The sequence below is a fragment of the Vigna unguiculata genome, chromosome 1, assembly GCF_037176805.1.
Source record: "Vigna unguiculata cultivar grain cowpea cultivar isolate G323 ecotype 2 chromosome 1, ASM3717680v1, whole genome shotgun sequence".
NCBI lineage: Eukaryota > Viridiplantae > Streptophyta > Magnoliopsida > Fabales > Fabaceae > Vigna > Vigna unguiculata.
The window spans coordinates 21,091,017-21,163,105 of NC_140792.1; the positions used below are offsets into that span (position 1 = coordinate 21,091,017).

General features: G+C 37.6%; 2 protein-coding genes, 1 long non-coding RNA gene and 1 pseudogene across 4 annotated transcripts; 1 reads left to right on the forward strand and 3 right to left on the reverse strand.

Moving 5' to 3' along the window:
- Positions 1-176: 176 nt before the first annotated feature.
- Positions 177-7,347, reverse strand: LOC146888754 (uncharacterized; annotated as a pseudogene).
- A 6,457-nt stretch (positions 7,348-13,804) lies between these two features.
- On the reverse strand, positions 13,805-15,240 carry LOC146888755 (uncharacterized). The gene is made up of 2 exons (XR_014993563.1): positions 14,811-15,240; positions 13,805-14,101 (listed from the first exon to the last, which is right to left on the reverse strand). It is a non-coding gene; the product is annotated as an uncharacterized LOC146888755 (long non-coding RNA).
- A 2,663-nt stretch (positions 15,241-17,903) lies between these two features.
- Positions 17,904-31,917, reverse strand: LOC114185362 (peptidyl serine alpha-galactosyltransferase-like). Of its 2 annotated transcripts, none has more exons than XM_028073043.2 (8): positions 31,450-31,917; positions 30,612-30,782; positions 29,981-30,224; positions 29,666-29,866; positions 28,957-29,432; positions 19,656-19,820; positions 19,250-19,493; positions 17,904-18,961 (listed from the first exon to the last, which is right to left on the reverse strand). In XM_028073043.2, exons 1-8 carry the CDS (start codon positions 31,752-31,754, stop codon positions 18,407-18,409), a joined length of 2,361 nt encoding a protein of 786 aa, XP_027928844.1. In that variant the 5' UTR covers positions 31,755-31,917; the 3' UTR covers positions 17,904-18,406. The 2 variants fall into 2 exon arrangements, with proteins under 2 accessions (XP_027928844.1, XP_027928853.1); XM_028073052.2 differs by having other exon boundaries at positions 30,612-30,687; positions 31,450-31,736.
- Positions 31,918-36,145: 4,228 nt separating this feature from the next.
- Positions 36,146-36,679, forward strand: LOC146888756 (uncharacterized). Its single transcript, XM_085666147.1, has one exon. The coding sequence runs from the start codon at positions 36,146-36,148 to the stop codon at positions 36,677-36,679; it is 534 nt and encodes a 177-aa protein (XP_085522273.1).
- The last annotated feature ends 35,410 nt before the right edge of the window (positions 36,680-72,089 follow it).

Here is a 72,089-nt window from a genome sequence, read left to right on the forward strand (position 1 = left end):
ATGGGTAGGGTCAATGAAAGAAGCTTGGACAACATGTTCTTTATAAATATTTACTTGCCTAATAAAAAGGATTATGTTCTCTTTTCTCCATAAAAAAAATGATCAATATTTTTCGTTAACTCTTCCATTAACTACACCAAATAACACTACAAAATCCCATATACTTTTAGCCAGTAAGCAAGGAAATAGTATGTTGCAATGCAAATTACAAATTATAAAGTGCAAAATGAAGGATTGAAAAAATCCTAACATATGTAAGAGATGTTGGAATATCATAACATATACTTCAAACTCCATCAAAATTACTATCAAGTGATGATCCTCCGCGCGATGTTGGCAGTTCTTGGCCACTCTCTTCATCTTGTGAAACTAAAATTTAAAATCATATCATGCTAGGATATTTAAAAAGAATACACAAGATATTAAATTATACACACAAACTATAAAGCACTTACAATTACATTAGTCTCATCATCAAACATGACACCTAACTCATGAGGAATATGCCATTCCTTCATTTGGATGTATGCAAGCATGACACTTTTTAATGTCTTTAAATTTTCTTCAAAAGTTGCTAACTTTTCCCTCAGACTAATAACTTTCTCTTTCAATTGAGAACTTTCAGTTGAACCAGAATTTGAGAAATTGTGCCCTGCATTACTAAATCTAGTCGTGGATTGAAATGCAACACTATGAAGACCTGCTAGTCCTAAGCAATGTACACATCTAGAATGATCCTTTCCCAACACTTTGCTAACACAATCATCAGCTGAGATTTCATTAGAATTAACACTTTGACTCATTTCTTGTGTCATTTTCTCCCGTAAATATAAAAGTACACATGAATATTGATTTCTTCTGCATTTCATTCATAAACTATAATAAAAGACAACTACCATTATAATCCAACATACTCAAAGACAGGGAATGCATGAATATTACAATAGTAATTTTAGTTAGATCTTGAAATAATTGTTTAAAATGAATACTTTTCGTGCAGTAAGTTCTTCCAACATCAATCATTTTAGAACTTGTTTAAAGATTCAATAAATAATTGTGCAAACCAACTTGTGATCTAACCATTGAATATTTTATCAAAAGAACAAGTTTGTTGCATTCAAATTTATCTAATTACCAATCATAGAATATAGTTGAAAATCAGAATATTGTAGTAGTATATAAAAATAAGAGTGAAAACATATTGCAAAATTATATGAATTGATAAATACTTTAACTAAACTTAGCGCAATAGACTTTGCCTCTTCATTGACATAAGATCCATTTCTTTTCTTATGAGTCTCAATATACAACTCTCCTCTACCCACAACATGTCCAAGGTTTACTTCCTAATAAATATGAGCATATAAGAACAATAAAACACTACATGAATTTTAATTAAACTCAACAATGAACAAATAATTACCATCTTATGTTGTTTTGTAGACAAAAGCTTTGCACCACCAGTATGAGGAATTTTTTGCACTTTTCTAACTTCAATATTTCTCTTGCTTAATTTCTAAGACAAGAAAGTTATTAATTAAAAGAAAAGATAAAAAAATAGTTATTCATAACAATCATTTGTGAAACCTACCTTATACTCTTCACTCAAATGATAATCAACAAATGAAGACCATTGATCTTTTTGAATACCATCAGGGACATTAGCAATTAATTGTTCTCTTGATAATTAACTATCATAAACACGGTTCCTCAAATTCATCTTTTCATTTCAATACTTATTTGACATGCAAAGGGAACAATAACGTTCAACAAACCTTTCTGATGCCTGGAAATGAAATAAATTCTAAAAAAGAAAAAAAAAGTTAGTATATAAAATTGTAGAAAAAAAGAAGAAATGATGAATCTATAGACATGATAAGCAATAACAACCAGAATGAAAAAAGAACAAATGTCAATCTACATTCTAATACGTGCAAATTGTTTCAAGGAAAATTATAATTGGTAAAAAGCATAGAAGAACTAAAATCAATCATAGAAATACATTAGAGCTAAAAACAAATTCAAGAATAGCAAAGTTAACCATATTATACTCAACATGTACCTTTAAAATGTTAAAACAATCAACGTTGTATGACTTTGGAACCTTTGGCCAACTATCAAAGTTAATGGGAACATTGTTTGAATCTGTAGCAATACGATCACATGCTGAAGAAAGAAGTGAAGTTGCTTCTCCATAGGCTCGTAAATTTTTATCAAATGGCACAAGTATACGTTCACCACGAGGCATCTCAAATACACCTCGCTTCGTCAATTGATTTTTTTTTTTGTATTTCCTTGTTCATCTATCAAATGGTAACATAATGAGCAAGAAATTTTAAAAAAATAATAAATTCTTATTTATAAGTAGAATTGATGTGATCCCATTAAGGCTCATCGCCTAGGCCATTGGCTAGGCCCATTCTTTTTAATTTCTTTTATTTTCTTTATTTCTTTTATTAAATAAATGTTTGTCTAAATTGGGTATTTTTATCAAATGCACCCCATGTCTACAACTTGTCCCATGAGTGCGCCAATCAAATAATGAGCCTAAAGCCCAATTTCTACGTGAGCTTATGGGAGATGCGCTGCTACAACGTATTAAGCTTCCAACTCAATTTCTTCCAGCGTTTGCAACCCACATTATGGATCTGTCTGTGGCCAAGAGTGATTCAAGGCATCATGTGTTGTTCTCTTTCATTGGGCATGCACTGAAATTGCTTCTACCACCACAATCCTCTTGCAGCCAACATCACTCATTTATTAGGCCTGAACCGCGCCACTCTTCTCTCCCCACATTTCATTATGCAGCCACGCAAGGTCCAGTATGACACAAAGAGTGATAGGGTTCTCACACACAGATAAGTATTCGCGCCTTATCTCTACTGTTTTCTTCTTCAATGTTTGCTTCCATTCTATTTCTCATTGATTGCGTTTTTGCTCTCTGATGATTTCGTGCTACTGTTGTGCTTTTTTGTTGAAATTGATTCAAATTTCTTGCTGAAATTTTCTTGAATCAATACGCATTCTTGAAAATGTCATAGATCTCTAATTCTACCGTTGAATGCATGTTCGTTAGGGTTTAATTTCAGTTTTGCTTACTTAGCTTTAAAATTTTATAATCTCATGTTTTGTCTTCGGTAATGTTTAGTTCCTTTATATGTCACTGATTCCATAGCAGTTGTGCCTAAAATGTGTTTTGTTCAATGTTTACGCATCTAATTTTGTCCATGTTCTGTTTTCCATCGCATAATTAGGTTCCTGTGTCTGTTTGTATGTTCGAGAGTTGCTTTTAGAATTTTAGCAACTATATGTAGTGCACATTTACACTAATTCTTGTTTATTCATGCTGTTGATGCCTTCTTGTTGCTTTCTAGTGTTGTGCATGTTTCATAACTCATGCTCGTGGATTTTGTGTTGTTTCTGCAATGCAATTTCTGGCCAAGGATTGCTGTGACCAAAGCATTTAATGCGCCTTCCATCACAGTGTAATCTGATTCATATCTGAATCTGTGTGGAAACGCAAGCTTGGTCCGTGATAGCATAGGCATTTTCTGTACCGTGTTTAGTGCAGTTCATAACTTCATTCCTACTTTGAATTTTCAGTTTCAATTTGAGATGCATGTGCATTGTTTTTGGATTCAACATACTTTGAGTCTTGTTTGATTTTCGTTTTGTTCATCTTGTTCTAGACACCTTCTTTAGGTTCCTTTTGTGTGCCTTCTTTATTGGTTAGCTTATTTTTCTTGCTTGTCTTTATTGGCTATCCTTTGAGTTTGTCTATTAAATCTTTCACTTGATGTTGTCCAATTCTTTCATTTGAGTTTTTATTGTGTTTCTGATTTTTACTCTTATGCAGCTTGCTTTCCTTGGTTCTGTTTTAAATTCTATGCCTCTCATTGTTTTGGCAACCCTTGTAGGTGAAGCCTCTTCTTGTGGGGTGAGTGAATTCGTTGGGAAGTAAAACTACCGAGAGGAATTGTGGGTGTAAGTTGGGACTTGACAGCATCAAAGTGGGAGAAACACTTGAGGGAGACATATTTGGAGGTTGGATCGAGAGTGGAGCATAACATAGCTTTTTTTTTGTGTTTTGCTGTTTTCATATCACGACCTTTGTGTATTATTTCTTTTTTTCGGTTGTTGTTTTTGTTCATTTGGCTTAGGTGGTAAAATGCTTTAGAACAATCCCATCCTTAGCATTTAATTGTAATAGTTTAAGTGTGTTTAGTGTGAGGTTCAAGGGGTTCCAAAGGCAACTTGTATCTTCACTTAGGCTTTCATTTTTCGTCTAGTTTATGTTTTTCAGTTTTTAAGTTTTCAGTCTTTATGTTTTCAGCTTTTATGCTCTGTTTTTTCAATGTTCAGGTTCTGTTTTGTGTGAATTGTATGTTTAGCTTTTTGTTTTAGGTCACCGTGATATCTAGGTGCAATTTATTTTACCACCTAGTTGACCTTTCTTTGGTCATAAGTTCATACACACTTTTTTTCACACAATCTATTTTCATTTGAATTTCTATTGAGAATTTTTGTGAAAGAAATTTAGAGATCTATGGCTAGGAAAGGCTTGGTTTCTAAGCTTGTCCATGAGACTCACCTCCCTTTCTTGGGAGTATCTCTAGATATCTTTTCCATTATTTTCTCTTTAGGAATTCTTTAAATCTTTGTGAAAATTGTTTTGCTAAAAGTGTTTCAAAATGAGTTTTTCTTCTTCTAGCTGTGTGCATTTAGGTAGGCATAGTAGTATGCATTTAGGTAGGCATAGTAATCATGAGTTGCATCATACCATTCATAGTGACATTCCATTCTTTGGGAAGGATATAGGACCAATATCATTTCGAGATTGGATGTGGGATACCGAGAAATTGGTACAACCTTTGTTTAGTAAATATAGTCATATAGACATCCTTAAGCATGTTACATCTAGGTTTGTAGGACGTGCATTTGATTGGTGGAAAGAGAGGCAATATAATGTGAAAAAGGGGAGAACATCATGCATTAATACATTATATCAATTAAAAAAATGCATATGGAAACATTTCATTCCCCCTTCATTTAGGATCACTAAAGCACAACAAGCTAGGATAGAAGACTTCATTGACATTGGGGATGCATTTATCCAAAACATTTCTAAGTTTTCTAGACTAGAAATAGATTTTAAGCACAATTTAGACTTGCTCTTGAGTGAACAAAGAAAGAGAGAAAAATACAAGAGAGAGCAAGCTAAACATCAAAAGCTTCGAGAGTTTGAAAAGGAGAAAAAGAAGAGCTTGATATGCTTTGTGCTCAAAGAGAACAAAAGAAAAAAAGAGAGGAAGAAGAAAAGGCTAAAGAGGAGAGTCTAAGAAAAGCCAAAGAAGAGACTGAGATAAAAGAGTCCGAGGAAAGAGAGAAAATAAAACAAGAGAGTAATCTTGAAATACAATCACAAGTGGTAGAGTTAAATATCATTTCAAACGAGAAAAGGGAACTTAGTGCCACGGATTTGGTGATCAATCCTTCACCAATTCCTTACATGAAGATTCCATTTCCAAAATTTTTAAACTCTTCTCACTTTTTCATTAAATCTTTTGTTTTGTTTCCTTCTCAAATATTTTGTTCTCCATCTCATTCACTTATTTCATACTCCTTAACATTTTGTGCCAAAACACACTTTGACTCTAAAATACTTTTCAAAAATCATCTTAGTCAAAGTGTAAGACACTCTTGTGAAGTGGGCCTCATACCAACTTTTTCCAATTTTATGAGGCCATTTTCACACATTCCCCAATCACTTTTACTGCATGGTCATTATGATTTTAATTCAATTTTATTTGATGACTACTGCAAATTTGTCTTTGATCCTGGTGAAACTCTAACTTTGGTTGTTGTGGGCCTTTAATAACCTTCTAGATCTGAGGACATTGGCTAGGTCCATTCTTTTTAATTTCTTTTATTTTCTTTATTTCTTTTATTAAATAAATGTTTGTCTAAATTGGGTATTTTTATCAAATGCAGCCCATGTCTACAACTTGTGCCATGAGTGGGCCAATCAAATAATGAGCCTAAAGCCAAATTTCTACATGAGCTTGTGGGAAATGCGCTGCTACAACGTATTGGGCTTCCAGCTCAATTTCTTCCAATGTTTGCAACCCACATTATGGATATGTCTGTGGCTAAGAGTGATTTAAGGCATCATGCGCTGTTCTCTTTCATTGGGCCTGCACTGAAATTGCTTCTACCACCACAATCCTCTTGCAGCCAACATCACTCATTTATTGGGCTTGAACCGCGCCGCTCTTCTCTCCCCACATTTCATTATGCAGCCACGCAAGGTCCAATGTAACACAAAGACTGATAGGGTTCTCACGCACAGCAGCCCATTTCCACCTTTCTTCGTCTTTCACGTGTGCCAAACCTCAGCGTGTTGTTAGGGTTATCATCACCAAAACGGTAATGTCTTCCTGCGCAACCTCCTTTCATTTCCGCATCACGCTCCTTTCGCAGTTGTGCTTGGGTTTCTCATCTCACGCGTCGCGCAGCTGGCTTTCTCGCCTCAAGCCATCATGCGTTTCTTTTTTTGTAAACCTCTGTAGGTTTCCTTGCCTCACGCACTCCACTGTATTGGTTAGGGTTATGTTCATGCCTTCCATATGTAGTCTAGGGTTTCCCTTTCCTAACTCTCTGTCGTTAGGTTCGTGTAGATGACATCCACCCTTTTCCACTTGCTATTCTGTTTGCTTCGGCTGCCCTTCAATCTATAAAAGGTGCATGCCAATCTCTTGTAAGCTAGCTGAGATGAATGATAAAATCTGGTTGAGAACACTCCCCTTTCGTCTCTGCTCAAACCCTAAACCCTATATTAGGTTTCACCTCGTCGGGTTTACCAATCCAGTGAGAAGCCTGAGAGATTCGAGCATTCACTTCAATAATCGATCTTCCGCTGCGTTTTTCCAGTCATTTCCACCGAACAAACGACTGCCGGAGGCCGTCTCTGTCGAACGGAGTATATTTTCGCCGATCAACGACGTCGATGGCCTCATCAAGAATAAAAAACTTAAAATTACCTATAACATGTACAGTCCATATTTTACTCGACTCATGTCCTACATGTGGTTGTTGAGTAGTATCCACTGGAAGTGGGACATGTAGATGTGGCGTAGGAGCCATAGGAGGAGGAATATGTGGATGTGGAGTAGGAGCCATAAGAAGAGGAACATGTGGATGGGTTGACATAGAAGGAATATGTAGTTGCTGAGTAGGAGGTATAAGTGGAGGAATACATGGTTGTGGAGGTATAGGACACACAAGAGGAGGAACAGGTGGTTCTTGAGTAGATGCAGTTTTTTTAAGACGTTTGGCTTTAAGAGCCATGATTATTTAAACTAGAGTACAATTCTAAAGTACTGACAAATGAAGATGAACAAGAGAAATTATAATAAAGTAATTTGATATGCCACAAAAATTAGATAAGAGGATGGATCAAAACAATAGAGTTAATTCTCAAACAACAAATTCTGGGTTTGTTTCAATTAAGACAAGATATTTTAAGATAAACTTCTGCAAAAGCACTTGCATAAAAAAATGCGTATTTAAAATCAACTTATAGAGAAGCTAGTGTGATAGAATATTTGCAATGCATGTACCCACTTTAGTTTTTAACTTCAAATTTTCATCTCTTATAAGTGTTTCTGGAGTAGTTTAAGCAAAAATAAAGACAAGTTCCAAATTCAGAATAGTGTAATGGTGTTCATGAAAGAACAAATTCTAATTATTCACCAAATAGAAACAAATGCAAAAATTTAATATCTTGTGCAATCAATAGTTGTTCCAAGTTTCCACAACACAAGTAAACTAGTAAAATAATAAAGAAAAAAGACCACTAACAATCTCACACACAGAAAAAGAAGAAAAAAAAATCCCCAGAGGTTCAGGCAAATGGAAAAAAGAACACAAATGAAATTAAATGCTCAAATTGGAACTCAACGGGATGATAAACAAAAGTTGAACTTAATCAAAACAAACACTTAAGAACTTTTAATCATGAAAATAAATGACAGATGAAGCTATTCCAACTTTTAACCATCTTTAAGACCTAAATCAGTTATCAGAAGTAAAATCTCTTAAACCTTAACCCTGTCGCATTCTTCCCCATCATAACAATCTTTTTATCCAAAAATAGATAGAGGTGATTTGTAGTTGAAACATCCAACATCTAACGTGAGAATCAATGTTAACACGTTTCTCCAAATTGGCAATCCAAATAAAATAGGTTGAACTTACACAATAGATGGGCCTATAAACGTAATAGGAGTATGTGCCTTCCATCTCAGAATCTAAGAATCATACATCACCAACTAAATCCAAATGTTCATAAACTTAAAACAATTTTACAATTTAATGGAAACTCAAACTTTTGGACTACGTAAAATTAAAAACCAAGCTAGTTAAGGATTCAAAGATAAAATGTTTCCTAGGTATGAGACAACTGTAAACAATAGAAAGGCACATCTTTGACATTAATCTTGGCACTAATTAGCCCACCCCTTCAAAATTTATTGAAAGGTAAAAGATAAAAATTGCAAAGAATGGTAATTCAAGTGTCAAAAGAAAAGACTAAATAATTTTTGAATGGATATTTTATGCCTCTTTTTGAACAAAGAAAATACAAAAGTTACTAACCTATTCTGCATCACTTTATATGCCTCAGCCATGCACTTTTTTTCTCCTTTAAAGCACTATATGCCATTTTTTGTACTTCTTATTTTTCAAGATTAATTAACCATCTCCATTCAACGCATTCCTATAACTGAGCTTTGCTATTGAATTTAATCTTACCATGATACTTTTACTAATTATTCAAACATACTTGTATCTCCTTGAAGGAAGGTTTCAGCATGATTTGTAATAACAAATTCATTATCTATATCATCCCTTGCCAATGTTATTGCCTCAATTTCACTTGTAAATAAATTGTTCAAATCTTGCTCATGGTATGACTCACTTTCAAATAGAATATCTTCACCAACTTCTCTCATATCATACAAATCCCTTGGCATCATGTGGACTACAACACTCCATCCCTTATTTACCTCATCATCAACATAATACACCATTTGTGCTTGTGAAGCTTCAATATATGGGTCATGCTCTTCAAGTTCACCCATATGAATAGATTGAGAAAATTTTACCAAAGTGAATTTCCAAGCATCCTCTAAATCCTCTAGAACGTGTAGTATCAACCCACTTGCATCTAAAGAGGACAACTCTAAGAAAACCATAATAATTAAGCTCAATTATGACTTCTAACTTCCCATATTATGGCAAATTCGCCAGCCTCAAATTTTCATCATTATTGCTTGTAACACATGATGTGTTTGAAGTTAGAAAAACTCTACTATTTTGTGTTTGTAAACCTTCATCCCGTCCTACTGTTCTAAACTTGTACCCATTGATATTATATGCAGAATATCTTTTCGCAATTGGCATTGGGCCTCTAGCTAGATACTTTAATTCATCTAGAATTACATCTGTATTGTTTGGATTTGTAACCTATATCAGAAATCATATTAGTCATAAAACTAAATCATAAATTACACTAGTATATGTTTAAACTTACCCTTTGATGAAACCAATTTACAAATTCTTTACTAACTATCTTTTTTAACTCTGCATTTGAAAGTCTTTGATTTCTTGTCTTTCTCTTGGTGAATATTTTGAATTCACTGCCATAAGAGAATATCATGTTAAATTGAATTCATGGAAACTAATCGCCACATACAAGATATCTAAATACTTACTCAACATAGGGTTGGACTTTTGAATAATTTAGTAACAAATATCGATGTGTTTGTATTTTCTCTAATGGTGTAAGAGTGAAAGTCGATGAACTTCGCACTGATATCTACCTATTTGAGGATAAATAATTTGAAGATGTTCACTTTCATTAGGACGATCATTAACACGTCGACTTCTATTCAACCTTGATTCAACTTCTTCATACAATGAGTAAAAAGTGAGAGTCTCTTCAGCTAAATAACTTTCACTTATAGATGCTTCAGGTTGTGCTCTTTTTCGTACAAAGTACTTCAAATGTCCTAACATTCTACAAAAAGAAACAATAATTTAACCAATATTTTAATCAAAATAAATAGGTTAAACATAACTTCATGTATTTACCTTTCAATTGAATACATCCAACGTTAATAGACTGGTCCTCTTAATTTCACTTCTTCTACAAGATGACAAGTTAAATGGACCATCACAATGAAGAATGATGGAGGTAAAAGAATTTCCAAATGACAAAGAGTAAGCACAATTCGATGTTGTAACTTGTCAAGATCTGAGATATTCAATCCTTTACAACATAACTCCTTGAAAAATGAGGAAAACTCCACCAACATTGTAGTCACATGGTTAGGCAAAACATTTCGAATAACTATTGGAAGTAAATGTTGCATGAGGATGTGAGAATTGTGACTCTTAAGGCCAAATATCATATCGCTTTCATCATCAACACAACAAGATATATTACTTGAATAACCATCTGACATCTTCACATTCTTTAATGTATTGAGGAATATCTTTCTTTATTCTCTTGTCATTGTAAATAACAAAAGAATGTATTTTCCATTTTTCATTCGGCCAAAGGTCTTCTTTTATCCCCATATCTTTTAGATCTTGACGAGTTTGAAGATGATCTTTTAATTTTTCATCTTTGAGCATTGTATACAACACATTATCACATACATTCTTCTCAATATGCATAACATCAAGGTTACGATGTAAAAGATTTTCCTTCCAATAAGGAAGATTAAAGAATATGCTTTTTCTTCTCCATTGGTTTCCTCTACTACTTGACTCAAGATTTCTATCAAATGTTATGGCATGAAGTTGTTTCAAAATTTCTAACCCAGATAATAATTTTGTAGCACCTCTTTCTTCAATTGTGCCATCAAGTTGTTTTTTCATCAATCTAAATTTATGGCTTCTCTCTAAAAAGCGTCGATGACCCATGAAACACCACTTGTTACTACGTCTTAATCGACAAGGAAAAACATCAAAATTACTAGTTGGACAAGCATAACATGTATAAGTATTCCACCCAGATAGAGTACAAAGTCCAGGAAAATCACTAAATGTCCACATGAGAGACGTTCGCATTACAAACACTTTGTTTGAAAAAGAATCATATGTTTCAACTCCTTCTATCCATAGCTCATTCAACTCTTTCACTAAAGGTTGTAAGTACACATCTATCTTGTTTCCCGACATTTTTTTCCTGGAATTATCATAGAAAGAATAAAAGATGATTGTTTCATGCACTCCCAAGGAGGTCTATTGTATGGAATTAAAATAACTGGCCATATACTATGACTATTATTCATGGTTCGATAAGGATTGAAGCCATTTGTTGCAAGGCCAAGGCAAACATTTCTAGGTTCTAGAGCAAACTCAGGGTGAATTTGATCAAAAATCTTCCATGCTTTACCATCTCTTGGATGTCTCAACAATCCATCTGGGTTATTGTTTAAAATGTGCCATCTCATGGACTTTGCTGTTTTTGGAGACATGAATAATCTTTGTAACCTTGGTTTCATGGGAAAGTAACGTAATACCTTTACTGGTAGTTTCTTTTTTCCACTAGTACTTTTTTCCTTCCATCTAGATTTATTACAATATTTGCAATTCTCCAATTTTTCATCTTCTCCCTAGTATAACATGCAATTTTTTGGGCGAACATCTATCTTGGTATAATTAAGACCAAGCTTTTGTATCACCTTCTTTGCCTCATAAAATGAAGTAGGAAATTTTCCATATTCAAATGTGTCTGCTAATAACTCAAATCATTGTCATAGCCTTGTTAGTCATACCACACAAACATTTTATATGATACAACCTTAATAGAAAAGACAACTTCGAATACTTTTGACATCCTTCATACAACTCTTGGTTACAATCTCTAAGCAATTCAACATATTCTTCACTTGGCATGGTTTCTACAAATTCGGAAGGTCCTTCATATGCATCATAATCCACATCATCGTTTTTATTCATCCCAAATACATCATTTATCATATCTATCACTGGATTTTCATTTTGTGATGGCACATTTACTACATTTGTGTCTCTTGATTGCATTGTGTCATATGTTTCTCCATGCCAAATCCAAACTTTGTAATTTTTTGGAAACTGCTTGCAAATTAAGTGGTCAAACACAACCTTTTTGGTTTCCCATTTGTTATAGTGACATCTAGGACAAGGACACCTTATTGTACCATTGACAGAACGATATTCAAATGCCAAATCTAGAAACTTATTTAACCCATCTAGATTCAATTGTATTTAGTGGCATATCAATCCATGACTTATCCATTACTAAACCTGTCTAGCTGAGTTCAAGGAGAAAAAACTAGTTGTAAATAATTGGATATAAATGAGGGACTCAATGAGATTAGAAGTTGCAAACACTAGAATAGAAAACAAAGAATTATGAAAAAGAAAGGCAAAAGAAGTAATCATCTAAGAAAAAAACTATTCAAAATCCATAGTTGACAAACAAATATTTCTTAATTTTCTGACAACTAATTAACGTCTTGAAATCTATCTTAGTTTTTATAATACCTTCTTCTACATATCCTCATTTTCATATCACTCACCTTTAAGGATTTTTCCTACATATAACCTTATTTAACCATTGGAGGAAGATTTTCAAAATCCAATATCGTCATCGTAATAAGACTTATAGTTTTCTTCCTAGTGAATGAGCACAATTAGAGAGAAGAAATCAAGAATCTGTTCCCAAATTGACAAGAAAATTGTCAGCATTCTCCAACTTAATCCCTTTAACCTACCTTAAGGTAATGTTCTTTATTATTTACGACATACTAATCATAATGTTTAATTATGTTTTTGTTTTCTAAAATTTAGAACAATTTTGGTCGTAATATTGAAGCTTAAAATTTTCTTCCTATTTGATTTTGTTGATAGGTAGACACAAAATCTATCTCTGATGCATTGAATTCAGCTATTGCAGTAATAGAAAATATGAAACCATTAATCACAAAATCCTTGCTTTTTTTATCAATGTTTAATCTTTTGAATTAAAGAAAATAAATAATGATTTGATTGATTTCAAATTCTATAAGAGAATGAGAAAAACATTGGAGTGCATCTTTATTCAAACAGTGATGGAGTCAAATACCACAAACTATCACCATGGCATTGCTTAATGAGGTCTCACTACACATATTTAAGGACCAATATTTTCTTTTCTTGTACTTTTATTTTTATTTTTCATTTTATGTATTTACTTTTTAATTACAAAACTTAATATATACTGTAATTTTTTTTTATGAAAACCATGCTATATACTTAGAAGTCATGTTGATAAACTGTGCAACTTTCTTAAATAATTGACAGTGTATTTTATTTGTCATATAGCAAAGTACATATAGCATATATGGTGATTTTCCTTTTCAAATTGATTCCTCAAATCCAGAATGGATCTGAAGCTATAAATATGTCCCATTGAAAGATATGCACCGCCAAAGTTCTCTTTTTTTTCAAGTCAAGTACATTCACTTTAAATCTAAAATATTCTCTCTATTAAACACATACATAGAAACAATAGAAGAAATAATTAAGTGTGTACTTTGTGACACTATATGCTCTCAATCAAATGACAACGAAAATGAATTTAATGATTGTAATTTGTGGGAAAAAGACACACAAGATATGCATTAGTATTGAAGCATGAAAAAGAAAAACAGTTTTTGAGTGATGGAAAGGCATGGTACGTGAGTATGTGCAGTGAAGGTTGAAGCACACGAGAACAAATGGGATTGCATTCATTAATTAACTTAAACGACTGTTCTAAAGAGTAGCCAACCAAACATATAAGAAATATAAAAATCCAGAGAGAGTGTGTAATATATATCTATATACATATAACAAAATTCTCTAGAACAAATACATTGTATCTATAATTATGAGGAGCATCAGAGAGTAGAAATAAGAATAATAGTGAAAATTTAGTATGAGAAGCATTGAGATTCTTACTCTTTTAACCTTTGGGAGAGAAATCTACATTGATGCACTTGTGTTTGTCCAAAACTAGTGGGTGATTCTGAGTTGGAGAGAAGAGAAGAAAGTTCAAAGAGGATATACAAAAAAGATTCTACAGATATATACAAAAAAAAAGGCTTGTAATTGCAAAATATCATCTAACTTTCACAGGATTTTTAAATATTGAGTTTCTTAATGAGGTCAAGGACATGTGGCAATATAGAAATTTGATAAAAAAGAAGCACGCATAGATAAAACTTGAAAGAAGTCAACACTCTAAATCATCACTTGCTTCCTTAGGTTTAGGATAAAACAAAGAACCCAACAAAGAGCATAAAATCATAATTCAGTTATTGCAGATTAAGGTAAGAACACTAACTGATAAAATAAATATTATAAAAAATTTGCAAACCAATAAGAAATTTCATATCATATAACCATTATTGTGTCCAATCAGAGGAAAACATTTTTTTTGACATATGCCTCAACAATTAAGAGAAACTATAGCAGTGTGGAATGAACCATTATCAAAAACACAATATTTGGACCCTTCCTTCCGAAACTAACCCTACAATAAAGAAATCTTTTACAATATTCAAAAATACTAGAAGAATTGAATTGCCATAGAAGAATTACAACATTAATAACCTAAGAAGAATGCGAGAAAAAATCAATAACTTCTTCTATTCGATTGCACAATATTTAGAATTCTAACTTCAGAAATCATTAATACATGATCCAAAATAGTAATGAAGAACATAAATAAATACCTCAATAATGTTCCAACGAGTAACTGCTTCTTGAGCTCAACCTTGTACGATTTCAATTCCAGATCGATTCTCCACAAATTTTCCTTCCACCGCGACAAAAATTTCCATTAAATCAAGAGACCTTATGCTAATTAAAATGAATAGAGCAAACTAATAGTAGAATCAATAGGTTTAGGGTTCCAAAAATAGAGATAGAGGAATGGAAAGAAGAAACTAGAACGGAAAGAAGAAACTCTACCTTCAAAATGTGAATCTACAGTAGAAAACGTAAAGCTCGAATGATGTCGTTGGTTTTCATCTTCGAAGGTAACATCCTCCGCAACATTTCTCAATGAAAACTGGTTTGGACACTTTAAAGTGAAACAGACATGGGCTTTTGCTTTATATAAATTTAACATCTCAATTTAAAAAAATTAAAATTTAATTATATAAAATTAAAATAACATTAAAAATTGTGACAATCAAATAAAACTAACAGAAACGTAAATATTAGTAGCATTTTATTTTCTGTCAGAAAACAACTGCTAATAAAAAAACTTTTTTTGTAGTGTGGATTGATTCAAAACAAATAAGAGTGAACAACACATAAAAAGAGTAAAACCCAAATCACACACAAAAAGGAAGAAGAAAGCATAAAATGGAAAGGAAAGGAATGATAAAAATGTGAGAAGCCATGGCAACCTTGAAGATGAGTGGATGTGTGTCGCCACTTAAATCAAGATTCAAGATAAGGCTTAAAAGAACTCCACTCCCTAAGGATAAAGACTCTCACAATGGTTGATACACAAAGGTGTTTAATTTCTCCAAAATGTTCAACCCTTGTACAAGTGTTAGAGGTCCCCTTAAATAGACAAGTCTAGGGGCCCCTTAGCAAAATAACAAAGTAGAAGGTTACAAAAGAAACCTAGCATGTTCTAGAAAGTAGGTCAACATAGGGTGCACATGGGTGAAATTTCGTCCAAGCCATCTAGGTGGAAAGTCTTCATGGCCAAGGCTCCGAAAGGAGGGTTCTAGAACATTCTAAAAGACTTGGTGTCCAAGGCATGTGGGCCTCCCCTTCTAGAAAGTCTTGTTCCTTCTTTCTCTTCCTTAGGACGCCAAGTGTCTCCTATGTGGTCCTCCTCCTTTCTTATTCCTACAAAAGCAAATTAAGGAATTTATTAGCATGTTGGTTTAAGGTTAAGCTAATCTTGAGTCAACAAGTCCACCCTTAAGTCAAGGTCAACAAGTCAACTCAAAATAGTCAACCACAACCAACTTCAAGAAATTGAAACTAAAGAAATGCAAAATAAAGATAGAGAGGATAATGTCTTCCCTTTTGTCATGCTCCTAGTGATCCTCCTAGGATTGGCCTCCTTGGAACTTGATGAGGTGGTCACATCTTCATCACATGCCATACTAGGGTTCCATCTTCACGGCACCTCCTCCGTTAGTGTTCAATGCCTTTTCCATCATCCTTAGCAATGTTAGGGTTTCTGCTTAAGCTTCCCCAGCCATTCGAACTGTTAGTTTGTTGTTAGTTTATGGTAAAGAATTTATTAAAAACACCTAATTATACTACCTCTATAAAACTAGACTAAAATCCTAATTTGACTAATTCTAAGCTAATGACTCATAATTAACCACCTATACCTACCCAAAACAATGTTATTGGGTAAGAAAAACTCATTAGATTAGGGACTTATCAATAAGCAACAAGTTAATGTGGATCTCGAGAAAATAAAGTTCATTCAAGAATGGCCTATCACAAAAAATGTGGGAGAAATTAGGAATTTCCATGGTTTGACAAGCTTTTGTAGAAGGTTTGTTCCTAATTTCTTTAATCTAGCTTCACCCCTCAATGCGTAAGACCCAAATATATATATATATATATATATATATATATATATATATATATATATCAAGAATGGTGGGTTTGACATGAGTGGCATTATTTAAATTAATAAAGCAGTAAAAGGTTGCACAGTTGGTTAGAGTCTTGTTATGGGTTGGAGGTCATGTATTTGATTCCTAGTATGTGCAGTTGGTATGATTTATATTTTATATACTTATAATTTTTCTTGAATGCGTCAATTGTGTAGTGTAGATATTATTTGTAATGGTGAGTTCAAATCTTGGCTAGCACAAAAGTAAATTAGCTTTCTTGAAAATAGATTCGTTGAACAAATTTTTTTGTTTTGTTTTTTAGAGTGAGAGAAATAGAGGAGAAGACTTTTTCAGTATGGGGATATTTTGCGGAAGCTAGAGCAAGGACAAGGGAAGATTTGTTACAAGAATTCTGGGTAAAGGAAGTTATCTTTCTCTTTTTATGTTATTGGAGAAAAAATTAATATTCTTTTTCTGAATGTAAAACTCATTAATTTGGTGGTGTTTTAAGATGATAACATATTTGATGGATGAATCCATAGCAAAAATTGTGAAGTGCTCTTTTGGATTAAGTTTTTGGTAGAGGGGAAACTAATCTTTGTCTTGTTATTATGTGATGTTATGGTTAGAAAAATGGTTATAATTGGACATTTGAGAAAGTAATTAGCATTCCGGATGAATATAACTTGATAACCTTTTTTTATGGATGTATCTATGGTGATTTTTGTGAAGTGCAAGACTTTAGATATTTTTATTGGATTGAATTTATCATTTAAAGAAAAAGAGATGAAAAGTTTATATGAAAATTTCTCTAATTGACATGTGACATGTATGAACATGATGCTAAACATCAACTTATCGAAAATGACCAAATTGAACTTTTTAAAAAAATTAGAGAACTAAATTGAACCAAAAAATTATAAGAGAACTAAAATGAACAAAAATAACAAATTAGAAAACTAAATCAATAATTAAACCTTCATTATATTAGTGAATTGAATTTTTATTAGATCATATCAATCAAATCGATTATAAACTTTACACTCCTTTTCATTCTCTTTTTTCTAAATTCAAATCCATTCTCCCTTCCCATTCTCTCGGTAATCCCAACCAACAAAACATTAAAGAGTAGGTGAGACATTGTGTAAACAAAATTACTTCTTAATCCAAATGTTAATTTTTTTGGTGGCACACAATGTGAATTTGTAACTTTTGTTAGCACTGATGTAAGAATACCTAGAATAATCGGTGGCCGATGCAGACATATAACACTATTTTACAAATCCCTTACAAGTATTGTTGTGAGGGATACAAGGTTACAACAATGATTCAAAAGACTCACAATTCACAACTCATCAAATGCCTTTGCATTGAGTGAATCATACAATACTTTAATCAGCTACTCCGCAGTCCAACACCAACCTGTTTCAACAACGAAGGTGCAGGATTTGATTCTCTCATTCCATGTTGCTAATCTTTTCATGAATTTTGGGTACAAATAGTATAAGCACTCTCAAGCCTGTCCAAATGAGAGGTCCTTAAACGTTCATATTATCATCCTCTATGGGAATGAAGCCAAAATCTCCCCAGTAATATAACTTATACCCTTCAATCACGTCACTGCAGGATAGTCTTAAATTCTTTACCTGCATGCTTTACGCAATAAGAATAAGAGAAGCAAAACGATTAAAGAGGCAAGGCGGTTCAAGTTATGTGCCCATCTATTTCGGTTACAAGTTTCTTCTCCTGGTTCTATGGTGTTTCATTTTCATTCTTTTTCTTTTGTGACTAGAATGCACCAAAAAAACTACGACCAAGAAGCCAAATACAGAAAATGCACATAAAAATAACACCCAAACCCTGAAGGAACTAGGTATCCCTGTCCCATCTTTTTGAACACTAATCATTTCCTCAGAATAATTTGCTGACTTACGATTTTCCTCTATGGCTTTTAATTCGGATATGGAACCATCTTTGTGGCAATTCATTTTTTCATGATGCAAGCGCAATGCTTCATTTAGTGTCTTCACACATTCTATACTGAGAAAATCTCGCTGTAAATTTTCCTCATCATTGTGATCAAGTGTTGATGGGTCTGGTGGCTCTGGAAACTTGGCCCAGCATCGGGTAACCATGTCCACTTCTCGCCAGTCTGCCTTGTCAAAACTCCAATTCCCAATTTTGAATTCTAATCCATAGTGAAAAATTCTATATTTGATTCCTGGCTCAGGAACATATCCTGGGTATATCATAATCTCTTTGTTTATAGTATGCCTCAATTTCAACTGCATCAACAGCATTACAGGTTATATACAGTGAAACCTGTTCATAATCTAATGAGGGTATTATGGGGGAAGAAATTCGAAGATCATTTCAATCTACTGTAAGGTATGCAGCATAATCATGTGAACACTCATAAAGCATCAAAAGTTCAGAACGAAACCATGTGCAAATTATATCATATAAAATTTCAATACAGCATTTTGATTTTTTTTTGTTGGCTCCCGTGCTTGTGCTTCTATGAACGAACAGCTATGCTGAGTACGAATTGTGAAAATATAAAAACAGTATACCTCTGCTGCACCGAATGAATAACCGTACATCTCGCTGATCCAACCAGATTCATGGATGTCTCCTGTTATATTTCTGGCATAGCGAGCTCTGTCAGCCCGAACCTCCTCAGTTTTATGCAGCCAAAGTAAAGCAAATTTTCGCAAATCATCTATATGCATGATGATTACACCACCAACCTTGTCACAAGCCTCGGGATGGCTTGTATGCAATTTTGCAAGCTCATTGTCACAGCCAATAAGATAGCTAGCATGTAAAGAATAAAATATAAACAACAAATGAATCATCATACTTCAAGTGAAAGGCCAAGACAAAAACCCAGAAAAACAACGGCATCCACAACAATACATTGATGCCAACAATTCCAATGATAGGTTTTACAATGATAAATTGAATTCACAAGCTTACTCGTAGGGAGTTGAAACAGGTTTGCCGCGTGCAGCTTTGAATTCCCATGGGGTAATGGGGCCTCTCACTATCATATCAGCGTCTAGAATCACTATGAATTCAGCTTCGATATTTGCATGATTGAGCCAGTGGAGAACTGCAGCTGGTTTGTTAATGGCTGGATACCTGATATAAAACAGATAAATTCATTTCTTTTCCTAAAGTTTAAATACTTTGTCTAAATAGATATCCAAAAGTGATAGGATCTCCATAATTGTGCATTTGTGTACTGGAGCAAGATATACTATTTCAGCTGGCAACATCAAACGAAAGACCGATGAGTAATAGATTGTGACTCAAATGAGAGACAAATAAGCAATTATAATTCCAAATAGTTAATCTCTGCTCTTATCAATATCAATGTTATACAATTTAGAGATAAAGACACTCAATACAGAGACGTACACAGTAGAGCTGCGTTCTACGCACAAGTATAAGATACCTGGCCTCTGAATAACAGGTTAGTTACAAAAGCTGAAGTTGAATAGAACTTATAAAACATTTAGAAAACTTTTCGTAATAAGTTAATTAGAGGCCCAATGGGGCTCATCAATTGGTATAGTTCACAATATTTTCATAAGATGTTTGTTAAGACAACCAAGAGCTAGTCACGAGCAATAGACACATAATATAGCTCTTTTGGTTCTTATACCAGTTCACCTCAACCTAAGCTACGTCCTAATCACCTTTACAAATGTAAAAGAGTTTACTAATCAAACTTGATTACAATATTATACATCTCCACTTCTAGTTCACATGAGTACACAAAGCCACTCCTTGTTATCCTTGAGTATACAAAGTCACTCTTGGTTATCCCTTTGTCATGTAAATAAGGATGAGGAAGAACTTGTTGAAGATAGAGAAGATAAGCATAAAGGAATAAAGACAAGAAGCATGACAAAAAAAAATAAAGAAGAAGAAATAAAAAGACATGTAAATTGATAGATTTCCTAGATTATAGAATATTCTATGATTTTCTTAGAATATTGTATAATCCAAGCAAATTCTAGGAAGCTTAGCCGAATTTGAAAGATTGGGGTGTCTTTTGGAGAGCTTTTGACCAACACAATGTCACTTTCAAGTGCACATGATTGGTTATAACTTTTTTACTTGACCCTTCACAATTTCAAGAGCCAACTTGAGCCTTTTGAAGAGCAAATTGGTGCCTTTTGTGTGACTCTTGAAGGATTCATCATGAGTCATTCCTAATTTCAAGAAACTACCGTGTTAAACTAGATTAGGAGTTAACTAAATAGATTAAGTGGGTTAACTCTAGAATATGTGTTCTTAAGTGTCTTTGATAGGACCATGAATGTATATGTTAGGAGGAAGGTTATTAGAAAATAGGTTGTTATAGGTGGTTATCAGGTGGTTGGAGGGGGAAAGAGACTTTCGCTGAAAGTCTATATATAGGGAGAGGTAGCCTGGGTTAGGGGGGTGAGTTTTGTTTTGTTGAGAGGAGTGAACAGGATTGTGCTGTCTAAGACACGTAATCCCTAGAAATCGTGTATAGGATACTTTGTGGGCTACAATCTAAAATCAAAGTATTTCCTTTGGTTTGGAGTGTGTCTTTACACTTTTTATGTGTGTGAGTGCTGATAAATTGGTTTCTTTAATCGAGAAGCGTAACATTTGGTCCGACCAGCCGGATACCAAGAAGAGGAAGGATAATGGAAGGCAGAATGAATGCGATGGAAAGGTGGGCTAGCAATCAAGACAAGGCGATTGCAGAATTGAAAGAAAGTATGCAAGAAGTTAAAGAAATGTTGCGAAAATCCAAGAATCACGAAAGGAACTCAGAAGGAAGTGAGAATTCGATGAATGGAGGAAGAAAGGGAAGGAGAGAAGAAAAAGTTGAAGAGTCTGGGGGAAGAGCAGGAAAGTCATAAGTATTGGATGAAAAGGGTGGAATTACCCACCTTTGAAGGGGTTGATCCGATGGGGTGGATAGCAAGAGCAGAGAAGTTCTTCAAAATTCAAAACATTTCATCAAAGGAAAAACTTTGCCTGGCAATTATCAGTATGGAAGGAGGTGCCAACCATTGGTTTAGATTCTGGAAAAGAAAGGTCAAGAATCCTTCGTGTGAGGATTTGATAGAGGCACTGATCAGGAGATTTTGGGGAAAAGAAAGGAGTTTTTTCTTCGAAAAATTGGCAACTTTAAGGCAGAGTGGGGGAGTGGAAGAATATGTTCAAGAATTTGAGGTGTTAGTGTCACAAACTTCAGAAGTGTCGGAAGAACAACTCTTGGGATATTTTTTTGCTAGTCTGCGAAGTGAAATTAGAAGTCAAATCAGGCCCCATAATAGGACCTATTAAGAGCAATGGAAAAAACCAGAGATGTGGAAGATGTGCCGAAAGAATCAAGAACGGTAGGAGGAGGTGCATCCCGAAATAACAATTCTTCATTTTGGTATCAAGAAGGAAGGGGGAGCCATATCAAGAACATAAACTTTCAAAGGAACGGGAAACTCTCAAGGGACTTCCAACAACGTTAGCACAACCAAAAAAGAGGAAGGTGGGAACTCGGTTGGCTTAAGGATTTGAGGAAATTCAGTAGGGGGAGTGAGGAGCAAAGGAGTGTGTAATCTCTCATACCCAGAGTACATTAGGAGGAGGGAAGAAGGGAGATGCTTCCATTGTGGGGGAGCTTACACCTCGAGACACCGATGCCCAGAGAAGAATGTGTGGGTCCTAATCATGGCTGAAGATGAGGAGGCAGGCGAAGCGGGAGAAGAGGGGGAGATGGAGCAAAAGCACATGGAACTATCTTTGTTTCAGCTGGGGGCTGACTCAAACGAACACAATGAAATTACAACTATGGTTGAACAAGAAGAAGGTTTTGATCTTAATTGATAGTGGAGCAAGCCACAATTTCATTTCAGCAGATTTGGTGGTTGAACTTGGTCTGCTAGTGGAAGCAATGCCACCCTACAATGTGTTTTTGGGAGATGGCCATCGAAAGCTCACGAGAGGATGTTGTCGCATCATGTGGTGGAGGAAATGTTTTATTTCTTCCAACTAGGAGGTGTAGATTTAATTCTTGGGGTCACTTGGCTAGCGTCATTAGGAGAGGTTCAAGTTAATTGGAAAACCTTAGCTATGAGCTTTAGTGAGAAAGGGGACAAAGTGCAGATTAAGGGAGACCCAACCTTGAAAAAAAGGGTTATTTCTCCAGAAGCATTATTGAAAGAAATTAAGATAGAAGCTATCACATTAACATGGGAGTTGGGAAGAACAGAACTAGAAAAAAAGGAAGGTCTGGAAGAGAAATTAACCCAGAACAACAGGTAGAATTGGATATCATTTTGAGAGAGTGTGTTGAGGTCTTTCAGGAGCCGCAGGAGTTACCACCTAACAAGCACATGGACCATAAAATCCCATTTAAGGCGGGGGGATAGATCTGATTAATGTTAGACCTTACCGATTCCCACATATGTTGAAGACAAAAATTGAAAAGCAAGTTTCAAAGATATTGAGAACAGGGGATCATCAGACCCAGTAATAGCCCCTATTCAAGCCCTATCATCCTAGTGAAGAAAAGAGATGGTAGTTGGAGATTTTGCATTGATTACAGGGCATTAAACAAGGCCACCATCCCTGACAAATTCCCAATACCAGTGATAGAAGAACTATTAGATGAATTACATGGGGCTAGGTCCTTTTCTAAAGTGGACCTTAAAGCTGGATATCATCAGATTCGAATGGAGACATAAGACATTATTAAAACAACGTTCCACACTCACTAGGGGCATTTCGAATTTCTGGTATGCCCTTTGGGCTCATCAACACCCCTGCCACTTTCCAGTGTGTTATGAACACCATTTTACAGTAGTATCTGAGGAAGTGTGTATTAGTATTCTTTGATGATATACTAGTATATAGCAAGACATGGGCAGAACATGTGATTCAGCTAAAGCAAGTTCTCCACACACTACTGCAGCAACATTTTTTTTGCAAACAAGAAGAAATTCGAATTTGAGAAGACCCAAATTCAATATCTGGGACATGTCATCAGGGAAAGGAGTGGAAATGGATAACGAGAAAATGGTTGTAGTATACCAATGGCCTATCCCTTCAACAGTCAAAGCACTGAGGGGATTCTTGGGTCTCACGGGATATTATCAATGTTTCATCCGAGATTATGGCAAGACAGCAAGGCCACTGACGGATCTCCTCAAAAAGGGGAATTTTGAATGGACTCCCACAAGTACGTAATCCTTACAAGCCCTCAAAGAAGCTATTACAACTGCACCAATTTTAACACTGTCTGAAATGGGATTGGAGTTGTGTTGTCTGACAACAAGTGTCCCATTGCTTATTTCAGCAAAGCTTTATCAAATTCCTCATTGGCAAAATCGATATGCAAAAAGGAGTTGATGGCTCTAATTTTAGCCATTCAACATTGGAGGCCCTACCTGCTTGGGCAAAGATTTATTGTTCATACTGATCAAAGAAGCCTAAAGTACCTCTTAGAATAGAGAATTACAACCCAGAACCAGCAGAATTGGTTGGCTAAGTTATTGGGCTGAGTTTGATATCATATATAGGACAGGTACGTTTAATAAGGTGGTAGATGCTTTATCTCGAAAGTTTGAAGACGTAACAGAAAAGGAAAAGCAACTGGGGGTAGTTTTGAAGTGGAAGGGGATCCAACTTTACAAAGGATTAGAGAAGAGTTGGAGGCTAATGCAGATTCACACCCCCTTTTACCTTGGAGCATGGATGACTACATTACTAAGGAAGGCTAGTCCTATCAGCTACTTCCTCTTGGATTCCAAAGTTGATAGTTGAATGCCACATGACTCCAACAGGAGGACATTCGGGAGTGTTCCGCACATACAGAAAACTAGTCCAATCCTTGTATTGGGTAGGTATGAAGAAGGTCGTCACCGAGTTCGTGGCAGCATGTATGATATGCCAGCAACACAAATATCTAGCTTCGTCCCCACAAGGGCTGCTGCAGCCCTTACCCATCCCACAGGCTATATGGGAAGATATTAGCCTTGATTTCATTGTAAGTCTCCCTAAATCTAACGGCTATAATGTTATCTTGGTGGTCGTGAACAGGCTCAGCAAATATGGGCACTTTATCCCTATCAAACATCCCTATTCCGCTAAAGCCATCGCATAAATTTTTGTGAAGGAGATAGTCAAGCTCCATGGCATTCCTTCATCCGTAGTTAGTGACAGGGACCTAACTTTCCTCAGCCTCTTTTGGAAAGAACTATTCAGGTTGCAAGGCACAAAACTCAATATGAGTACCGCTTATCACCCGAAATCGGATGGCCAGACAGAGGTGTTAAACAGAACCTTGGAGACCTACCTTCGGTGTTTTAGTTCAGAAGAACCCAAGACTTGGCATAGCTTCATACCATGGACATAATATTGGTATAACTCCAGTTTTAAGGAGCAACTAAATGCACCCCCTTTGAGATTGTGTATGGCAGAGCACCTCCATCCCTAGCTCGTTTTGTCCCAAGTGAAACAGCAATGGAAACAGAGGCTCAAGAGTTGATGAACCATGATGAGGCTCTCAAACAACTCAGATACCATTTGTCCAGAACACAAGAACAAATGGCAAAATTTGCTAATAAAAAACGAAAACCCTCTCAGATTAAGGTTGGAGATTGAGTGTACTTGAAGATTCGCCCTCATAGACAGACTTCGATGCCAACTAGACTGCATCTGAAATTGTCAGCTAGATATTATGTCCCTTTAAAGTACTTCGACAGGTGGGACCAGTGGCATTTAGGTTACAACTACCCGACACAACTCGCATTCACCTAGTTTTTCACGTGTCCCAATTAAAATTAGTTGTACGGGGGACTCAGCATGTGGAGCAAGAACTACCAGAAGACTTACAGCACAGATCTTCAACTTGTTTGCCCACCAAGGTGCTAGATCGAAAGACAATTTTGTAGCATGGAGAACCAGTACCGCAATTTCTCATTGAATGGCAAGAAGGGCGATCAGAGGCAGCAACGTGGGAGGATGTGGCAACCATGCAAGATTAGTTCCCAGACTTCAACCTTGAGGACAAGGTTGTCCAGCCAGCGGAGAGTAATGATAGGACCATGAATGTATATGTTAAGAGGAAGGTTATTAGAAAATAGGTTGTTATAGGTGGTTATCAGGTGGTTGGAGGGGGAAAGAGACTTTCGCTGAAAGTCTATATATAGGGAGAGGTAGCCTGGGTTAGGGGATGAGTTTTGTTTTGTTGAGAGGAGTGAACAGGATTGTGCTGTCTTGTGTAGAGAGGGCATGTTGTCCCTGGAAACCGTGTATAGGATACTTTGTGTGCTACAATCTAGCAATCAAAGTATTTCCTTTGGTTTAGAATGTGTCTTTACGTTTTGTGTGTCTGTGTGCTGATAAACTAGTTTCTTTAACCGAGAAACGTAACAACCTCAAGTTGTGTCTTCTTCTCCCCTAGGTTGATCCTTATCTCTATAAAAGGAAGGCCTCTCCTTGTAAAATCACTTTTGAAAATTGAATGGAATTCGGTATGAGTTCACTTTGAAAGTCAAAAATTTTACTTTTTTTTCCTTGGTTCTTATCTTGAGAAAATTTGTGAAGCTTTCTCAAGTGACAAATATTCTTGCACGTATCCTTTGGGATTCATCACAAAAAGTAGTGTTCTATTAATTTTCTAATCTTCAATCCATTTTCTATTTCAATTGGTTACAAGTTATGTTCTCTAAGAGTTTTCTTCAACAGTGATGTGACCCCACCAAGCCTAATTGCACCTTCAAGTCCAAGCCCAAGCACATTAAAAGGTCCAATTACAAGATCAATGATGAAAAAGATTCAAAAGGGCCTCCCATTAGATGATCACAAATTCAATGGGCTTCACACATTATTCAAATGGGCCAAAGAGATCACAAAGACTTGAAGAAGTGCATGTAAATCTAGTAGTGTAGATTTAAATTGGATCATTGTTTGGGCTTTGCTTTCCAATAATACATAAGACATGAAAGGAACATAGGATGGGGTTCAAATTTGGCTCGGCCCAATTCTCTTCATACATGGCCGAGATTATCAAGACAAGGAGGCTCCTTTGCTTCATGGTTTGACTAAGGTTGGTCATCACATCTAAAGGCTAAGAATCCTTCTTGTTCTTCAAGCCAAGATCAAGGCCCACTCCATCCAGTGGCTCTCCTTTCTCATGTGTAAATGACTTCATATAAAAGCCAAAATTTCACTCATTTGTAGACACTCTTGAAATTTTATGCAATAGATGCTACTTGAGTTGAGAGCAATCCTCCCTCTATTGCCTTTGAGAGTCACCCCTTTCTAGAGATTTCCTCTCTCTACCTCTAGCCACCTTCCTTAGGCTAGCATAGATTAGGAAATCCTATCACCTCTCTCACTTTCCATTGCTTGCAAGTGCCTTCCAACTTGCCTCCATTCCTTCATCCAATTTCCGCTGCCATAGAGTTCTTCACGCACCTTTGGAGCTCCACCAAACAGGCTTCAAGCCATTACTCATGAGCCTCATGATTCTACCATTGTTCTTCCACTTTCCTTGGTTTGAGTTCTCCACACCTTGAATTGTTCAAGATCCTTCAAAAATCCTAAGGTTCACATCACTTTATCTTTCCTTGAGATAAAACCCAATGTCACACAAGTTGTTTGAAAATGATTACAAAGAAACTCTCACTAGATAGAATATAATCTATAAAGGCTCCTTGTATTAGAAAATAGCTTCACACAAAGTTCATTTTCTCTAAGTTGTCTAGTACACGATCTTTTTATTTAGCACATAGTGTAAACTATTGTATTAACAACAATAAATTCGTCTAGAAGCTCTTAAAATCCCTTATCAGTTTTACATAGAAAAACTTCTATTTATAGTCATCTTGAATACAACCATTGGAGCTTGTGTGCTGATCTATGTGAATGAATTCAGTGCTTTATCTACTATGAATAGGACAACTTTATCTTCTACAAATCCCTTTATAGCATTGAAATTACCAAAGTGAGCATACAAACTTAGAACTTAGTCCAGTGGTTGGAATCATCTTTGGGATGTGTGAGCCAACATTGATAGTGAGAAGATGATCAAACACTTTAAAAGTGTGATTTGTGATATCCACACATACATCACATCCACTTCTTGTGTTGTCTTCTAGACCTCTTATCTTCGTGTAGCATCTAGTAGTCATTAGTCTTACACTGCATCTAGACTTCATTTAAACTTGTAGTGTGTCTGGCAATCTTTGTGCAGGATCTTGGGTAGACTATGTTTAACACTTCTAGAATTTGTGTAGTATCTACCGCTTTGTGCTTTTGTGTAGACTTTAATCTTTATTGTGTTCATATTGTTTTTTCCGGATACACACTAAGTAACTTTGATTAGATCAACCAAAACTTACCATCATTTGTTACCATCATGAAAACCATGAGTTGTCATGATCAAGATTGAATTGACTGATAAAAGATACACAAATTATGCAAATAAGTTGTCTATACATGTATCAGGTCATCTATGCATTAACAGTCTTCCCTCTATCTCTCAAACAGTCAATAACCTACAATTAGTCTCCCTGACAGCCTTATAACTACTATATTCACTTAGGGACCTCCTAAAAAGTTACTGCAGTAATTGTTATTTCCTTTCTACAGATTAAAACTCCAATTCCCTACACTCTTATTGTTCCACACAGATACAGACACACAGAGGCCTGCGACAGTGAGCAGTGTTGAATATTAAATAAATAAATAAATGAAGTTTGATGGTAGTCCCACCCGACACAGATGGACTAAACCAAGAACAGTATGTTTGGAAGATCAAAAGTTAGCCCAATACATAACTAATAATAGTTGCATCCAGCTTGGGTCTAGAAGGTTTCACTTGTTTTAATAATTAAATAAAGTTGTGAAGATATATCTGTTACTCATTATCTAGTCCCCATGTTAGCAAGCGTACAGTTTTCTCTAGAAACAAAAATTAGGGAAAAATAGAAATTGAAAAACAAAAAATTAATCAAGGCAGATAACAAGTTTGACCATAGCAAATATAGTTTCAGATAAAATCTTAATTTTATCATCAGGAGAAGTTCATCAAGATGGAACGCTTTTAGCTACATTGGTTTTAAAATCTTCTGAAAAAACAAAAAGAAGTTGTAATATGTATCCTTTGCACATTTCATGTTATAACCCCTTTTGTTGATTGAATCCTATTTCCCAACTACATGTGTAGAAACAGAAAGTAACTAAGAAGACAAACATAAGACAATTGAAATACACATAGAATTACCAATCGCCTGTTAATGGATGCTGACTCATAGAAGGGACATAATGGGTGGGAGCCAAGTTATGGCCTTTATATAGCTTTAAGTCTGCATCAGAGCAGCTGAGAAGTCTAGATATATTTCCTGGCTGTCCACTTAAACGGAAGCTGTGCATAAGCCCTACAGTCTGCCAGTCAAAATATGGTGTGCATTCAGTGGAAAAAACAGTATGGATTTTAGGATATGGTCGGGTATCATCATGATCAATATGTTTTTGTACTGTGTCCTCCTTCAATTGTAGAGTAGCAGGAGTTACAATTTTTGGTTTAGTTAGTTCAGCAAAGGCTCTGCTTTTTAAAAAGTTCACATATTTAGACCATGCTGGTTTAGGGCAGCCGTTAGCAGCATGATGTAACAGAAGAGCTTCATTTAGAATGTTTATGCACTCTATACTTAAAAATAGTCCTCTCCGTAGATTAGGATCTATTTCCAACTGCATTACCTGCAATAAGAAATTTTCAAGCTTCATTAAAACATTAAAAATAAAAACTGATGTACGGATGCATTCAGTATAATGACTTAAACATTAGGCTTAAAATACTGAGTCTTATATATATACATCAAAGGGAATATCTATGCTTCTCTACAAGACTATGAGACAAGTATGTCACTTGAATATGAATCTGTTTTCTAAACGACAAAAGTATCCTCCTATTAATATGTTGGTATACATACCTCCCTGGGATAAGGAGGTTGAGGAAAGAGCTGGTCACAGCTATAAACAATCTCATCCTTATCATGGTCAGCCTTACTAAATGACCAATTTCCTACCCTAAATGGCCGCCCATAATGGAGAAGAATTGGCTCAACTCCCTCCCGGGGTGCATAACCTGGGTAGATCATCAAGTTATCATTGATCTTGTGATGGAGCCCAACCTGTGAGCAGCATAAGAAAAGCCAAATGGAAAGAGTGAGAGAAGGATAAAAGCAAAACAATTAGTGAAATTTAAATATTTTAAATACAAAAAACATTTTAAAGGGTCAACTAACTTCTGCTGCACCAAAAGAGTATCCATACATCTCACTAATCCATCCTTTCTCATATATGTCACCCGTTATGTTTACTCCCCAGTGAGCCCTATCTTGCCGTACTTCCTCTGTTTTTGAAAGCCAGATAGGTGCCAAAGATCGCAGGTCATCTATATGCATTGCCAAAAGTCCACCTACTTTGTCGCAAAGTTCTGGGTGTTTTGTGTGCAGTTGAGCCAATATATTGCAACAACCACTTAAATACCTAGAGAAGGAATTTTATTTTGTTTATGGCATGTTTTCATTGGTGATCCAGAGATTTAAACACTGAATAAAAAATACAAGATATCTGTACTGTTTTCAAGAAATTCAGACAAGTTTCATAACTTAGTTCAAATAAGTCTTTCTTGCTTGGGTTTAGAGAAGTTTATATTTTCAACTATACCATTAGACACTTTAAATCCCTCTCTCCTCAAAAAAAAAAATGTCAAATGAAAACATCCAGATCTTCAAAGCTTTAATATTCTTATAATCTTTGCATAAATGAAGCTAAACTAGCCTAATTACATCCTTCCATTGTTTGAATATCTAGCTATTAACACTATATCACTAAAAAGATTACTAACTAAACATTTAAGATATTAGTGAATACCCATAATATGCTGCAACAGGTCTTCCTTTCTCTGCAGCAAGTTTCCACGGTACAATTCGGCCACGGATTATCATGTCTGCATCAAGGATAATAACCCAGTCAATATTCTCTGCATCTTTACTATATTTGAGCCAATGTAAAACCCCAGCAGGTTTGTTTATTGCAGGGTACCTGCATAGTAAACAAAAATTTATATCTCATGCACCCTATTATAGGAAAGGGATGTCACTAATTTACTTCTGCAATATGGTATTTATGTGTCTTATTTGGCAAAAAATTGAAATTCACATCCCTGTAACAATACAAAAGTACTCACACTCAATGTGAAAAAAAAATGAGGCAGAAGCAGCGTAAAGTTTAACTAACCCCCAGCATTAGTTTCAGAGGAGCAGAAATCAAATAGAAAAAAGGTCTTCACTCACAATTCAAATAGTATATCCTTGGACTACATGCTTCAATAAAAGACATCTTGTCTACTTGAAAACAGATCAGTTAAGTAAAAAGACACTCATACAAACCAAAGCACATAAGTTTCGATTACCAATTGATGCAAACACAAATCAAGACATATACATTCACGGGAATAAATTAGCTAGAACAGAAACGAACAAAATTTTGCAATGATTAACGTCAACATCACACAGCAACACATCAGGCATTTTGCAAGACTGTACCACCAGAGTGGCAGTAGCTAACATAGTAAAATCAGAACCAGTGCCAATGATAGCAGATCAGTTCTCAATAAAACTATATCACATAAAACCAATCTACTCTTTTTCATCCCAAACTAGACTCCTGAAGTTGATTCAACTTCTTGCAAACACTGATTTGACTTTACCAGTCACCAGTTGTGGGGTGTTTGCTCATCGAGGGAACCTCAAAAGTAGGAGCTAAATGCATCCCTCTGTAAGTTTTCTTCTGCTCCTCAGTGCAACTGAGAAGACGCGTGATGTGACCCGGTTGCTTCGCCTTTCTAAAACTGTGCATGAGTCCAACCGTTTGCCAGTCAAAGTAGTTATTACACTCCACAGAGAAGAGAGTCTGAATCCTCCAAGGAGCTTTCTGAGCTGCTTCCACTCTCTCCACACTACAAATGACCAGACCCAGCATCACCAATGACAACAAAATTGAAAATTTCTCCATTGTGGATCAGCTAAAAAGTGAGATGCGAGGTGGGTTTTGTCTAATTTTGGGAACAAGATCTGAATTCCATTACTTTAATCGTTGCCACACCCAAGAGAGCCGGTGAGAACCCAAAGTCAAAGTTGGAGTTTTGTGGTAGATGCTTTTAGTTGACGAGGATGTCACATTAAATGAGTAAACAATATCAATTGCCCTCAAATAGTATGATCCTAAACTAGAATTTTGAAAATGAATATTTTACGCCTGAACGTGTTGATAATATTCTATAAATGAATAACATACATATAGATTTAAAAGTATAATGATAAAATGTAGAAAAACAACAAAATAAAAATGTATGAAATAACTATAATAGAGCGGTGAATTATAATTGATCCTAAAGTGTAAGTAGAAAACATTTATAAACAAAAATGAAAATAATTATTTAAATTTAGCCTAAAATTTTGGTCCCTATTTACATTAATTCAATCCTTTTTTTTTCTTTAATTCGTTCCCACTTTTTGTCAATTTTGTTCAAATTGATTTTTTTACTAACGTCGTTTAAATAATTAACGATATTAAATTGTGGTTGTCATGTGTCACTTCCATTTTTTTTTTATATAAAAGTTGTACATTTTTTTTCATGCAAGTCCCATTGTTTCCTATCTTTATTATTTTAAATTATGTTATGAATATTGTATCGGCTGCATTATTGTGTATATTTATTATATACGAACATGATTTTTGTAACATTTTTATTGTTTAGTATCATGAGTAATCGAAAATAAAATCTTGATGGTTTCATTTTTAAAGATAAAGAATCAACTTATCTAATCACACTAGCCCTTTAATGTTGTGTTCTTTTAGGTGTATTTATTTTTTAAGAGAATTGGAAAGCAAGGATTAACACTACAAGAATTCTGAATTTTAACAGAGGTTTATTAGGAGAGGTTAGAATAACCTCAATTAGTTCATGCACCTAGACGGAGTTCTTGGAGATCTCTTTTTAAACCGCAAGAAAAGTTCATTTCCTTTCTTACTTTTTCGTAATATCTCTATTCTCACCTTTTGAATACTGGTTTGTGTTGCTCGTGTGACCTATTCTCTTCTCGCCTAATCTAGCAGTCCACAATACTTCTCTTTATCTAATCTCACTTCAAAAAAACTTTCGTTTGCCCTCTTTCAACTTCAATGAAAGATCTCTCATTTGCCCTCTCTCAATCGAACCTTCCAATTAGTTCATGCACCTAGACGAGGTTTCCTAAACCCCTTGGAGATCTTTTTTTAAACCGCAGGAAATGTTCATTTCCTTTCTTACTTTTTCGTAATATCTTTATTCTCACCTTTTGAGTACTGATTCGTGTTGCTCGTGTGACCTATTCTCTTCTCGCCTAATCTAGCAGTCCACAATACTTCTCTTTATCTAATCTCACTTCAAAAAACTTTCGTTTGCCCTCTTTCAACTTCAATGAGAGATCTCTCGTTTGCCCTCTCTCAATCGAACCTTCCAATTTTTGTGGATTTCTTTTTTCGAATCTTCATCGGTGAATCGCAACTTCGAATTGGTAATGACTTTCGATTTTTTATTTTCAGTTTCATGTTAATTTCTAACTTTTCCTCTTTCATTCAAATTTGTTCTGCATTGTGCGATTGTAGGTTTAGTGGTTCGTGTTGCTTCACAGCTGCTTCACGTGTTCATAGTTGCTCCGAAGGTTTGCTACTTAACCTAACCTAAAGCTATTACAACAAGTGAACAGTTGTTGTGTGTGTACATGGTCTATTTGTGATTTCTTTAGGTGCGTTAGTTTTATGGTTTGTTGATTTCTAACTATTTATTTAAATATTTTTGGGTCGATTGTATGCTAGTCCTCTTCATATGTCCTCGAGTGTATTAATGGAAGATGAAAAAGTAACTCCTTTGGGATTGTCTGATCAACTTCCCTCTGCTCAAGCAACTTCTACCCAACACCGTTTTCTCTTAGCCAAGTTTGGAATCAAAATTTTGTTTCCCTTCTTTGATGGACTGTTTATAGATTAATATCAGGTTATTTCTAAGCATCGCCAGTTGTTGCTTCTTGTGGTTACAGAGGCAACCACAAATACCTAATATTGGAATACATTTTATTATTAATCTAAAGCTCAGTGGTTTTAGTTTGCAAATGCATTTTTAGAGGTATGGTGATATTGCTATTTTCTTCTTGTTTGAATTTATGCACGACTTGGATACTATTTTTTATTAAAAAGTGGTATCCATTGCAATGGATAGAGCTATCAAAGACATAGGGACTAGTATTGTGCAGTGTAGTAGTGTTTCCATAGCAATACAAACTACAAAGGAGCTTGTTTTAAAGGTTTACATATTTGTGATGCGTAGCTTCTAACTGCTTGATTTTTGAAATCGCATTTTTTGTAATTCAGAATTTAATTCCATTTGGATATATATATATATATATATATATATATATATATATATATATATATGTATATATATATATACATATATATATATTGCAACACCCCTCTTTCCAAACACAGAAGCCAAACCCCCTCCCCTCTCATTTTCCTCTGCAAACTCAGTTCTTCTCTCTGTCTCACCTTCCTTACTTTTGATCAGATTTTGGAGAGGAAGTCACTCTTGAGCCTCCTGCTGCCTCCACTCATAGCCTCTCATCTCCTAGGTAAGTTTCCCTTGCAGCTTCAAGTCTGATTTAGAAATTTAACTCAAAATTCTGCTTCCATTCCAAGTCTAACCTAGTGCTCATCCTTTCTGTGTGATTGGATGATGAATTCTCTTAGGTTGGGTTGAGGAATTCTGCTCCCCTCTCCTAAATTGTCTTCCTCCAAGCTTTAAATCGAAAATAGGTAAGGGAAGCTGACTTTTCAACTAAATTTCATGCAAATTGTGTTTATGAATGATTCAATTATGTGATTGTGTGTTTAATTTGTGTTTTGGAAACTGTTTGTATGCGAATTTGGATGGTGGATGGTTCTGGGCGAGAATGCATGTGTAGAACAGATGAGTAATTCTGGTATTTTTGCCTAGGCGAGCAGCTCTTGCCTGAGCGAAACTACCAAGATGAACGCCTCTGTCACTGCGCGAAATCTCGCCTAGGCGAGCTGGACTCGCCTGAGCGAGATGACTTCTCGTCTAGGCGAGCCAGTTTAGCCTGAGCGAGAGTTCGCCCAGGACTTTTAATTCACCAATGTACGAGGTCTCGCCCAGGCGAGAGCAACTCGCCTAAGCGAGATAAATTCTCTAGCTTAGGCGAGACCCTCTAGCCTAAGCGAGATTCCCTGCAGAAGATTAGTTTTCTCACTGTTTTGATTACTTGATTGCTAGATTGATTGCTTTAAAAGGATGATGGTTGATATTGTATGTGATCCTTATGCATGATTACACTGTGTGATGGAATTGAGTATGAATTTTATGTGAATGGGAATATGTTGGAGTTAGGATTTCAAGGGAAATCCTAAGGAATGTGGTTTAGTTGGGGTTAATTGGATGATTTTTGATAGACTGTGTAATGAATCTTGTTTTATGCCTTAGCATAAAATAAAGCATGGTTTACTCTTCATTCAAGTTAGGTTACCCTTCTAGTTTCTATGGCGTGTTCTGTGTGTCTTCTACTTTTGCGATGATCATCCCAATTGGATGACGTGAGCAGATAAACTTGCAGGTAAGGATACACCCTCCGGGACGTGAGATGATTTCATTAGACGTACCAGTAGCATATGTGGCCTTTTCTTTCTTTTGCTTAGCTGATCGGGTATTTTGTAATCCCTTTAGTCGTGTATGGGCTGTATAGGTTGATCAGTGTATGTATGGTTATTTTGAGGATGACTGTATTATATATTATACTGGCCTACATCATCATCTGCTTCTGAATTATTAAAATTTAAATGTTTTATTTAATAGTTTAAAAACTATTGAAACGGGATGTTACAATTTTGGTATCAGAGTAGTGATTCCTTTAGGATCTGTAGGTGTGAGCTTGCTTAGCTTCTGTTGTGTGTTCTTCGTAGCGTGTTTGGCATAAGTTGTTGTACCTGTCGACTAATCTGATGGTTCCTTCTTTGTGTGATCAGAGTTATGGCACCTAGACCTCCTCCACCTCCTGTTCCAAATCCAGATAATCCTCATTTGGTGGGAGCAATTGAGGCGATGATTGCAGCCATGCAGCAGCAGAATGCTAACATGGTGAATCAACAGAATCTAGCCTTGCAACAGAAGCGACTCAGCAGAGGCACTTGGAAGCCCTGCATCAGATAGGGAAAATTGTTCAGCCTCTGGTTCTTCCCAAGCTTGACTGCCACGAGTGCAAGAGTGGAGTTTGGAGGATTTCCTACAACACCATCCATCCCGTTTTGATGGAAAGGTTAGCCCGGATGGAGCTGATCAGTGGATGCGGGACATGGAACGAATCTTTGATGCTAAGAGATGTCCTGCAGAGAACAGGCTTGCATACACTGAGTACCTTCTTGCTGGAAAGGCCGTGCATTGGTGGTCCAACATGAAGATGATGTTGGAGGACAACCATGAGACCATCACCTGGGAACTGTTTAAGAAGAAGTTCTATGTTGAGTTCTTCCTAGATAGTGTGAGATATGCGAAGGAGGTTGAGTTCTTGCAGTTGATGCAAGGAGACATGTCAGTGTCGGAGTACGCTGAAAAGTTCAAACACTTGGGTAGATTTAACACCCTGAAGATGGCAGAGGACTGGCAGTGTAGAAAGTTTGAGAATGGGTTGAGGGGTGACCTCAAGCTCATTGTGGCTCCGCTCTCTATCAAGGAATTCCCTGCCTTGGTAGAGAAGGCAAGAGTGATAGAGAAGCTTAAGGCTGAAGTTGAAGCTCAGCAGAAGTCTCAGCTGAAGGTGGGAGGGCCATCTGGGTCCACGAGCAGACACGACGATCGGAAGAAGCCATATTATAGGCCTCAGCCCTAGGGGCCCAGGAGGTTCTCACATCAGCCCTAGCAGTTCCAGCCTTCTAGGCCACAGTGCTTCCACTGTAGGGGGCCCCATCTGAGGAGTGCCTGCCCCCAACTTTCTGACAGGAGGACATGCCATAGATGTGGCCAGGTGGGCCACTTCATCAGGGATTGCCCAATTGACAGGAGCACAGTACCGAGGCCTTCACCACAGCCTCAGTCATAGCCGTCGAGGGGAGGTGCGAGGCCACAGGCGGCAGGTCGGGTGTACGCTGTCACTGGTGCCGAGGCAGCTGGATCAGGTAACCTCATCATCGGGTCTTGTGTGATAGCTGGTAGGAGCTTGCATGTTTTGTTTGATTTGGGAGCGACACATTCTTTTGTGTCGGAATCTAGAGTGGTGGAGTTGGGTCTTCCAGTGAAGGAGCTCCAGTATGACCTGGTAGTGTCCACACCTGCTTCTGGGTTGGTCAGAACCTTAACCGTGTGTGCTAGGTGCAAGATCGAGGTTGAGGGGCATGAGTACAGGGTAAATCTCATCTGTTTACCCTTGGTGGGACTAGATGTCATCTTGGGGATGGATTGGCTATCTGCCAATCACATTCTCATTGACTGCAATGAAAGGAAAGTATTGTTTCCTAGCTTAGAAGATGAAGACCTGTTGGTGTCCTCACAACAGGTGGACAAGGCAATAAAGGAAGGGTCTCAATGCTTCTTGATTCTGACTCAGTTATCCGTGGAGACTAAGGTTGGACCCTTGGAGGCGCCTGTAGTGGGGGATTTCTCAGATGTGTTTCCTGAGGATGTGTCTGGCCTACCCCTTACTAGGGAGATAGAGTTCTCCATTGACCTGGTGCCAGGAGCAGGGCCAGTGTCCATAGCACCCTACAGAATGGCTCCTGCTGAGCTAGTGGAGTTGAAGAAACAGATTGAAGAGCTGCTAGAAAAACAGTTTATCAGGCCGAGTGTATCACCTTGGGGAGCGCCGGTGTTACTAGTTAAAAAGAAGGACGGTAGTTCCAGACTCTATGTGGATTACAGGCAGCTGAATAAGCTAACCATCAAGAACAAGTACCCTTTGCCAAGGATTGACGACTTGATGGATTAGTTGCACGGTGCTGTAGTGTTCTCCAAGATTGATCTGAGATCAGGATACCATCAGATTCGAGTCAAGTCTGATGATGTGCAGAAGATCGCTTTTAGGTCCAGGTACGGACACTACGAGTATGTGGTGATGCCGTTTGGTGTGACTAACGCCCCCGCTTTGTTCATGGACTACATGAACCGAATCTTCAGGCCATTCTTGGATAAGTTCGTGGTGGTTTTCATAGATGACATCTTGATTTACTCACGGACTCCAGAGGAACATGCGGAGCATCTGAAGATAGTTCTGAGCATACTGAGGGAGAAGTAGTTGTATGCAAAGCGGTCAAAATGTGAGTTTTGGATGACTTCGGTTTAGTTCTTGGGGCACATGATCTCGGCTCAGGGCATAGCAGTGGATCCGTCTAAGGTAGAAGCTGTGCTAAATTAGGAACGACCTAAGTCAATGACTGAAATAAGGAGCTTTGTGGGACTAGCAGGTTACTATAGGAGATTCATTGAAGGATTCTCCAGGATAGCAGCACCCTTGACCTAGTTAACCCGCAAAGATCAACCTTTTGCTTGGACCGATCGGTGTGAAGAGAGCTTCCTAAAGCTAAAGCAAAAGTTGACTAGCGCTCCAGTGTTGGTGATTCCTGATACCAGTAAACATTTTGAGGTTTACTGTGGGATTGGGATGTGTTCTGATGCAAGAACGGAGAGTGGTGGCCTACGCCTCACGACAATTGAAGAATCATGAGAAGAACTACCCTACGCATGACTTGGAGTTAGTAGCAATGGTGTTTGCACTAAAGATCTGGAGACACTATCTGTATGGTGCACAATTCCAGGTTTTCAGTGACCATAAGAGTTTGAAGTATCTGTTTGACCAGAAAGAGTTAAACATGAGGCAGATGAGATGGATGGAGTTCCTAAAAGACTTTGATTTTGACTTGTTGTACCACCCGGGGAAGGCGAATGTGGTGGCTGACACCTTAAGCAGAAAGGCGGTCCACGCATCTCACATGATGGTCAGGGAGTTGGATTTGGTGGAACAGTTTAGAGATATGCAGTTGCAGGTGGTGTTAGATGAGGGAGTCATTAGATGTAACCATCTCACTGTGTCTAATGATTTCCTTAATCTGATAAAGGAGAAGCAGCCATCGGACCCCAAGCTACAGAGGACAGTAGAGTTACTTGGCACTGAGAAGGCCAAGGATTTCTTGATGGGAGGTGATGGGGTGCAGAGATTCAGGGGCAAGGTTTGCATACCTGAAGACTTAGAGCTGAAAGGTATGATTCTTGAGGAAGGGCACAAGAGTCATTTTAGCATGCACCCAGGCATGACTAAAATGTATCATGATCTGAGGGAATCGTTCTGGTGGTCGGGCATGAAGCAAGATGTCGCTCGATATGTATCGTCATGTTTAACCTGTCAGAAAGCTAAGACAGAGCACCAGAGACCAGGGGGGATGCTTCAGCAGCTTGAGATACCCGAGTGGAAATGGGATAGCATTGCTATGGACTTTGTCACCCATTTACCTCGGACCGTGAGGAACCACGATGCTATATGGGTGATAGTAGACCGTCTCACCAAGAGTGCCCACTTCCTAGCAGTAAACTTGAGGATGTCTGTGGCGAAGCTAGCATAGTTGTATATCAGTGAGATCGTGAGGTTACATGGTGTGCCATCGAGTATAGTCTCTGATAGAGACCCACGATTCACCTCCCGCTTCTGGCAGACGCTGCAGGATGCCATGGGTAGCAGGTTGGCTATGAGCTCCGCTTATCACCCTCAGACCGATGGGCAGTCCGAGAGAACCATCCAGTCCCTTGAGGACCTCTTGCGGACGTGCGTGCTGGACCATCTGGGTGTGTGGGACGAGGTCCTACCGTTGGTGGAGTTTACATACAACAATAGCTTTCACACCAGTATTGGCATGGCACCTTATGAGGCCCTTGATGAGTGCGTATTTTTGCCCTCATTTAATGTTTAATTCTGGGTATTTAATTAAATTTGTGTGCCTAAAGAGTGATTTAATTGATAATTCTGATAATTAGGTTGTTTGAGCTTGTGTGATAAAAATGTCTTAAAAAGTGATTTTTAGCTGCATAAATTATTTTTGGATATTTTAACGTTTGTTGATGCAGCTGAAGTTAAGTTTTAAGCTCATTTAGAGGTGTGGAAATAAATTGATTAAAGCTTCATGACACCTTAAAGATAAATCAAAGAATAAGAAATTATCAAAAACACAAAAATTTAGGCCAAGCATTACATGAAGACGGCAAGAAAAGCTTGAAAAAGTGAAGAAGGTTGGCTAAACCAAGAAGAGAGGAAAGAAAAATTGGACCTTGCGGTTTTCTTTATCTTTATGATAGAAGATAATTTGGGAAAATATATCTTTAGATATTTTATTTGATATTTTTAAATAATTATCTTATTTAATTATATCATAAAATATTAAAAGATAATAACTACCAAATCTTTTTAAATATGACAAGATCTTCTTGAATCTTTTTAGTTCCACAACAAACAAATATATCTTGAAGATATTGGATTATTTAGAAGATAATTTAAGGAGATTGCAAAGGGTTGATTTGGAAAATTAATACAAATATTAATTGGTGATAATTTATCATATATCTTTAAGTAATTAATTAATTTAATTATATTAGATATTGATATTATCAACCAATTATATTTGTCAAATAGTCTATATCTCTCCAAGTATTTTTAAATATTTATATTTATCTTTATTTCAAAAGATATTTGAGAGATTTTAGCAACAGAAAAGCCCAGTCCAATTCCTATATAAAGAGACCAAGGGAGAAGTAGAAAATAAGCTCGGGACTTCGGAGTTTTGGAACCCTTAGGGGTGCCTAATTTCGTTTCCTTTCTCTCTCTTTTCTTCTCTCTATTCTTCTTTTTATTTTGTATTCCATGAATTGCTAAACTTCTTGGGGTGATTCCATTGTAATTTCATTATGGATTCTGAGGTTAGAATGAATTAATTTCTTTGTTCTTTTTATTATTGTTGAGGTTTTAATTTATCTATGTTTTTTATCTTTGAATCACATAAAAAGTAATGATTTTAGATCTATATGCATATTGATCATATGAGTCAAGGGTTTTTAAATTTAATTGAGACTTTACTTTGATTTTATTTAGAAACTTTCATATGATTAAATGAGTTTTTACCAATAATTGAGACTTTACTTTGATTAAAGGTATTTACTCTAACGAAAATTAATTGAGACTTTACTTTGATTAATTAAGCTTTTTATTTGGTGAGGAGATAAAAGAATAGACATGATTAGGCATAGTAAAATTTGATTGAGACTGTACTTTGATTGAATTTACTATGGATAATCTAAAAGTTCTCACTTTTAATTGAGACTGTACTTTGGTTAAAAGTGAGAACGCCAACAAATTAATTGAGATTTTACATTGATTAATTTGTAAATCTATAACAATAATTAATTGAGCAATAGTCTTTAGATAACCGATGATGAATCTATTTTGACAAAGCAATGGAATCAATCTATTTTCTTTACTATTGTTTTTATTTCTTTTTATCTTTTAAATTTTATTTCTATCTGCGTTTATCTTAATCCCCATATTTTTATTATTTTATTTGACTAACTCTTTTGTATAGAATTTATAAGAACTAATTTGTTAAAAATCAATTCCGTGTTCGTTGGGAGACGACTTTGGGTTACTTTACCCTTACTATTTTGTTGACTATTTTCTTAACAATACTGAAGTTGTTATAGATAAGTAGTATTAATTTGATCGCGTCAACGACAGCGTTATCAGCCCTCTATGGCAGGAGATGTAGAACGCCTTTGTGCTAGTATCAGGACGGGGAATCAGTGGTGGTGGGACCAGAGCTTCTGAGGCAGACCACTGAGAAGGTCAAGCTCATACAAGAAAGAATGACAACATCTCAAAGCAGATAGAAATCATATGCTGATCAGAGGAGAAGACCTTTAGAGTTTGAACTAGGAGATCATGTTTTCTTGAGAATTACCCCGACTACTGGTGTGGGAAGAGCCATCTGCCAGAAGAAGCTGTCTCCTAGGTTCGTCGGTCCATACCAGATTCTGAGAAGAGTTAGACCAGTGGCATATGAGATCACTCTACCTCCTCCCTTGGCCAACCTCCACCCAGTGTTTCATGTATCACAGCTTAGGAAATATGTGCCTGACCCTTCCCACGTGCTTGAGATGGAAGATCTGCAGATTAGAGGAGATCTTACGATAGAGGTTCAGCCCGTTGGTTTAGGAGATATCCAGATGAGACAACTTAGAGGGAAGTCCATCAAACTAGTCCAGGTCATCTGGGACAAGAGGACAGGCGATTCCACTTGGGAATTGGAAGGAGATGTGAGAGAGTCATATCCACACTTGTTCTCTGGTAAGTCTCAATTTTCGAGTCGAAAATTTTTGTTGTTGGGGAGAATGCAACACCCCTCTTTCCAAACACAGAAGCCAAACCCCCTCCCCTCTCATTTTCCTCTGCAAACTCAGTTCTTCTCTCTGTCTCACCTTCCTTACTTTTAATCAGATTTTGGAGAGGAAGTCACTCTTGAGCCTCCTATTGCCTCCACTCATAGCCTCTCATCTCCTAGGTAAGTTTCCCTTCCAGCTTCAAGTCTGATTTAGAAATTTAACTCGAAATTCTGCTTCCATTCCGAGTCTAACCTAATGCTCATCCTTTCTATGTGATTGGATGATGAATTCTCTTAGGTTGGGTTGAGGAATTCTGCTCCCCTCTCCTAAATTGTCTTCCTCCAAGCTTTAAATCGAAAATAGGTAAGGGAAGTTGACTTTTCAACTAAATTTCATGCAAATTGTGTTTATGAATGATTCAATTATGTGATTGTGTGTTTAATTTGTGTTTTGGAAACTGTTTGTATGCGAATTTGGATGGTGGATGGTTCTGAACGAGAATGCATGTGTAGAATAGATGAGTAATTCTGGTATTTTCGCCTAGGCGAGCAGCTCTCGCCTGAGCGAAACTACCAAGATGAACACCTTTGTCACTGCGCGAAATCTCGCCTAGGCGAGCTGGACTCACCTGAGCGAGATGACTTCTCGTCTAGGCGAGCCAGTTTAGCTTAAGCGAGAGTTCGCCCAGGACTTTTAATTCACCACTGTACGAGGTCTCGCCCAGGCGAGAGCAACTCGCCTAAACGAGATAAATTCTCTAGCTTAGGCGAGACCCTCTAGCCTAAGCGAGATTCCCTGCAGAAGATTAGTTTTCTCACTGTTTTGATTACTTGATTGCTAGATTGATTGCTTTAAGATGATGATGGTTGATATTGTATGTGACCCTTATGCATGATTACACTGTGTGATGGAATTGAGTATGAATTTGATGTGAATGGGAATATGTTGGAGTTAGGATTTCAAGGGAAATCCTAAGGAATGTGGTTTAGTAAATGTAAGGGCATGAGGACTCAGATTGGTGATATCCTGACGCTCCCAGTAACCATTAAGACTCAAGTAGAGTATGATGGATTACGTCGGGGGGAGTAGCAGGAGGTCCTAGTCTATGAATCCGATCCATCATAGAGGTGATGGGATTTACCTTGGGAGTGGTTGGTTGAATAACCCTTATGCCTAAAACTCTGCAGAGTTTAGGAACCATCTTAAGCGCAAGTCACCAAGAGCTCCAATGCCACTTACATAATCTGAATATCGAGTCTAGAATGGTGTGTGGTGTTATAGTTGGGGTTAATTGGATGATTTTTGATAGACTGTGTAATGAATCTTGTTTTCTGCCTTAGCATAAAATAAAGCATGGTTTACTCTTCATTCAAGTTAGCTTACCCTTCTAGTTTCTATGGCGTGTTCTGTGTGTCTTCTACTTTTGCGATGATCGTCCCAATTGGATGACGTGAGCAGATAAACGTGCAGGTGAGGATACACCCTCCGGGACGTGAGATGATTTCATTAGACGTACCAGTAGCATATGTGGCCTTTTCTTTCTTTTGCTTAGCTGATTGGGTATTTTGTAATCCCTTTAGTCGTGTGTGGGCTGTATAGGTTGATCAGTGTATGTATGGTTATTTTGAGGATGACTGTATTATATATTATACTGGCCTACGTCATCATCTGCTTCTGAATTATTAAAATTTAAATATTTTGTTTAATAGTTTAAAAACTATGAAAACGGGATGTTACATATATATATATATATATATATATATATATATATATATATATATATATATATATATATATAAAAGATGTTATGATTTAAAACGTCACCTTTTTTAATTGTGTTAATATCTTTTTAACTGTTGATTAAATATCTATATAAATTTTGTAGATTTTTTGCTTGAATTTAATTTGTGTGAATCAGTTGCAGGATTATGCCATGAAATCTGATCAGACACGCTTATTAAATGCAACACACTTAATGGTTTTGGCTCATGTTGCTTGCAAGGTAATGCCCTTAAATATGATATCTATTATGTTGCTTATATGTTAACTAATTCTTTTAGGTTATATGCGTTTAGACTACTTCTGTTTTATTTTCTTCAGCCTAATGCATCTCAATTTGTTGGAGGCATTACGAGCATCAATCTCCGGTCAACTAGGGACTTCACTTCAGAACCTAAATATTGTGGAGGACTTTACTTCAGATAGTATATAAAACTATGTTGGTAAACAACTTTAACACTTGAACTTTGAGTTGGGCTTATTGGTATGGAGTAGATTGCAGCATGCCATCTGTCATTTCCTCTATAACTGAGTGGCCTAATTGGCTTTGTCCTGCTCGGATTGATATTGCCGACGATATTCATGCCAACGGAAAAATGATTAATCTCAATGTTGTGGTGGCGAAGAAAAGGCCTCTTATATATGTTTATGATTTGCCCCAGGAGTTCAACAACTTGCTTCTTGAGGTCAGAATAATCTGAATGTCACTTTTTGATTACATCTAAGATCAAAACTAAGTCTTTTTATTGCTATTTTCTTATCTTATTCATTTTTGGTTTCTGCAGGGACGCCATTTTAAGCTAGAGTGTGTAAATAGAATTTATGATGACAAAAATGTAACAATATGGACAAATCAATTGTATGGTGCCCATGTATTTCATGACTTCATATAGGAGCATTTCATTTGGTAAAATATAACACTTATAAGAGTATATTTATCCAGTGCGGCTACATGTCTACAGATGGCAGTTTATGAAAGTTTGCTAACTAGTCCTCATCGAACATTAAATGGTGAAGAGGCATACTTTTTCTTTGTTCCTGTTCTTGATTCATGTATAATAACTCATTACATTTATGAAGCATTGGTTGTAGATTCCATGTTTTTACTGCCATTTTTCTCCTTTTGCTACATTTTATTTTATGACATTCAGGAGCATATGGGATTGAGGAGCTCTCTCACTTTGGAATATTATAAGAAGGCATATACTCACATTGTTGAGCAATATCCTTATTGGAATCACTCATCAGGAAGGGACCAGATCTGGGTAAGGAGAATTGTTTATCCCATGTATCCTCCATGAATGCAAAAGTAAAATAAAAATAAAAGAAGAAATTATAGCAAGAGAGAGAAAACGAAATTAGGTCCCTCTAAAGGTTCCTAAACTTCGAAATGTCGAACTTGTCTTTTCTGCTTCTCCTTGGTCTCTTTATATAGGATTTGATTGGGCTTTTTTGTTCCTAAAATCTCTCAAATATCTTTAAAATAATCATAAATATCATATTATTTTGAATATCTAAAAATATTTGGAGAGATATAAACTATTTGACAAATATAGTTGGTTGATAATTTCTTGTATAATTAAATTAATTAATTACTTAAAGATATGTGATAAATTATCACCAACTAATATTTGCATTAATTTTTCAAATCAACCATTTGCAATCTTCTCAAATTATCTTTTAAATAATCCAATATCGTAAGATATATTTGTTTGTTGTGGAGATCTAAAAAGATTTAAGAAGATTTTGCCATATTTAAAAAGATTTGGTATTTATTATCTTTTGATATTTTATGATATAATTAAATAAGATAATTATTCCAAAATATCAAATAAAATATCTAAAGATATATTTTCCCAAATTATCTTTTATCATAAATATTTATGAATTATCAAAGTCCCCTTTTTATGGAAAAAGATAGAGAAAATCACATGGTCCAATTTTTGTTGCTCATTTCTTTTTTTGGCTTAGCGAAACTTCTTCACTTTTTCAAACTTTTCTTGCCTTCTTCATGCAATGGTTGGCTTTGATTTTTTGTGATTTTGATAATTTCTATTCTTGGATTTATCTTTAAGGTGTCATGAATCTTTAATCAATTTATTTCCACAGAGTTGAACTTAGCTGCAGCTGCACTAACACACCTCAAAATATCCAAAAAACATTTATGCAACTAAAAAGTTATTTTTAACATGTTTTTCTATCTCATGCTCAAGAAACTCAATTATAGGAAATCCCAATTAAATCAATCTTTTAAGAACCAAAATCAATTAAAAATCCAAAATTAAACATTAAATGAGGGCATAAATATGAAGACCTTGTCCATCAATATGTGATAGGTCGTTCTTGCGTTTTTAATGTCAAAAGGCATGACCTTGTAAAATAGTTTGTGTCTTCTGTGATAAACGCAGTTTTAATCATGTCAGCGGGTGCCATGGGTATCTGGTTATAGCCGGAGTAGGCGTCTAAGAAACTAAGTACGCTATTTCCTGCTACTTCGTTGACTAAGCGGTCGATACTTGGCAAAGGGTATGCGTCCTTGGGATAAGCCTTATTCAGGTTAGTTTAATCAACACACATGCACCATTTGCCGCTAGACTTTTTTACCAAGACTATGTTGGCGAGCCAAGTCGTATACTGGGCTTCTCCAATGAATCTGGCTTCTAGAAGTTTCGTTGTTTCTACCTTGGCCACCAACCTTCTCTCTTCTCCTAACTTTATTTTCCTCTAGGAGACGTATCAGGCTTCTTTGAAAACTAATAGTCGATGGATGGCTACATGAGGATCCATTCATAATAAATCTGCTGCTAACTAGGCACAAAGGTCTACGTTGTCCCTTAATGTTGTTCCAATCACGACTTCCTCTTCTAGTTTCAAGCATGAGTTAACCTTCAGGCTTTTATCTAGCGTTACTATTAAGACCTTCGTTTCTCCCACATGATCTATCCTTCTGTCACTTCCTACCCTGGGTCTCAATCTTCTCCAACCAAAGTTTCTCTTGCCTTTGGTGCTCTCTCGATGTTGTTAGCGGCTAGGACATGTTCTTTATGCCATAGACTTGTATGTATCATTCGCGTGCAAGTTTTTGGTCTCCATGGATGGTGATGATGTCGTCGGGTGCTGATGGGAACTTCATTGCAAGATTAGGGTTGATACAACCGCTCTCAGCGTGTTTAGGGATGGTCTCCCTAATAAAATGTTGTACGATGTGTGTGCTTCAACTACTAGGAACCGCATGGGTATGGTCTTTGTCTAGTTCCCTTCGCGGAACACTGTGTGCAGGTCAATATATCCCCGAGTGCACACTCTTTCTTCGGAAAAGTTACATATAGGCTCATCGTGAGGTGTCATCGCTTCTTCTAGCAGCTATAACTTCTGCTACATCTTCTAATAGAGGATATCCACTGAACTTCCTTGATCAACTAACACTTTTTTTACTGCAAAGTTTTCAACCTCCACAATGATGACCATTAGGGCATCTTGGTACGCCTTGAAAGTCAGCGTTTGTGAAAGTTATGGGTGGCATTCTTCGGTGTCTATGTGCGCGAGTTATGGCGTTGACGAATTGAATACTTCTAAGGTGCTACTTTCATGTCGATAGGGTGGCCCTACCTCATGCTAAACCTCTAGAGATGGTGTTTATGGTCTCTTTTCGATGGTTGCAAATCAGTGCGGAACTTGGTCCTTGGCATTCTCATGTCCTCGACTCGTATGTAGTCAACTGTAACATCTCAGTCGGGTATTACTAATTTTAATGAAATAATATAGAATAATTAACAAGATCACATTAATTTAAAGTGCCTTTCCCAAAACACAGAAAATTTAAACATTTACTAAACTCGTATATTTAAAATCCATAGTTTCCATTAATCATTACAAGTTCATAAACCAATTGAAATATTGTTTACAAAAACATAAAAGAAAATCCTCAAGTACAACTCCATAAAATTTTTCCCAAATATAGTCCCTCTCCGGCTCTATGCCTCACCAGCACCACCTAGAACATCATCTGCTCCCTGTAACGAATTACACGATCATCGTCGAACACATGCAAATAGGGTGAGCTAACATATAAACACACACACACATATATATATATATGTGTGTGTGTGTGTGTGTATATATATATACACACACACACACACACACACACATATATATATATATATATATATAATCATAAATCAATGTGCACACACAATCATCAGAGAACCTTATCCTTTGATTCCATAAACCATGGCCACCACCATGTTTATCCATGTTCTACGTCTTTGAAATGATAACCTTAAGATATCCTTTGCTGCCACCACCTACAACCAATAACTTGTAGTACATGTGAGGGAAATCATGCTATGGACCATACTCTGCAACGCTAGGTGGAGTTCCCAATATGAACTACAGTTCATACTCTCAACACAATATTAGCACATCACTGGCCATAACCTATGATTGCTCAATCGAGTGGAGACGAGCCACAACTTGCATTGATAATACATACCATTCTGAGCCACAACTCAATAAATGTCATTTCGAGCCACAACTCAAGGAATGCCATGTGTTTACCCTTCATCCCGAGCCACAACTCAAGGGATGCCATTCCAAGCCACAACTCAAGGAATGTTCCAACAAAGTTCATCCTTAAGGTATCACCTAAAGCCTTGTAGACCACACACATTGTAAGACCTGGGAAAATTAAATAAATAAATAAATATTTAGTTAATAAATGCGAGGGCGGGAATCCCAAAGTTAATTAATATGGAGAGAGAAGATAAGGAATAATATTAGCTCAAGTGGTTGAAAGTACTTAGTTACTATGAAAGGACTTGGGTTTGAGTCTTGTGTATGACATTAGGGTGTTAATTTAATTATTTTATTATTATAATAATATGTTGGACCATGGGACGTGACAATATAATCCTAGATGCATAGAAATTATCATGAAACGTTGATTGGTTGTGCATTGGCTTGACAATTGTATTGTTGTGTGTTCAAACCTTGACGACTTATGTGAAATAAGTTCATTTTTTGCCAACTCCGTTTTGTTCATGAATGAGAAGGGTCAAAAACCCTAGCCACCTTGAGGAGCAAAGATGGAGGGGCTAGGAAACCATCATGGAATACCAATTGAATGACCTTTAATCTCATTTTAATGTAATTTTGTTTTATCCATTAAGGCAATTTGAATGCAATTTCGTTTTATCCATTAATGGAATTAAAATTGGAGTTGGAAAGTGAGAATAAGAGTGGAATTAGGGAGACGTAAAGTCCTTTTGGTATACACCAACATGCACTGGAAAATTGAGTTAATAGTAAATTGGGAGGCCATTTAGAGTGTGAAATATTTGAGCCAAAGAGGTGGGATGCGGTTGCGATCATGAAAGGACTTGGAATTTCAATGTGAGCAAGGAATCCTGGTTAGGGGAGTTGCCATTTTCTATTTTAATGATATTATATGCAATTGTGTTATATATTGATGCATGAAAGCCTTCTCCTAAACCAAATTCTTTTATCCTTTAACCTCTTGATGTTTGTTGTATGAGGTTTTAGAAAGAGCATGTGTGCTTGTGGTTTCTATTGTATTGAGTTCTCTTTGTGATCTCATCACTACCATAATTATTATGATTCTTCTTTTTGGGTTGGCATGATGTTTAAAGTTTTTCTTCTAAATACGGCACAATTATTATTATTATTATTATTTTATTTTACTATTATTATTATTATTATTACTAATCTTATTATTCTTATTATTCTTCTTATTATTATTATTGAACAATTATTCGGGGACGAGATACCCAATACGTGGAACGTATCTCATCTCAAGTTTTATTTCAGTTAAACACATGTATTGTACCGAATACTTGTAAGCTTGGGTGTACTCTTTTCCCTCACCTGGTCTTTTTTCCCTAAGGAGGGTTTTGGCCAGGGAGGTTTTAACGAGGCACCCCAAATTACATGAATAAAACAAAGGGTTTTTCACCTCACGACTCCTCCTCACCTTACTTTTAACACGCTTTTAGTTCCCCACCCTTACCACAAGTAAGCGGCCTGGGTCGAACACCCTTAACTTGATGCTAATTCGTTTAAGTTCTCCACCCTTACCACAAGTAAGCGGCCTGGGTCGAACACCCTTAACTTAATGTTAATTCGTTTAGGTTCCCCACCCTTACCACAAGTAAGCGGCCTGGGTGGAACATCCTTAACTTGATGCTAATTCGTTTAAGTTCCCCACCCTTACCATAAGTAAGCGACCTGGGTCGAACACCCTTAACTTAATGTTAATTTGTTTAAGTTCCCCACCCTTACTACAAGTAGGCAGCCTGGGTTGAACACCCTTAACTTAATGTTAATTCGTTTAAGTTCCCCACCCTTACCACAAGTAGGCGGCCTAGGTCGAACACCCTTAACTTAATGTTAATGCCTTTAAGTTCCCCACCCTTACCACAAGTAAACGGCCTGGGTCGAACACCCCTTAACTTAATTTGAAAACGTTTTAGTTCATCACCCTCACCACACGTAAGCGGCCTGGGTCGAGTACTCTCATTAACATACAAGCGTCAATGATACTCCTCCAGGTAAATACACATTTAACATAACATATCACATACATAACAACATTATCCAACAAACGCGTTCCTATCACATATGATATTGTCAACAACCACAGAACAAATATATCCACAATATTGATCACATTAAAAGCAAGTTAAAATATTGTACGAGTTATTACAGACTTAGGATTCATTGCGAATAGAATATCATAAAAACTACACCATAAGCTGCTTTGTTGTTATCACCTTCCACGGCCTCTCCCGTGTTCATGTCCTCATCCCCTGTTGTCTTTTCCACCTCTTCCTCGGGGCTACTCCTCATCCCCTTGTTCACGTCAAATCTTGGATCAGCCGCATCAATATCCTGGCAGAAGAAAGTTGCCTGCCTCACCCCTTTCTGAAACCCGTTAATATGCTCTTGAATAATGCAGCTCTTCAAATCTTCAAGTTCCACCTCCACACCTTCATATTTTTCCTTCAACTCGTCATAGTCCACCTCAAGGTTCGCTATCCTCCCATTGAGCTTAGTCTCCGAATCCAGACAACGAACCTTCCAGGTCCCCAACCTCTTCTTTTCTTCTTCCCACCCTTTTCTATCCTTTTTCCACACAGCTCTTTCCTCTGCAAACTTGTCAACCTTCTCTTGGAGATCTTCCAGCTTTTCCCGGTTCCCTTCATTCACCTCCCTACGATACAGTGACCCAACCCGGTGACTCAATATCGGTGCCTTACTCCCAAACTCCACCATTGTCCTTACCAAGTGGTCCGGCTCCATACTGTCGATGGAGTTAATCAATATCTCTGGCATGTTAATCTCAATATCCTTTAGGACATACGTCTCTGGCAACTCAATCAGGCCAGCCTCTGGCCCCTTAGCATCGCTAGACGACCCTTGCCCCCAACAACGCGACCCTTACCTTCTTCACGTCCTTGCCCTTACCAGGCCTAGTTGGCAACTCGACTTTCCTTTTGGTGCCGCCATGAACATGCATCTCCACCAATGATTCTTGCAAATTTGGGACCTCAATATTCCCAGTTGCCTTCGCCTTCACTGCCTTCTCCTTCCTCAGTGCTTGAAAAAGGGTGAAATTCTTCTTTCCAGCTTGAGCCATATGTCCTGCACGAATACACCAAAGTTCGGTTAGTTTAACTTAGAAACATCGAGACAATTTAAGTCATAAACAGATACCTTCAATATCAATAATCTGATGAATCGGATTATAAACCTTAACTAAGCCCTTAGTGGGCAGTTTATCAGTAAACTTCATCAACACCTCCACCACCTCCCTATCCACCACCGACAACTCATCGGTACTTATATCCTTATACCGAGAAGGGTTATCCGTCCAACTAAAAGGGAATTTTGTACTCCCATATGCATTAAGGAAATGCGACTTTCCTCCCTCCTTCACCACAACTTTGAAATACCCATCCTTGAAGTGCTTGAACGACTGTGAAAAAACGTCCAATCTGCTAATACTCGGCCGGCTCACCAAGGATAGCCATGTAGTCGATTGTCGAGGTCTCGTATCATAGAAGTATAAAAACGCATGAGGAGACGGCTGTAGATACAACGATTGGCACAGAACACGAAAGGCCTGCAAATACGCCCAACTATTCGGATGTCGCTGAGTAGGCGCCACATTTAGCTGGCGGAGCACCCCCATGGTGAAATCATCTACTGGCAACCTAACATGTAACTGTGAAAAGTGACACATATATATGTAAAGAAAAAATTTGGCAGCTCCTTCTTGGCCATGGCGGACGCGGTAAGACCCATGGAATTTAATTAATTAAATAAATAAATAATTAATAAATGCGGGTGGAAAAATCATTTATGACATTAAATTATGACGAGTATGATGTGGAAAAGTACTAGCTCAAGTGGCTGAGTGTACTTTGATTGTGTGAGAGAACTTGGGTTTAAGTCCTATGTATGTCAATTTTGAGTTATTTTCGTTGTATTTTAATATAGCTTAATCATGCTGTGAAATAATATGATAATTGGATTATGATTGTTAGCATGAAACATGAATTGGCATGATGGTTTGGCATTGATTTGGCATTGGATAGTTGTGGGTTCAACTCTGGGAGAACCCCAAATTAAACATTCTTTTTGCTATTTTTGGCTTTGGCATGAAGGTGAAGGGTTAACGTAAACCCTAGAGAAAATAGCAGCCAAGGGGGGGGGGCTCAGAAACAGATCATAAAGGGTCCATGAATGATAATAAACATCACCATTAAGCCTTAGATTCGTTTTTGTGTTATTACCTAGCTTTAAGACACCTTTAAAAGGCCAATGTGAGGTAAGGAGAAGGGTTTTGGCAAGTTGTATGTGTACTTAGAAAGCAAAGCACGAAAATTGGAGAGTGGTGAGGTTTGAGTGCAGAATTGTGGCTGATTGGAGGAAGAACTAAGAGGACTTTGGGTGAGCAAAGAGGAACATTAGTGGAATTCTCAAACTTTTAACAAGTAAACCAGGTTAGGGGAGTTGGACTCCGTTTTTCTTTGTCATTTTATTAAATTACATGAATGATATGATAATGTGAATGCATGATTCTCGTTTTGGTTGCAAAATTCTGATTTTTGGAAATTTTCCAGAAACCACCTGGCGAGCTATACATAGCCGCCAAGCGACGCATGCCAATTGTATGTATTTGTGGTGTTTCAAGGGGCAGCGCTTGGCGGTGAAGCCCTGTACCGCCAGGCGACGCAAGCGGATAACTAAATTTTGGGTTTCTTTAATGAACTGCTTGGCAGTGATGAATTTCCGCCAGGCGACGCGAGTCTGTTGACTCGATTTCATGATTTTGTGCTTCTTGGGAGAATTCTAATCGGGGGGAATTCGAGGATTTATGGTTACGAGATAATTGAGGTGGTATTTTGTTGAATTCCAGTATGAATGATCAATATAATTGATGGAACAGTGTTAGGGTTGGAAGGAAAGGAGAATTTGCTATTAGACCAATTGATGTTGAAATTTTAAGGGAGAAAATGGTAAGGGTTGAATGGAGAATTACACATTGGGCTGTATATGAGTGAGTGAGTGTGAGAACTAAGAGAAAATTTGGCAGGAAATGCAGCAAGAGAATGGGGGAAATTGTTAAAGGACTTGATAGAACCTGGAATTTTCCAGGTTTGGTACACCGCCGGGCGGGCTAGAGGATACCGCCAGGCGACAACGAGACACCCAGAGGCATGTGGGAAAGTTTGGAGTGCGCTAGGTTCGGGTTCGACGCGGTGATAATCTGGTCATAAAATGATATAGAGTAATTAAGTGAAAATGTTTCTCTTGGATCTATTTTGAGTGGGATAACAAATTATTAAGGATAAATAATGGAAAATCATTAGTGGGGCGTGAATTTGGGAAATAGGTTTTATTTAGGGATGAAGTATAAAGCACAACTGAGGTTGGATGGGTAATGAACATAAGCCAGTCAGAGACTAAGATAATTTACAGTGATGGCTAATCATATGTACAATAGGACCAGCAATATATTATAAGGTACAATTTCTGTTTTGTGTTGGTAGGAGTGGATTAAATATGACGCTAACAGGTAGTATTGACCTTAATCATAACCTTGGATGTGGTGTAAGAGATGGAGAGATTAGTGAAAGGGAATTAAGGATCGTTAGAGGTACTAAGACATTTTAAACCAAAATCAAGTTGTTCTAGTATAGCGCTTGGCGAGAGGTAACGGCCCCGCCAGGCGATAGAAAGGGAAGTAGAGAGTATCTGTTAGCGCAGCGCCTGGCGGTCGGGTCTGTGGCGCCAGGCGATATCTATCCAACAGTGAGTCACTGTTACGTGGGCGCCCAACGGTGAGGGTAATACCGCCAGGCGGTACCTACATCGAGAGGGATTTTTTAGGCGCTGTGCGCCTGGCGGTACGCGACACCCGCCAGACGGTCTGGGAGCTAACAGCGCCTGACGGCACGTGTCCCCGCCAGGCGGTTTGTACTGTTGCAACTCTGAATGTTGATTTCATGTGTGTGATCTATAAGGCTTCTAGTGGTGCTTTAAAGGTGGGATTGTTGGTGTTCCTTGTGTTGTGGCTCAGAACGTATCCCTTGGGTTGTGGCTCGGGATAGGGGTTAAGCACGTGGTATTCCTTGAGTTGTGGCTCAGAATAGCATCTCTTGAGTTGTGGCTCGGGATGGCAGATGAACACGAGGAACCCTTGAGTTGTGGCTCGGGTTGGCGAGTGTTGGCGGTGTGAGTGTGCTGGGTGTGGCCAGTACGGATGGGTCCAGATAGATTGCCCTCCTTAATGGTTGGCTGACGAGTTTGGTAGTCTTGGGACATTGCGAATTATGTTCGCATTGGGAACTCCACCTAGCGTTACGGTGTATGATCCGTAGCAATGGTACCTGTACGTGCTCTATCGGTTGTGGCCGATAGGTATGGCAGTAAGTCATCTTGAAGTATTCACTAGAAGATGTAGAACACGAATAATCTGATTGGAGTCAAGTGGCATGAATTAAAAGATGGAACTATGGGGAATGTTTGTGTTATTCATAGTGATGTGTGTATGTGTATATGTTCCTGCAGAAAACAAATAAGATAGGTTAGGCACAAGCGTCACCTTACCATGTAGTCCGATATCTCCTCAGTTGGCCTCTTCTCGGTTGATACATGTTAGCTTGGACCCAGGAGGGGTTACCTGTAGAAGAGTCTCCGAAGCTCAAGTAAGTCAAAGTTCTCCTAAAGTCAAATCAGTGATTAATGAATGCGTACCTTTAAATGATGAGGTCCACGCGTATTTATAGAGCATTAATGACGTTTGACCATTTCATGGGCTGGGCCTTGACTTGGGCTCTAGGTGGGGCTTGTGAGTGGGCCAGGGCCCAAACCCAGGCCCTTAAGGTTTATTGGAAGTAGACGTCTCCATTATGTTGAGTTCGTTAGAGTGGTCGACCTAAGTTCTAAACTTAGCGGATATGCTGGAGTGGTCGGTCTAGGCCGGCTATTTGTCTTGATGGCTTACGTTGGTGTAGGTTAGGCTAAGCCGGACTAGGCTGGATACTTGGCTGCCTTGATATGCATATTGTTTACTTGTTTGGTCTAGTTTGGCTAGGTGTGGTACATTAGTCCCCCAGCCTTGTCCGATATGAGTTGTCGGCCAAGGGTGATATGTGTTAATGTGCTAGCGGAACCGGCTAGGTGTGATACACCAGTCCCCCAGCCTTTAAGTGTGGTGAACAATGTTAAGGCTAAGAATTTGTAACTGTCAGAAGGTAGGTGAAGGGGTGTCAGTTGGTCAAATCGAAAAAGTTTTGGCGCCGTCATTTTGAAGTGTCATATCCTTCGTAATGATGGTGTCGATTGGTCTGGGGTATCATTTTGGCGGGATAATTTTCGTCGTTTGAGATCGTGGACCATAAATATGGATTTGAAAACAGATGGGAGGTTACCTGTTTCATTTGCGAGAATTCTGAATCTAGAGATCTTGTGCTCGTAATACTGTCCGACTAGTTCCCACTTTCGACCGACATCTTCTCGTAAAAAACAAAACTAGGTATGTCTAGTAGTGATAGCATGTCTACGTTTAGTAGTAGCGAGAGTACTGAGTCGGAGAGGAGTAAAGATAGGCTGCTTGGTGACGAGGGTACGAGTTCTATGGCTGGTACCAGTGGGATGCCAGGGGAGGTTGTGAGGGAGGTTCGGGAGGATCCCCCCGAAGAGTTAGAGGAGAGCAACTGGCCGGCGAAAGGTGGCTACGGGTGGGTGGTTGGTGATGTTCGTGATCAGTCGTCTCTGTTTAGGTGGTCCCGCTTATTGAACTCCTGGTTGAATTGCACACCTGTTATCTCCAAGGGTGTCAGTAGGGGTATTGTTTCTTTGGAGAGGGTCAGCGCTATCGACCGGGTATGCCATGGGCAGGAAGGGGCTACCGAAAAGTTCCCGAAAAGTTCTTCTACATGTACATGTGCCACTTCTCTCAACTTCATGTACGATTGCCGCTAGACGATTTTACCATAGGCGTGTTGCGGACGTTGAATGTGGCACCCACACAGCTGCATCCGAACAGTTGGGCTTATTTGCAGGCTTTCCGCATCCTATGCCAGTCTTTATACTTGGAGCCCACTCCTTACGCTTTTTTGTATTTCTACGATACTAGACCTCGGCGACCGGTTACTTCAAAGTCGTCGTCAAGGAAGGGGGTAAATCTCATTTTTTGAATGCGGATAGGAGTACCAAGTTTCCCTTTAGCTGGACCAACAATCCTTCTCGATATAAAGACATGGGAGTGGAGGAGTTGTCGGCTGGTGATAAGGAGGTGGTGGGGATGTTGTTGAAGTTTGTGGATAAGTTGCCCACTAAGGGCCTAGTTAGGGTTTATTATTCGGTGCATCCGATAATAGATATTGAAGCTATCTATTTATTACTTAAGCTGTGTTAATAATGCTAAGTTGTTTTGATCCGAGTTGTGGTATGTTATTGCAAGGCATATGGCGCAATCTGGCAAGAAAAATCTGGCGCTCTTTCAATCATTGAGGAAAGAAATGGCCGCTAAGGCCAAGGCGGCTGGGAAAGCTGATGTTCCCAACCTGCAGGAATCGGTGGTGGAGGATCACACACCCACACTTATCCTTTTGCACTCCTGGGCAAAATTGAACAATTTCAAAACTTTTTTCTAAGGTCTTTTATTCCATATTTTCAGTGGATTAAAGAAATGAATACCAATGGAAACAGATCAATCTTCTAGAAATCATGTTGTCATGCACATACAAATGGATAAAATTCTGTTTTTCACACATGAGTTAATCTTTTGAGTTTACAAGATAATCAACTATGAAAGAGAAACACTCAAGTTAAATATATATTTTCTCACCAAGATTCGCTCAAGTGTTTTGGCTTGTGTTTTCACTCAAAATACCCATGCAAGTAAACACTCTTAATGCTTAGCAAGACTCTAATATTCACAGCTTTCAGAAAACATGCATTCAAAAATCATGAGGACTTTTCACAGGTTATAATGAGGCCAAGGCAAAGGTAGGAAAAACTTTAGGATTTGCGTGTTTTTGAAATAGTAGGGAAGAAAGAGTTATGAAGCATAGTTTCAAAAACAATCCTTACTTCTCTTTGTTTTTTTTTTATCCTTTGTTGCTCTTTTTCAGACAGCAATCATTTTTCATTTCAACACTCTGTCATCAACAATTATTTTCCTTTTTGCCATTTTTATAACTTTGTGGGGGAAATACTCACCCCCACACTTTATTCCTCAACCAATCTCAACATAATCCACTAGCTTCTTCCTTCTCCCTAAGGTAAGGAAAAAAATGGTCTTTTTCTTTTTAAGGTTTAACAGTATGCTCAAAACAAGAAAAAAAAAAGGTTTAAGCTCAAGGGGCTACCAATGGATCAATGTCATGGTTAGCTTATTTGGCCAAGTAGCTAAAAACAAGAAATGCCTCAGTCATATCAAATCATGCATGTTCACCTAAGATGCAAAACAACAGAATCAAGCTAAACATTTGAGCACCAACAAGACATGAGCAAATCACACAAGAAAAATAGGAATGACACACGGTAGTTCATCCTTACAATAAAGCTCAAAACTCACAAGGTCAAAAACTCTTTCACAAAAGATTTATTCCAGAAACTCTTAAATCAACTCAATTAGTAAATCACAGACAACAATCCACTCATAGCACATGACTCTTATTTTCCCAGAATTATGACCGTTCTAATTAGTGAATCAAATCCAAAAATCCAATGTCAATATGTTTTACAGAAACTTCTTTTTTTTTCTTCTTTTTATTTAATAAAAACAAACAAAAAACAAAATTTAGAAAAGGAAAAACAAAAATAGAAAACAAAATCAGAAAAGGGGGAAATCTCCCCACACCCCCACACTTTATCCATGCATTGTCCTCAATGTATTCAATATGTATAAAATGCAAAGAAAAAGTATGAAGTGTACTTACCTCCTCAAGGTGGAAGGTATGAGGGAGAAGTCAAGTTCATCCCATCCATCGTCTTATTCAGCATATCTTGATTTTCATTGAATATCCGAAGACGATGCCCATTAACTTTAAAAGTTCTTGCTGAGGATTCTTCCTTGATCTCCACTGCTCCATAAGGGAAGACTTCTGTAACAATGTATGGTCCTTCCCAAGTAGAACGCAACTTACCACTCATGTGACCAAGCTTGGATTTGTATAGTAACACCTTCTGGCCTACCTTGAAATCCTTTCTAGCCACAAGCTTTTGGTCATGGAACTTCTTGGTTTTCTCTTTGTAGAACTTTGAATTTTCATAGGCTGCAAGCCTAATCTCCTCTAGTTCTTGCAACTGAAGTTTTCGCTCATTTCCTGCTTCTTCCAAATCCAAGTTGCATGCTTTCACGGCCTAATAGGCCCGATGTTCAATCTCCACAGGTAGATGACAAGCCTTTCCAAAAACCACCCTGAAGGGCGACATACCTATAGGTGCTTTGTAGGCTGTCCTGTGTGCCCAAAGTGCATCATCCAATCTTGTGGCCCAATCCTTTCGACTAGGCTTCACTACTTTCTCTAGTATCTTTTTAATCTCCCTGTTAGAGATCTCTGCTTGCCCATTAGTTTGGGGGTGATATGGTGTAGCAATGCGATGTGTCACCCCATACTTCTTCAACATGTTCTCAAGTAGCCTATTACAGAAATGAGTCCCCTGGTCACTGATGATGGCTCGTGGTATCCCAAATCTGCAGAAAATGCTAGACCTGACAAAACTCATAACAACTCGAGAATCATTAGTCCTTGTAGCTATGGCTTCCACCCATTTGGAGACATAGTCTACAGCAAGCAAAATATAAGAAAACCCAAAAGAAGGAGGAAAAGGACCCATAAAATCAATACCCCAAATATCAAATACCTCACAATATAGCATGGGTTGTTGAGGCATTTCATCCCTTCTTGTAATGGATCTGGCTGCCCTTTGGCACTGCTCACAATTTTCATATACCCTCTATGCATCTTTAAAAATAGTAGACCAATATAATCCACAATCCAACACCTTCCTACCTGTTCTTTGTGTGCCATAATGTCCACCAAAAGGAGACGAATGACAGAACTCAAGCACATAAGGTATCTCGATATCTGGAACACACCTCCTTATGACTTGGTCACTACCAATGCGCCATAAGATTGGATCTTCCCAGATGTAGTATTTTGCCTCACTTTTTAGCTTGATTCTTTCATATTTGGAGAAGGAAGGAGGAATAGCAGAAATAACCAAATAATTAACAATGTCAGCAAACCAAGGTTCAAGAAACATACCTTTCATAGCAGTCAATGCTAGGAGGACTTCATCAGGAAAGTCATCCTTAATAGGAATGTTATCTTCTCCATTTTCAATCCTGCTAAGATGATCAGCTACTAAGTTATGTGCTCCACTTCTGTCTAGAATCTCAATGTCAAACTCTTGGAGCAGTAGCATCCATCTGATCAACCTTGGTTTTGAATCTGCTTTCTTCAGAAGGAATTTTAATGCTGCATGATCAGTATAAACAATTACCTTGGAACCAAGTATATACGGTCTAAATTTGTCCAAGGCAAACACAACAGCCAATAATTCCTTCTCAGTCGTGGTGTAGTTAGCCTGCGTTGTGTCCAACGTTCTGGAAGTATAATATATCACATGTGATAGCTTCCCATCTTTTTGTGCAAGCACCGCTCCTACTGCAAAGTTTGATGCATCACACATCAGCTCGAATGGTAATGTCCAGTCAAGTGGCTGGATGATAGGAGTGGTGGTAAGCGCCTTTTTCAATGTATCAAACGCATCTTTGCACCTCTCTCCAAAGTCAAATACTACATCCTTTTGCAACAAGTTGGAGAGAGGGTTGGCTATTTTGCTGAAGTCCTTGATAAACCTCCTGTAAAATCCTGCATGTCCAAGAAAAGATCGAACCTCTTTCACAGAAGAGGGGTAAGGCAATTGTGAAATAATATCAATTTTAGCAGGATCTACAGATATACCATTCTTGGAAACAACGTGACCTAAAACTATACCTTGTTCCACCATAAAATGACATTTTTCAAAATTTAAAACAAGGTTAGTTTCTACACATCTCTCTAAGACTCTAGCAAGATTAGACAAGCAATGATCAAAAGATGAACCATATACACTAAAATCATCCATAAAAACCTCAATACAATGCTCCAACAAATCTGTAAAAATACTCATTATACATCGCTGAAATGTTCCAGGAGCATTGCAAAGGCCGAATGGCATTTTTCTATAAGCATATGTACCGAATTGACAAGTAAAGGTAGTCTTATGTTGATCCTCTGGGGCAATACAAATCTGAAAATACCCAGAGAATCCATCAAGAAAACATTAATGAGACTTACCTGCCAATCGATCTAACATCTGGTCCATGAATGGTAAAGGGAAGTGGTCCTTCCTAGTGGCCTGGTTTAGTCTTCTATAATCATTACAGACCCTCCAGCTATTCTGAATACGAGTAGGAATCAACTCGTTCTTCTCATTCTTGACCATGGTGATCCCAGATTTCTTGGGGACCACATGTACAGGACTCACCCAAGTGCTGTCAGAAATAGGATATATAATACCTGCTTGTAGCAACTTGGTGACTTCTTTCTTCACAACCTCCATCAGCTGAGGATTCAGTCTCCTCTGAGGTTGTCTTACTGGCTTAGCATCCTCCTCCAAGAGTATTATGTGCATGCAGAAAGAAGGACTAATACCAGGAATATCTGCCAAAGTCCAGCCTATTGCTCGCTTGTGATCTTTGATAACCTGCAATAGCTTTTGTATCTGCTCGTCAGTAAGCAAGGCAGATATAATAACAAGGAGTTTCCCATCCCTCTCAAGATAAACATATTTCAAATGAGATGGTAAAGGTTTCAACTCCAAAGTGGGTGGCTGTTCCACAGATGGCAACATTTTACTGCCTAAAGTAATTTCAGCCACCTCAGCATCACACTTGGACGCCACAGATGTATCAAATAGTGACACCGCGTCCTCAACATCACCTGTTTTACAATTTTCTCTTTCGTCTAAAATTGAGCCCGAAATATTCGAAAAAGAAAAATCCAAAGAAGAAGAAAAACAAGATAAAACGTCCAAAAGTCCAAAAGCATAATTGTTCACTACATTACTCAATAAATCAATACAAAACAAAGAATGGTCTTCAATTGGGTGCTTCATGGCTTCTAGCACATTGAACTGCACCTTCTCATCTCCTATCTCCATAGTCAAGGATCCTGCATGCACGTCTATCTTGGTACGTACTGTCATCATGAATGGTCTTCCCAAGATAATTGTGGTTGAACTCATTCCTTCATCATCCTTCATGTCCAAGATGTAGAAATCTGCAGGAAAAATTAACTTGTCCACACTGACAAGCACATCTTCTAGCACACCTGCAGGGTTAACTGTGCTACGGTTGGCCAATTGAATGACCACACCAGTAGACTTAAGAGGTCCAAGATGAAGTGAAGTAAAAACAGATAAAGGCATTACATTAATGGAAGCTCCTAAATCTAACATAGCATTGTCAAACTTAGTACTTCCTATAATGTAGGGAACAGAAAACATACCTGGATCCTTACACTTTTGCGGCATTCTGACTGCAGGCTTCTTAATTAAGCTAGAGACATTTCTTCCCATGTTCACTACCTCTTTGTCCATAATACGCCTTTTATGTGTACATAATTCTTTTAGAAACTTGGCGTATTTAGGAATTTGTCTCACAGCATTCAACAAAGGAATTTGTCTAACTCCTCCATCTTTTAAGTTTTTGGTTTCAAACGGTTTGGATAGGGAGGAGGAGGAGAATAAGGAGAATAATTTTCAGAGGAAGTATTAGGGGATACCAACCTGGAGTTATCACTGGGTGCAGGCATTTTAGATGTTGCTTGTGTTGCTTCATCTGATCTTCCTCTTTCATCATTAGGTACAACTTCATTGTCCTTATCTTCATCTTCTTGGGTATCCCCAAGGCCTTGTATTTGCTTACCCGATCTTAAAGTAATAACACTTACATTTCGCGGGTTGATTACAGTTTGTGCAGGAAAATTGCTCGAGCCTTGTTGAGACTTCATTTGATTTAACTCATTTGCCATTTGTCCAATCTGGTTCTGCAAATTTTGATTGGTTGCTTCCATCGTCTGTTTCAACTCATTGATTTGTCCCTTCATCATGTCACCCATCATTTTCATCATTGCTTCCATGTTTGAATCACCAGAGGTTGCGGCTGGTTGTGGTTGTTGCCTCTGTTGAGGTGGAACATAGACTTGTTGGTGTTAAGGCTGTTGATTTCCCCATTTTTGGCTGGGATATTCCTTCCAATCTGGGTTGTACTTGTTGGAGGACAAATCATGGTTGTATTGCTGCCGAGGTTGATGAAGGCGTGACCACCTCCTTAGAAGCTCCCTCAAGAAGGATCACTAGAAGCATGTCTAGAAGGGAGTCTTCTATTCCATCACCTTTATCTTTGTTTTGCATTACTTTAGTTTGAATTCCCTAAGTTGGTTTCTAGTTGACTTATTTTGGTTGACTTGTTGACTTTGATCCAAAGTTGACCTTTGACCAAGATTAGATTAACTTAAACCAACATGTTAATCCTTGTTTGTCTTGTTTTGTAGGTAATTAAGAGAAAGTAGAGCATGGCTAGGTGGCACTTGGTGATTGGAGCACTTGGATGAAGTGGAAGAGAGAGGAAAGCAAAAAGCATAAAGCAAAAGCAAAAGTAGACATGTACCTTGTCTCCTTTTGCCTTTGTGGTTTATGCCTTAGAAGGTCACTTGGTCTCCTTCCTCTTTTGGCCTAGAATCCTCATGGGAATGCCTCCACCAATCATCTCCCTTCACTTGGCCAAGACTCACTCTCACATTAGGTTTAGGGTTTGCTAGTTAATCCTTTTTCATGTTTTTGTATTTGCTAAAGGACCCCTATGAACTCCTATTTAAAGGGTGCTCCTTGTCTTGTAAAAGGGTTGATCATTTTGTTTCTAAACTATTGTGTTTCAACCATTAAATCTTCGTGAGCTCTCCTTCCTAGAAGTGAACTCACCTTTGCCTTATCTTGCTTGCAAGTGGCGGCACCATCACTCATCTCTAGGGCTTGGTTGGCTTAGATCCCCCCTATGAGTGGCGTGCTTCTTCCATGCTTCATCTTCTATGCTTTCCATTTTTATTGTTTCTTCTTTCATTTTGCTCTTTAGTGTTGTTATTGCCCTGTGTGTTTAAGCTTGAATCCAACTCTCTTTTTCCTTTCATGAGCTTGAGAAATGAACCTTCACATCTAGATAGCATGCTATCTTAATGTCCAGTGGGAATTTTCAAAAAGCTTTCTTAAACAACTTCACCATATTCATAAATCTAAAAGGAAACAAGATAATCCTTCATCAGAGGTGGTCTATTATTGCCATAGATGTTTGCAGCATATGCTTGAGGTTGTTCATTGTCTAACGTCCCTGTCTCTTTTAACATAGAACAAACCTCTGTAGGATGATTAGTAGAAGCACAAATTCCACATAAAGTAGAAGGGATAGGCTTTTTCTGTAAGTCTGTCAAGGTCCTTACCATGGCTGCTAAGTCATCCAACTTCCCTTCTAATTTCTTGTGATCTGCAACATATGAGGCTTCTACTCCATGGGTTCCCTTCAATAGAGTTATAGAATTACTCCTTGTGGAAAATTGTTGATGGTTCGACGCCATAGTTTCAATCAATTGTCTTGCATTTGTTGGCGTTTTGTCCACCAATGACCCTCCACTTGCAGCATCTATCATTTGTCTATCCATGATACTCAATCCCTCATAAAAGTACTGAATGAGGAGATGCTCGTTTATTTGGTGATGAGGACAGGAAGCACATAACTTTTTGAATCTTTCCCAATACTCGTGAAGACTTTCTCTTTCTTGTTGCCTTATCCCATAAATATCTTTGCGAATAGCAGCAACTCTCGATGCTGGAAAAAACTTTTCCAGAAATAATCTTTTCAGAGTCTCCCAGGTATTGATGGATCCTGGCGGAAGGCAGTATAACCAATTTTTAGCGGCATCTTGCAATGAGAATGGAAAAGCCTTAAGCTTGATATGTTCCTCTGTCACTGTTGTAGGTCTCATGGATGAACAAACAACATGAAATTCCTTCAAGTGATGGTACGGGTCTTCTCCTGCTAATCCATGGAATTTTGGTAAAAGATGGATTAACCCAAACTTAAGCTCACATTCTCCATCTGGATATTGGATGCACATGTTTTGTGTAATTGCTTCATCCGGTGAAGCCAACTCTCTTATTGTTCTTTCTTCCATTCTATCTTCTTGAATTTCTGGTTCAGGTGATGGATCAGAAGATATGTTAATCACCGGAGGTGATTCTAGTGGTACACTTTCAGTGGTAGGTTCAGATGATGATGGTGCTCCTTCAGTAGAACACCTGAGTTCAAGTCTCCTACGTGATTTACGCAAGTTCCTTTCAAGTTCTGAATCAAGTTGATAAAATTGACCCGGATTGGCCCGAGTCATGCACTATGCAGTCCACCTGAAAGTGTTTCCCTGTGTGTTTTTTTTTCTTCCTATTCTTGTTTTGGAGAAAGATTTCAAGAAAGAAATGAGTTAAGATGTCATTGGGTCTACTCCCAGGAAAGAGAGGTGCGTCATAGTGGACAACTTAAATACCAAGTCATTCCTAGATAGAGTTTTCCAAACTAGTCTCAAAAAAATTTCTTAAAAGAAATTCTTAATCAAAACAAAAATAGAACTTTGCTTGGAATATATTAACAGAAAACTAGATACTACAAAATAACAAACTATATCAAACGTATATGCGTAAAATAAATAAATAAATAAAAAATAAAAAATAAAATAAAATAAAATAAAATAAATAAATAAAAACAGAATCAAAATAAAAGAAATACTAACCGTACTCCCCGGTAACGGCGCTAAATTTGATATCGTTGTCGTTAGGCGATCAAATTATCACTACTTTAGCAACTTCAGTATTGCTAGTTTGTAGTGAACAAAATAGTTAGGGTTAAGATAACCCTGAGTCGTCTCACAACGAATACGGAATTGATCTCAAATATTTGATTCTTAAAAATGCAATTAAAACTAGCAACTATAAAAAATAGGGGGGTTTTGATATGCAAAGAAAATGACACGAAAGATTGTAAACATAGTAATAGTAAATAGGTCAATTCCACTGCTTTTTCTAAATAAGATTCTTCATTGGTTATCTAGAGATTATTGTTAAATTAATTATTGTTGTTGTTTTACAAATCAATCAATGTAAAGACTCAATTCATTTGTTGGCATCCTCACTTTTAATCAAAGTACAGTCTCAATTAAAAGTGAGAATTGTTAGATTGTCCATAGTAAATTCAATCAAAGTACAGTCTCAATTAATTTTACTATGCCTAATCATGTCTATTCCTTTGTTTCTTTACCAAATAGAAAACTTAATTAATCAAAATAAAGTCTTGACTAATTTTAGTTAAAGTAATTACCTCTAATCAAATTAAAGTCTCAATTATTGGCAAAAACTTATTTAATCAAATGAAAGTTTCTAAATAAAATCAAAGTAAAGTCTCAATTTAATTTAAAAACCTTTTAGCTCATATGATTAGCATGCATGTAGATTTAAATTCATTATTTTCTATTCGATTAAGAAGCAAAGGACATAGATAAACAAAAACCACAACAATAATCAAGATAACAAAACATATAAATTCATCTAACCTCAGAATCCATTTAAGAAATTACAGTGGAATCAACCCTAAAAGCTTAGCCCTCCATGGCTTTGATGGAATACATGATGATATGAAGGAAAGAAAATAAAAGAAAGAATTAGAGATGTGGTGGAGACGGTATCTGCCAAAACCAGAGAGTTCTAAGTGTCTAAGCTGTAAGTTGTAAGTTCTTCCTTCCTTCCGCTTCTGCTCCCTTAAGCCTCTTTATATAGGCTTCCACTGGACTTTGGGCTTTATCTATCAGTTGCTAAAATCTTTTATTTTTATTTAATTAATTAGCAACTTAATTCTTGTCCAATTTCCAATTCTGCCCCTCTCATTTAACCATATTTGCAGTTTTGACCAGAGTTGACTGCTGACTTTGACCAGTTGACCAGAGTTGACCAGTTTGACTGTCCTATCAGATGCTGACACGTGGCAGCGCAGATTCTCTCTCCAGAATTAGGGTTTCACTCTCACATTCTTCTCCCTCCCTCGTGACGGCGCGGCTGCTCCGACGTGGTGGCTGCTCCAGCGAGGACTTCTTTTCCAACGAGGACAGGTGCGTGAACGGACGGCGTTGCTGGAGGTGTTGGGGCTCCGGCGAAGTGCTTCGCAGATCTGCAATGGAGGGTCGTGGTGTGGAGGCGCGACGGAACTGCGGAGAAGATGGTCGCGATGGCTGCTGTAATGGAAACGACGTTGCTCCTGGTCTGCGGTGGCCATGGTGGTGCGCAAGTGGTTGCGCTGCGAACGGCGCGAGGGTGGCACTTCGCGGTGGTTGTTGCTGTTCGTGATTTCCGGCAAGTTGTGGAGGTGCGAACTTGAATCTGGTTCTGCTGCAGAGAAGATGAAGCATGTCTCGCTGATGGTTGACGATGGAAGAAGATGGCGTTGTCATGGTGAGGCAGATGGTGGTGCTATCGCTGCTGATGCGTCGCCGGCAATGGTGTGATGGTGATGCAGTGGTGGCCGGCGAGATGAAGAGGTGCGGCGGTGGCTGCCATGGTGGTGGAAAGAGAGAAGAAAATTAGGGTTAGGTTTCATGAGTGAGATGGAGGAGATGATGACGTGGCAGGATCTGAGTGGTCAATTTGGTGAGTGGAGGATTATGACACGTGGCTTGTTCTGGTTGGCTAATTTTAAAAGGTGCAGATTGCCACATGGCATGATCTGGTTGAGTGGATGATAAAGGATTGATCCCTACCAAGGATGATGGCCCATGGCACATGCTTAGAAGAAAGGGAGTTCCTTGATCCCTTCCTTTACTTTTATTTTCTTTAGTTTAAAATTCCTTTAAGTTGGCTTGGTTGACTATTTTTGAGTTGACTTGTTGACCTTGACTTTGGGTTGACTTGTTGACTCAAAAGATTAGCTTAACCTTAAACCAACATGCTAATAAATTCCTTAATTTGCTTTTGTAGGAATGAGAAAGGAGGAGGGCCACATAGGAGACACTTGGCGTCCTAAGGAAGAGAGAGAAGGAATAAGACTTTCTAGAAGCATCTAGAAAGAGGAGGCCCACATGCCTAGGACACCAAGTCTTCTAGAATGTTCTAGAACCTTCCTTTGGGAGCCTAGGCCATGAAGACTTGCCACCTAGATGGCTTGGACGAAAATTCACCCATGTGCACCCTCGGATGACCTACTTTCTAGAACATGCTAGGTTTCTTTTGTAATCCTTTAACTTAGTTGTTTTGCTAAGGGGCCCTTAGACTTGTCTATTTAAGGGGACCTCTAACACTTGTACAAGGGTTGATCATTTTGTTTCTAAACTATTGTGTTTCAACCATTAAATTTTCGTGAGCTCTCCTTCCTAGAAGTGAACTCACCTTTACCTTATCTTGCTTGCAAGTGGCGGCACCATCACTCATCTCTAGGGCTTGGTTGGCTTAGATCCCCCCCTATGAGTGGCGTGCTTCTTCCATGCTTCATCTTCTATGCTTTCCATTTCTATTGTTTCTTCTTTCATTTTGCTCTTTAGTGTTGTTATTGCCGTGTGTGTTTAAGCTTGAATCCAACTCTCTTCTTCCTTTCATGAGCTTGAGAAATGAACCTTCACATCTAGATAGCATGCTATCTTAATGTCCAGTGGGAATTTTCAAAAAGTTTTCTTAAACAACTTCACCATATTCATAACTCTAAAAGGAAACAAGATAATCCTTCATCATTTGGTATCTAGAGCTTTGGTTGTCCTTGAATATGGTGTTTTCATGTTCTAACCTTGTCTTGTGTAGCTATCTTTGAATGGTCCACATAAAAACAATGCTGGCAGAAACTGTTCACGATTTTAAAAGATTAAACTGCACCTGCTCAGTTGTCCAAAAATTACGTTCTTGATGTCAAAAGAAAGCTCTGTTAGTCTAGTTTTTAACAAAAAAAGAACCAATGCATTTGGAGTTCTGTGGAGAGAGTTATGATTAAAATAGTAAGCAAAGGTCAGAGTTGCCAAGATCACCGCGAATCAACGTTTTTCAGGTTATGTTGGGCAGTTTTGGCTACTGTTTTTGTTACTCTTCTTACTCCTAAATGTTGTTGGATAACATGTCTTTGTGTGCTAAATCATTGACCTTCATTTCCAAAAGTTTAAATGCATGATAGCTACATGTTTGAGTCTTTAAATGTGCCTAACTTTTGCTTGAGTCATATGTCATATGTTAGCTTGAAGTTTTCTTGTTCTTGTTATTTTAAGTATTTGAATATTGCATTCACCTTATGTCTTGTTTGATGTATGCTCCTTGAACTTGATTTTTGGCCTAAAAATTTGGGAACTAAGTGTCCAAGCCACCCAAAACACCTTTCTCATCATTTTGTGAAACTAGTTTTTGAAAAAAATTTTGGTACACTTTTACATTCTTACCGAGAGAAATATGGCTCTTTGATGAACCAAAATTGTGTTTCTACTAAGTGTTATGGTACTAGTTTTCATATTTGGGTGTTGGGTGATATTGGCTAATTAGTTTCATGCTTAAAACTTGGTTATGATCTTTCTTGGTGTATACACGATTTGAGACTTGGTGATGCATAGTTCAAGTATTTTTCCAATAGAGTATTTTCATGTGCTTTTCTTGCTTGTTTTGATTTAAAGTTTTGTCACCTTGATATCCTTTCCTTAGAGTTTAGCTTTCTTGGCTTTAAGTACTTTTATTGCTTGTCTTTAGGTTCTTTGTTTTGTCTTAGTAGTTTTCTTCCTTTGCTTTCTTTTGAGTGTAGTGGCCAAGCCACTTGAACTTGTCTTGAAAAGGTTTCCAAAAACTTTGAAAGCATTTCACTCCTTGGAGGAGCTTTGAGTGTAGCCTTGCCTTGTTACTTTGGGAGAGTGATGTAAACACTTGGGTCACATTTTGGGTTGGAATTGGTCTCAGTTTTCATGTTGTCTAACCCCTAATTCATTTATTTTGTCTCGGATTTGAGTGTTTTTGTTGTAGGAATCATGGCAAGTTCATCAAATGCACCTACACCAAACAAAAACAATACATTGATGAGATTGCTTCGGGATTTGGAGTTGTCTAGGAAGGAGGCCTTTGAACAATTGAGAAAAGACAAGGAGCAAAGTGACCTAAGAATCCAAGAGCACATTCAAAGGCTTGAAGCTAAAGAGCAAGAAAGAGGGGCTAGGAAAAGAGGGCATTTTAGGCGCAACCCATCACAAGAGAAGCAAAATCCAAAGATTCCTAAGTTCTATGGAGGAAGTGATCCCAAAATCTTCCTTGATTGGGAAGCTAAAGTTGATCAAATTTTCAATGAAAATCATGTAAAGGATCAAACACAAGTTGATCTAGTAGTGTTAGGATTTTTTGAGTATGCCAAAACTTGGTGGCATAAAGTTTGTAAAAATTATGACCAAGGGCCACCCGCGGCTTCTTGGATGGACATTAAAACTCTTATGCGCGCTAGATTTGTTCCTCCCTCCTATAGGAAGGAACTTCTTTTGAAGCTCCAAAGGCTTCACCAAGGTCCTATGTGTGTGAGTGAGTACTTTAAAGAATTAGAGTCTCAAAGGTTTAGGGTTGGAATAAGAGAAACTAACAAAGAAAAAATGAAAAGGTTTGTGAATGGTCTTAGGAGAGACATACAAGACCAAGTAGAGTTGTATGAGTACTCCACTCTTCAAAATGTTTTCACACTTGCTCTTAGGATTGAAACTCATTTGAAAAGAAAGAATAGGGCATGGAAGAGTTACTCACCCAACCACTACTATAGTCACTCATGGAAGGGAAAAGCTAAAGAGAAACATGATAAATTTCCTTCTAAGTCTCACCAAGCACCATCAAGTAAAAATAAGTTACCAAGTGGTCACACTCACTATTCCACTTCTCAAAGATCAAGTTCCATTAAATGTTTTAAATGTTTGGGGTATAAACACATTGCTTTGAATTGCCCAATCAAGAAGACAATGATCTTAAAGAAGAGTGATGATGAGAGTGAACATTTTTCTTCCCCTTTTCCCCAAAATACTTCTTCCCACACTTCTTCAATTGAAAGGACTAAACCCTTTGAAAGTGGATTGTTAATGGTAAGGCGCCAACTAGGGCAAGTTCCCAAAGAACTTGATCCTTCTCAAGGATAAAACCTTTTTCATGGAGGGTGCCTTATCAATGACAAGATATGTCACTTCATCATAGATAGTGGAAGTTGTGTAAATATGGCTAGCCCAAGAGTGGTGGACAAGTTTGGCTTGAAAACAATTCCTCGTGTCAAACCCTACAACCTATCATGGCTTAAGGAAGAAGAAATAAAAGTAACTAAACAAGTCCTCATTAACTTTTCAATTGGCAATTTTAAGGATGAGGTATTATGTGACATTGTGCCTATGGAAGCCAACCATATTTTGCTAGGTAGGCCATGGCAATTTGATAGAAAAATTGTTTATGATGGCCATGCAAACACTTATGTTTTCTCCTCCCTAGGAAAGAAGTTCACAATCCTACCTCTCCCACCTCCACAAGAAAATGAGGACAAAAATAAAATAAAAGATGAAAAAGAAAAAGAAAAGGGGCAAGCTTTCACCAAGGAGTTACTTGCCTACAAAAAGAGTTTTTCAAAGCAAGAGGTGCAACACCACTCTTCATTCTCTTCCCAAACAAAGAGAGATGAACAAAAACACAAGCAAGAAAAGGAGAGTGGCATTAAAAAGAAGGAGGACATCTCCAAGACTAGGGATCAAATCATTAAAGATGAAGAAAGTTCTCATCAACTCAAGTCAAGCTCCATCAACAAAGACTTCAAGAATTTGAGGTCAAATTCTCTCCAACAAGGGGAGAATGATAAAGGATTGATCCCTACCAAGGATGATGGCCCATGGCACATGCTTAGAAGAAAGGGAGTTCCTTGATCCCTTCCTTTACTTTTATTTTCTTTAGTTTAAAATTCCTTTAAGTTGGCTTGGTTGACTATTTTTGAGTTGACTTGTTGACCTTGACTTTGGGTTGACTTGTTGACTCAAAAGATTAGCTTAACCTTAAACCAACATGCTAATAAATTCCTTAATTTGCTTTTGTAGGAATAAGAAAGGAGGAGGGCCACATAGGAGACACTTGACGTCCTAAGGAAGAGAGAGAAGGAATAAGACTTTCTAGAAGCATCTAGAAAGAGGAGGCCCACATGCCTTGGACACCAAGTCTTCTAGAATGTTCTAGAACCTTCCTTTGGGAGCCTAGGCCATGAAGACTTGCCACCTAGATGGCTTGGACGAAAATTCACCCATGTGCACCCTAGGATGACCTACTTTCTAGAACATGCTAGGTTTCTTTTGTAATCCTTTAACTTAGTTGTTTTGCTAAGGGGCCCTTAGACTTGTCTATTTAAGGGGACCTCTAACACTTGTACAAGGGTTGATCATTTTGTTTCTAAACTATTGTGTTTCAACCATTAAATTTTC

Excerpts from the sequence above, each read along its gene's own strand:
- LOC146888756 (XM_085666147.1), top strand. The coding sequence starts at position 36,146 with ATGGAACGAATCTTTGATGCTAAGAGATGTCCTGCAGAGAACAGGCTT.
- LOC114185362 (XM_028073043.2), bottom strand. The coding sequence starts at position 31,754 with ATGGAGAAATTTTCAATTTTGTTGTCATTGGTGATGCTGGGTCTGGTC. Across the intron at positions 30,783-31,449 it reads CACCCCACAACTGGTGACTG|GTACCCTGCAATAAACAAAC; the intron begins GTAAAGTCAAAT and ends TTTACTATGCAG. Across the intron at positions 19,494-19,655 it reads CCTGTTTCAACTCCCTACGA|CTATCTTATTGGCTGTGACA; the intron begins GTAAGCTTGTGA and ends TTTACATGCTAG.